The 72,089-nt window shown below is 35.1% G+C and overlaps 3 protein-coding genes, 2 long non-coding RNA genes and 1 pseudogene across 6 annotated transcripts; 1 reads left to right on the top strand and 5 right to left on the bottom strand.

Annotated features, from left to right (window-relative positions):
- Positions 1 to 24,208: 24,208 nt before the first annotated feature.
- On the top strand, positions 24,209 to 25,514 carry LOC131622910 (zingipain-2-like). Its single transcript, XM_058893923.1, has 2 exons — positions 24,209 to 24,672; positions 24,749 to 25,514. The coding sequence occupies exons 1-2, from the start codon at positions 24,246 to 24,248 to the stop codon at positions 25,330 to 25,332; spliced, it is 1,011 nt and encodes a 336-aa protein (XP_058749906.1). The 5' UTR covers positions 24,209 to 24,245; the 3' UTR covers positions 25,333 to 25,514.
- Positions 25,515 to 28,498: 2,984 nt separating this feature from the next.
- On the bottom strand, positions 28,499 to 31,042 carry LOC131595387 (uncharacterized). The gene is made up of 4 exons (XM_058867733.1): positions 30,182 to 31,042; positions 29,526 to 30,104; positions 28,611 to 29,435; positions 28,499 to 28,546 (listed from the first exon to the last, which is right to left on the bottom strand). Exons 1-4 carry the CDS (start codon positions 31,040 to 31,042, stop codon positions 28,499 to 28,501), a joined length of 2,313 nt encoding a protein of 770 aa, XP_058723716.1.
- A 718-nt stretch (positions 31,043 to 31,760) lies between these two features.
- On the bottom strand, positions 31,761 to 33,140 carry LOC131595377 (protein ENHANCED DISEASE RESISTANCE 2-like; annotated as a pseudogene).
- A 229-nt stretch (positions 33,141 to 33,369) lies between these two features.
- On the bottom strand, positions 33,370 to 33,785 carry LOC131622902 (uncharacterized). Its single transcript, XR_009290039.1, has 3 exons — positions 33,758 to 33,785; positions 33,624 to 33,666; positions 33,370 to 33,533 (listed from the first exon to the last, which is right to left on the bottom strand). It is a non-coding gene; the product is annotated as an uncharacterized LOC131622902 (long non-coding RNA).
- Positions 33,786 to 49,116: 15,331 nt separating this feature from the next.
- LOC131622889 (uncharacterized) lies at positions 49,117 to 50,260 on the bottom strand. Of its 2 annotated transcripts, XR_009290036.1 has the most exons (4): positions 50,190 to 50,260; positions 49,711 to 49,812; positions 49,337 to 49,623; positions 49,117 to 49,250 (listed from the first exon to the last, which is right to left on the bottom strand). It is a non-coding gene; the product is annotated as an uncharacterized LOC131622889 (long non-coding RNA). The 2 variants fall into 2 exon arrangements; XR_009290034.1 differs by having other exon boundaries at positions 49,152 to 49,623.
- A 198-nt stretch (positions 50,261 to 50,458) lies between these two features.
- Positions 50,459 to 53,111, bottom strand: LOC131622878 (histidinol-phosphate aminotransferase, chloroplastic-like). The gene is made up of 6 exons (XM_058893900.1): positions 53,003 to 53,111; positions 52,350 to 52,504; positions 52,149 to 52,246; positions 51,936 to 52,044; positions 51,001 to 51,545; positions 50,459 to 50,533 (listed from the first exon to the last, which is right to left on the bottom strand). The coding sequence occupies exons 1-5, from the start codon at positions 53,093 to 53,095 to the stop codon at positions 51,533 to 51,535; spliced, it is 468 nt and encodes a 155-aa protein (XP_058749883.1). The 5' UTR covers positions 53,096 to 53,111; the 3' UTR covers positions 50,459 to 50,533; positions 51,001 to 51,532.
- Between the last annotated feature and the right edge of the window lie 18,978 nt (positions 53,112 to 72,089).

Raw genomic sequence — 72,089 nt, 5'->3', positions numbered from 1 at the left:
CCTCTCATGAATCGATCCTTAAGATCATTCCACATATCTACATCATTATCAATGAACACCACGCTTTGAGCAATCGAAGGTGTTATAGAGTTGATAATCCACGTATGAACAAGATTATTGCATCTTTGCCATGCAACGTAATTCAGATCGTCCTCATTAGGTATCTCTATCGATCCATATACAAATCTGAACTTGTTCTTCATAGCAAATGCACGCCTCATCTTCATCGACCAAGCATGATAGTTATCGTCACTCAACGCCGGTGATACACATACAGTCGATGGATTCTCCGATGGATGAATGTAGTAAGGATCAAGCTGATCCTGATTGTCATACCCCAAAATTTTCCCAACATATTTATTCATATTTCAATCCATCTGACTTTCAAATGCTCAAAAATGCACAAGAAAAAAGCATGCAGTCTCTCTCCTAAACAACAACCCTCAAACTAGGGTTTTGATCTCGTCAAAGTAAAATCAAGTTACAAGACCTCAAAAGGACCTCATAACCTCTCATATTCCTCAAAGAATCCTCATGCCAATTTTCAAGCTCTGATTCAAAAAGATTGCTCATTCAATGGCCCAAACGATCAATAATCGACTAGTTGACCTAAAAGTCAAACTATGATCAAACCACAGTCAAAACTTCTGATTTTTTGTCAACACCCTCATTATGAAATATCATTCACTATTTGATCAAGTATTGATCATGGTTCATCAAGGGAAGATCAGAAATCAACAAGTTCAAAAGTTCCTAAATTAGGGTTTTCATAGGAGAAAGTCAACCCAACTTTGACCAGCCATAACTTCCACATGGAACATCATAAATTTCCCATTCAAAGCTCAATTTGAAGGAAATTGAATTCTCTACAACTTTGTCTCTCACAAGCCAAGTCCAGAAATGCACCATTTGGGAGATATGAGTCAAGACATTATAGGTCCTTATAAAAGTCAACAAAAAAGCCATCTTTTTGAAAAGAAGTGTACATGATCATGGAAACCTCAACAAAGATGAAACTGAAAGGAGTGTTTAGAGGACATCTTGAACTTTCTAAAAAGTCCAAGAACACTAAAAAATGTTAAAATTTGAGCAAGATACAAGTTGCACAAGTTTGACGTTTTTGAAGAGGTGCATGAAGAAAACTACTTGTCAAAACCAAAATTCTTCCAAATGGGCCTGAGTCCTTATGATCTAAACTTGTTTCTAAGCCCATCCACGACCTCCAAGTCCAAGAGCACCCTTATTTGTCATTTATTTTATTTATTTTTGAATTATTTCCATTAAAATTCAAATTTAATTAAATAAAATACAAAAGCAAAGGATAGGTTGAGTTGGGCTTGATTTCTACTTATCTTGAGGACCAAGGAGGCCCATAATCTATTTCCCATTTATTTTATGATTTTATTTCATTTAGTTTTGAAATTATTCAAAATTAAATCAAAGAAAATTATAACTTAATAAAAAGAGATTGCATGATTAAATTTCCAAATATTTTTGATTTATTCCAATCAATCTCAAGGGCATTAAACACGTGAAAGAAGGTGCATAAATAGTTGGAGACTCAAAATAGTAAGATTGGGTGCAAATAAAATCAAATATTCTCTCAATTTTTTCTCATCAATTACATGGCTTTCTCTCCAAGTTTTATAACCCTAAATCTCTCCTCTATATATACCTAGAGCCATACAAATAATAGAAAACGAAAAATTGGTGGTGAAGCACAAGGGTTTCCAAGTTATAAAAAACAACAAGAACTAGGGCAAGGAAAAAATATTGTTGCAGCCAATATCCACGACCTCCAAGCATTGCAGCATCATCTGGAGGTTACAAGGAGTCGTTTCCAGCCATTAACAAAGCCCCAAAACACGTGGAGAAGCGCCATATCGTTCATTCTCGGTTTGCACCATTCTCGAACTTGAAACTCTTAACTTATGCCATTTAAATTTGATTCTTTGCATTCATACATGTTCATGGTGTTCCTTAGAGTCAGTTCGACGTATTCCTTTTAAGTTTTAACGCATGGATCTCGACCCGCCATTGTTAGGGCATAAGATATGTGCACGATCGGGTTGTTAGTTGCAAGTGTTTTTAGTCCAAACGGATACCACGGTTGTGCTCAGCAGGCGATTTTAAGTAGATCTGGATCCTTCTCGATTTCGTTTGATGCGTTTTTTTGTGATGTTTGAAAGATGCAGGTTAGCTACGAGGCCTTCATGGAGAAATCGTAGCAATTCTGTGGTTGTTTCATGGGTAGATATTTGCAGGTTCAATAGAGAAGATGATGACTATCTTGGACTTTCTAGGGACGCGCGTGCACACGTGATTGGGCAGTCAGCAGTTCTTGAGTTCCTCACCACTTCTTATTGGTTACGCATGCAGCACATGGGGCCCAGCGGACGTTCTTTGACTCCATCACTAATTATCATTTTTTCTTATTTATTTAACATCATCGATTCACTTTACAGATGAGCACCTCAGATCAATTGGCAAAAGGGACGCGCCAATCATCCTCATGACCTGGGTTCGATCCCCAGGTTTTCATGTTATTTTTAGACAATTTATTTGGTTGCAGATTCAGTGCGCCTCACGCGCAAGCACCTATCACAGGCCTTCAATGCGAGCCTTTAGATCTCTCTCCATGCCAGATCCAAGGACCTGGAGCTGTAACCCCACCATGGAACCTCACAGGACGTCCACACATAAGTAGAGCTAAGTTTTTTTTCTATTTTTTTATTATTATTTATTTATTTAAATTACATGTTTCCTTTTAGAAAACTATTTTCTTTAGTTTTTATTAACTAATAATTATTATTTTCTTTTCTAGAAAAACACATTAATTTTAAATAATGTTTTATTTTAATTTTAATCGGAAACTCTATTTTTCCACAATTTTATCTGTAGTTGCTTTTAAATAATAAAAATCATTATTTTTGTATATACTCTTAACTAATTAACTAAATGAAAATTGATAATTAATTTTTAGGTTTGTTAACCTCGATAGGTAGATGTTTTCCACTAATGCATTTTCAAGGCTCATAAACCTTTTGGGTCACAATAAGTTTTCTTAAAAACCTTGTTTTTCATGGCTAGGGTTTGTAAACCTTTTTAGGATTAAATCAATTAATGCACTAACATTTCTCTTCTCTCTTCTTCATTCTTAATTTTTTCAGGGTTACCGTTAGGGTTTTTCAGCCACACGCCATCAATCAGATAGCTAAGTTTCTAATTCTCTCTTTGTTAATTATTATTTTTATTTTTATTTTTGCCTTCTAAAAATTAGAGTTTGCCTCACTAATTAAAGAATTTGTTCTACACTCACCACTATTATTTTCCTATTAATTTTCAGAATTGATCGAGGGTTCGAGGAAGATCAAAGCATTCAAGAATTTTTGTTAATTATTGTTCTCTCTTATTCTTTGTTTTAATTCCCCCATCCCCGCAGGTGTTTATTGTAATAGCCTAGGCTTTAATTTCTGCCTTTGTTTTCTGTCAATATTAACTGCGTGGTTAGTAATCTTAGGGAGAGCAAGCCTTTAACAAATTTAGAATAACTATAATTATAAGATAAATATTATCTGAATACAATCACGTGATTGGTGCACACACTCACCTTTAGGGTACCCCTCTTGTTGCCTGTTGCCTTCAATTTCGATCAAATAGTCAAGTCCCTTCGAGCGTAGGGATGCCTTAGCTTGTTGTCCTCGATTCAAAAATCACCACGACCCTCCGGTATAAGATCATAGTCCCTTCGAGTTGCCTACGATAAATATGATCTCGTCCCTCGATTAAATGGTGATAGTCCCTTCGAATGCTAAGGTATCCTTACTGTTGCCTAATGACTATTATGTCCTTCCCCGAGACTACCTGCCCTCTCTATGGTAGGGACAGTCTTGTGGCGAACGATAATTTCTCGATGACCCTAAACATCCAATTGAAAGACTTCCTGCCCTCTCATGGTATGGATAGACCCTTTCAAACGAATGACTTAAAGAACAAGAAAGACAAACTTAGGGTATGTAGTTCTTAGTTGCTTGCTCACATTCAAATCTAAATCAAATGCTTTTCACACCTCTCTTTTCAAATACTTTCAAACAAGGCTACGTTTATTTACAAGCTAAAGTCCTTAACGAAATCTTTTTACTATTCACACACGACACTTCAAACTTTTCAAACAATTCAAACAAAGTGAGCTAAGCAATTAAGAGCCCATGGATAACCATGGATGCAAAGGGTGCCTTACGCCTTCCCTTTGTATAACTTACCCCCCGAACTCAAAATCTTCCAAAGGTCTTTCCTGTTCTTTTTGCCTTTCCAATTGGATAAAATAAAAGTCGGTGGCGACTCTTGCTATCCGCAACATTTCAATAAAAGTCAGTTCACCGTATTACAGAACTGGCGACTCTGCTGGGGATACTTTCGAATAAAAGAGGGGTTACCTTAGAGCTAGGATCACTTTAAATTTGTTTGACTTGTTTGCTTTATCTTTAAAGGATGTTTTGGGTATTCTGCTGTGTGAAAGATCCTACACCCGGATCTAGTGTACCTTAGGTATGTGGCATTAGACCAGGGAGGCTGTACGACATGTATCGTTATGGTTGAACTGGTGGCCACCGTTAGTGCGACGCTTTGGTTTGTCCTGATGGCCCTTGAATATGATCGAGGAGACATTTGGCTACCGCGTGGTGTCACAAGCACTAATTCGCCCGTAGAACCTTAGTTGAACTTAACTTTGGCCTATAGGAAGTAGCGAGATAGCTGGCTTTGGATTCCTGACTGAAGCTGGTTGATACTCGATGCTACACTCATTGAGATTGGACTCTAGGGATGCTTTTGGCTGGCCGATCGAGTGCCATGTTGAGACAATGCCTGCGAGAAAGATCAGGGATATGAGCACCATAGAACCCGGTTACTATTCTAGGACAGGTTGAAACAACTTAACTTCAGTGGGGAGGGTACTTACCTACGAACTTCACGCAAGCCTTTAAACCTAAGGGCACTTGTGTGACTTGTCTGTGCCTGCTACTAACCCTTTGGTTTTCTTGCAGGTTTTTCTTGTGGGACTCACTCGTCCTTATTACCCTACGTTTTTTCTGATGCATTGCATTCACATGACATCATGATATCATGACATCATACGCATAACATGATTTAACTAACCCTTTCAAGGATCTTAGGGATTTAGGGCGTACAATTTCAGGTGCTCTTATCAAGGACTAAATTCCTAATCAAGGGGCAAGAGGATTTATTTTCCTCTAGCCACATGTCTCCTAATTCAGAGACGTTGTACCTATTAAGGGGGCAAGAGGATTTATTTTCCTCTAGCCATGTACCTTCAAAGTCAGAAGTTCCCGAATCAGAGGCTATGACCCACTGGATATGGTAAGCTTGATTCCCATAGAAGAACATCCAAAAATCAGAGTTCTTCAAACGAAGAAGCGACCAAATCATTTTTTACGTTGCTAACTAAATTTCCGGAGATCCTTGAAAATATTGCATCTGCATTCATAACATTGCATCACAGGTTTCCACCACAGGTTTATCACCTCCTCGCTGTTTATTTCAGCACAAATGGATCTCGAGCAATCAGTCAAAAATCTTCAGGCTCAGAACAACCAATTCCGAGAGATGATCTTTAACTCGGCCAAGGGGCAAGAAGAATTAAAGGCACTCCTATTCTTGGGGTACAATTACAATGCGAGATGCACTTATTATTCGAACAATCCTGGTTATGGTGTAAAGGATGGTAGACCGTTGAAGCGTGCCATTAAAGATTTAATCATGACACTCAAATCAGAAAAGACCACGACAATGAAGTCACGACAACTGAGTCACGACAACAAAGTCACGACAATTGAGTCACGATAATGGAATCACGACAACTGAGTCACGATAAGGGAATCACGACAACTGAGTCACGATAATGGAATCACGACAACTGAGTCACGACAACGAAGTCACGACAACTGAGTCACGATAATGAAATCATGACAACTGAGTCACGATAATGAAATCATGACAACTGAGTCACGACAATGGAATCACGACTACAAAGTCACGACAACTGAGTCACGATAATGGAATCACGACAACTGAGTCACAACAATCAATTCACTCATATGATCCAGACGCTCAGGGCAATCGAGCCAACGAATTCTAACACCTACTATAAACCCAATGCGAGGTGCGCGTACCATTCCAACAGTCTTAGACATTGCACAAACAATTCCTGGACATTAAAAAATAAGATTCAAGATCTGATCAATGACGGAGAAATCAAATCGAACCCTCCTGAAACCCTTGGGGTGATCACCGCTCCTATGCCTAGTCATGACATGATTGATTGACGTCTCGACGGACGAATTTTTGGATCATTAGATCTACTTTCATTTGCAAGTTCTTTCCTGTTTGTTTAAACATTCGACTCATGATAGACATTACCTGTTTTAATAATTATCATCAATGCATTGCATATATTTGTCTTGAATAAATTATTTCGCTATCACTCATTTTAAATTATGTCTCTACTTTGCATATGTTTTGTGATATTCAACTCCTGTTAAAGTTGTATGCCTTTCGAGGGAGGATGACGAAAACGATACCGCAACCTCATACAGTATGCTTTTGAGCAGACTATGCTGACGATGTACATGCATTGTTTCAATTCCTAAATAGTGGAGATATAAGGATGTTAATCCCTCGTCAACCCCTTTGAGCCTAAGAAGTAGAAGTTTCTTTCTGGTACTAATTAAAAACCTTGATCATAACCTGGGGCAGGATAGTTCTCAGTTAATTTGGCTGTGCATTCTATTTTAAGAGAATCATTCAGTACACCTTTCAACAAAGGTTTCAATCACAAACGTTCATCCGACACATCAAAGAAGTGTTGGAGATGTCAATCAAAAGCCAATGATGGTTCATCAATCATTAAGTAAGGCAGTCGATATCTTTCAAAAAAAATGATGAAAACATACATACAAAGAAAAGCCTGCTAAGTCAAAAAATCAAAAAGAAGACTTAGGCAAAAATCAAGGCATCCCGCTGACTGTAAGCTCAAAATAGACAGTTCAGGCAAAATTTAGGGATATCAAAAAGATGAAAAAAGAGAAGTCAATAAATTCCTGAACAACACAATGTTGTGACTACCAAAAGGAAGAAGTGACTGCCATCTCAAAAGTTCTCTTTGCTTGTGAACCATCATCATTATCAAAGGTGCAAATCCAAAAGTCTCTTGGAACCTGAATACATAAGTTGAAATTAACTGAGTTTAGGACTGAAGATCATCACGAAGAGGGGTGGGTACAATCAAATTTCGAGCCTTTATCCTTTGTTTCTTAAACCGTGAACCAAACCACGTTACCACCCTTGAAAGTCCTAATTGAAGCATGGTTAGTTCGAAAGCATACTGTCACCAAAAAGGTATCCCGACTCCTTAAGGTTTATCACAAATGCCAAGTTGATGTTTCATTTTTTACAAAAATCATGTTTTTATAAACATCACGCTTTTACATCTCCTGTTTTAATGTTTTTCAAAAAACTCAAGACGGACGTATGCATTGCATCTCATGAATTCATTATTAAACATATCCTGCTACATAATTTCAAATGTTAGCAACAGAAAGAATTTGCACAGGGTACAACTAATGATTGGAAGTTATCCCGACAGACAAGATTACTCCGAGAAGCAATGTCTCCTAAGTATACAAGGGGCATGACACGCTTTGCCCAAATCAATCTGGGGCAATCAAGTCAAGATTCGAAGAATCTCTCAAGGGCGCCAAAACAATCAGGGGCATGCATCTAAATAGATCCGAAGCTACTTCCCAACTAACATGGGATATTGTGTTTGGCCTATGATTACTAGGGGCATGTCGCCCATAGTGAACACCTCATAAAGTCCTCGTGAGGCGAATCTTTCCAAAGTTCCTGCTAACTGGGGCAAATCTATGCAAGTCCAGTTCAACCTCTTGATCAAACGTTACTATGATACTGGGGGCAACTTTCAAGACACCCACATCTCCCCACAGAGCCACGGTCATAAGATCATATCCCCACAAAGTAATCATTAAGAAGATACCTTCAAACATACTCGTCCCGACAAAGACATGGCTCCCCAACAGAGCTTACATCTTCAACACTACCGGTCATCCAACATTTTGCTCTTCTCCAAACATGGCGTATTAATGTCTTTATCCCCAATCAGGGTACATCAAGTTACTGATCGTCCCCAAGAAGAAATCATAAATCCCCAGCGGAGCATATTCAAGATTAGATCAAACATCAAAGTTACAATGACATGGAGATCCACCTTCTCAATCAAGATGTATCAAATAGCGCAAATCATAGTCATACATCATAAACCATAAATATATTCATACAATTGCATACATGTTCATACATAATACCTAAAGCATCGCGACAAGTGCGTACATAACATGCAAGGTTCTCATTTATTTTGAGAATCCCGTCACATAAACGCATTACATGCATCATGACATGGCATAAAAAACTAACTTTACCTTTTTCAGGTTACTGCTGCAGTCAAATAAACATTATCAACACCTTTCAGATCTAAGTCGATACCTTGGACGGTTCCTTAATGATCCACCTTCAGAGTTAAGTCGATACCTTGGACGGTTCCTTAACAATCTACCTTCAGATCTAAGTCGATACCTTGGACGGTTCCTTAATGATCTACCTTTGGAGTTAAGTCGATACCTTGGACGGTTCCTTAATGATCCACCTTCAGAGTTAAGTCGATACCTTGGACGGTTCCTTAACAATCTACCTTCAGATCTAAGTCGATACCTTGGACGGTTCCTTCATGATCTACCTTTGGGAGTTAAGTCGATACCTTGGACGGTTCCTTAATGATCCACCTTCATAGTTAAGTCGATACCTTGGACGGTTCCTTAACAATCTACCTTCAGATCTAAGTTGATACCTTGGACGGTTCCTTAATGATCAACCTTTGGAGTTAAGTCGATACCTTGGACGGTTCCTTAATGATCCACCTTCAGAGTTAAGTCGATACCTTGGACGGTTCCTTAACAATCTACCTCCAGATTTAAGTCGATATCTCAGACGATTCCTTAAACAACGAACTTTTCAAAATCTAAAAGCAGTAACCTCGGACGGTTCCGTAACAATCAACATTCAACAACTACTTCTCAAACACTCCAAACATAATCTAATGCATGATTTGCTGGATGGCATCTTTTAAGCCCATCCCCATCATACACCTGGATGGCATCTTCAAGCCCATCTCCGAGAAAAGTCCCTTCGTCATCAACTAGGGCAAATTCTTGGGTATTCTAGTGTTCAATCCTCTTCTACCTTCAGATTCCGACTGGCATACAAGCCACCCTACATCTTCAGGTTTAAGAAAATTGAACAGGGGCAGCTGTCATACCCCAAAATTTGCCCAACATATTTATTCATATTTCAATCCATCTGACTTTCAAATGCTCAAAATGCACAAGAAAAAAGCATGCAGTCTCTCTCCTAAACAACAACCCTCAAACTAGGGTTTTGATCTCGTCAAAGTAAAATCAAGTTACAAGACCTCAAAAGGACCTCATAACCTCTCATATTCCTCAAAGAATCCTCATTCCAATTTTCAAGCTCTGATTCAAAAAGATTGCTCATTCAATGGCCCAAACGATCAATAATCGACTAGTTGACCTAAAAGTCAAACTATGATCAAACCACAGTCAAAACTTCTGATTTTTTGTCAACACCCTCATTATGAAATATCATTCACTATTTGATCAAGTATTGATCATGGTTCATCAAGGGAAGATCAGAAATCAACAAGTTCAAAAGTTCCTAAATTAGGGTTTTCATAGGAGAAAGTCAACCCAACTTTGACCAGCCATAACTTCCACATGGAACATCAGAAATTTCCCAACCAAAGCTCAATTTGAAGGAAATTGAATTCTCTACAACTTTGTCTCTCACAAGCCAAGTCCAGAAATGCACCATTTGGGAGATATGAGTCAAGACATTATAGGTCCTTATAAAAGTCAACAAAAAAGCCATCTTTTTGAAAAGAAGTGTACATGATCATGGAAACCTCAACAAAGATGAAACTGAAAGGAGTGTTTAGAGGACATCTTGACCTTTCTAAAAAGTCCAAGAACACTAAAAAATGTTAAAATTTGAGCAAGATACAAGTTGCACAAGTTTGACGTTTTTGAAGAGGTGCATGAAGAAAACTACTTGTCAAAACCAAAATTCTTCCAAATGGGCCTGAGTCCTTATGATCTAAACTTGTTTCTAAGCCCATCCACGACCTCCAAGTCCAAGAGCACCCTTATTTGTCATTTATTTTATTTATTTTTGAATTATTTCCATTAAAATTCAAATTTAATTAAATAAAATACAAAAGCAAAGGATAGGTTGAGTTGGGCTTGATTTCTACTTATCTTGAGGACCAAGGAAGCCCATAATCTATTTCCCATTTATTTTATGATTTTATTTCATTTAGTTTTGAAATTATTCAAAATTAAATCAAAGAAAATTATAACTTAATAAAAAGAGATTGCATGATTAAATTTCCAAATATTTTTGATTTATTCCAATCAATCTCAAGGGCATTAAACACGTGAAAGAAGGTGCATAAATAGTTGGAGACTCAAAATAGTAAGATTGGGTGCAAATAAAATCAAATATTCTCTCAATTTTTTCTCATCAATTACATGGCTTTCTCTCCAAGTTTTATAACCCTAAATCTCTCCTCTATATATACCTAGAGCCATACAAATAATAGAAAACGAAAAATTGGTGGTGAAGCACAAGGGTTTCCAAGTTATAAAAAACAACAAGAACTAGGGCAAGGAAAAAATATTGTTGCAGCCAATATCCACGACCTCCAAGCATTGCAGCATCATCTAGAGGTTACAAGGAGTCGTTTCCAGCCATTAACAAAGCCCCAGAACACGTGGAGAAGCGCCATATCGTTCATTCTCGGTTTGCACCATTCTCGAACTTGAAACTCTTAACTTATGCCATTTAAATTTGATTCTTTGCATTCATACATGTTCATGGTGTTCCTTAGAGTCAGTTCGACGTATTCCTTTTAAGTTTTAACGCATGGATCTCGACCCGCCATTGTTAGGGCATAAGATGTGTGCACGATCGGGTTGTTAGTTGCAAGTGTTTTTAGTCCAAACGGATACCACGGTTGTGCTCAGCAGGCGATTTTAAGTAGATCTGGATCCTTCTCGATTTCGTTTGATGCGTTTTTTTGTGATGTTCGAAAGATGCAGGTTAGCTACGAGGCCTTCATGGAGAAATCGTAGCAATGCTGTGGTTGTTTCATGGGTAGATATTTGCAGGTTCAATAGAGAAGATGATGACTACCTTGGACTTTCTAGGGACGCGCGTGCACACGTGATTGGGCAGTCAGCAGTTCTTGAGTTCCTCACCACTTCTTATTGGTTACGCATGCAGCACATGGGGCCCAGCGGACGTTCTTTGACTCCATCACTAATTATCTTGTTTTCTTATTTATTTAACATCATCGATTCCCTTTACAGATGAGCACCTCAGATCAATTGGCAAAAGGGACGCGCCAATCATCCTCATGACCTGGGTTCGATCCCCAGGTTTTCATGTTATTTTTAGACAATTTATTTGGCTGCAGATTCAGTGCGCCTCCCGCGCAAGCACCTATCACAGGCCTTCAATGCGAGCCTTTAGATCTCTCTCCATTCCAGATCCAAGGACCTGGAGCTGTAACCCCACCATGGAACCTCACAGGACGTCCACACATAAGCAGAGCTAAGTTTTTTTTCTATTTTTTTATTATTATTTATTTATTTAAATTACATGTTTCCTTTTAGCAAACTATTTTCTTTAGTTTTTATTAACTAATAATTATTATTTTCTTTTCTACAAAAACACATTAATTTTAAATAATGTTTTATTTTAATTTTAATCGGAAACTCTATTTTTCCACAATTTTATCTGTAGTTGCTTTTAAATAATAAAAATCATTATTTTTGTATATACTCTTAACTAATTAACTAAATGAAAATTGATAATTAATTTTTAGGTTTGTTAACCTCGATAGGTAGATGTTTTCCACTAATGCATTTTCAAGGCTTATAAACCTTTTGGGTCACAATAAGTTTTCTTAAAAACCTTGTTTTTCATGGCTAGGGTTTGTAAACCTTTTTAGGATTAAATCAATTAATGCACTAACATTTCTCTTCTCTCTTCTTCATTCTTAATTTTTTCAGGGTTACCGTTAGGGTTTTTCAGCCACACGCCATCAATCAGACAGCTAAGTTTCTAATTCTCTCTTTGTTAATTATTATTTTTATTTTTATTTTTGCCTTCTAAAAATTAGAGTTTGCCTCACTAATTAAAGAATTTGTTCTACACTCACCACTATTATTTTCCTATTAATTTTCAGAATTGATCGAGGGTTCGAGGAAGATCAAAGCATTCAAGAATTTTTGTTAATTATTGTTCTCTCTTATTCTTTGTTTTAATTCCCCCATCCCCGCAGGTGTTTATTGTAATAGCCTAGGCTTTAATTTCTGCCTTTGTTTTCTGTCAATATTAACTGCGTGGTTAGTAATCTTAGGGAGTGCAAGCCTTTAACAAATTTAGAATAACTATAATTATAAGATAAATATTATCTGAATACAATCACGTGATTGGTGCACACACTCACCTTTAGGGTACCCCTCTTGTTGCCTGTTGCCTTCAAGCGTAGGGATGCCTTAGCTTGTTGTCCTCAATTCAAAAATCACCACGACCCTCCGGTATAAGATCATAGTCCCTTCGAGTTGCCTACGATAAATATGATCTCGCCCCTCGATTAAATGGTGATAGTCCCTTCGAATGCTAAGGTATCCTTACTGTTGCCTAATGACTATTATGTCCTTCCCCGAGACTACCTGCCCTCTCTATGGTAGGGACAGTCTTGTGGCGAACGATAATTTCTCGATGACCCTAAACATCCAATTGAAAGACTTCCTGCCCTCTCATGGTATGGATAGACCCTTTCAAACGAAAGACTTAAAGAACAAGAAAGACAAACTTAGGGTATGTAGTTCTTAGTTGCTTGCTCACATTTAAATCAAAATCAAATGCTTTTCACACCTCTCTTTTCAAATACTTTCAAACAAGGCTACGCTTATTTACAAGCTAAAGTCCTTAACGAAATCTTTTTACTATTCACACACGACACTTCAAACTTTTCAAACAATTCAAACAAAGTGAGCTAAGCAATTAAGAGCCCATGGATAACCATGGATGCAAAGGGTGCCTTACACCTTCCCTTTGTATAACTTACCCCCCGAACTCAAAATCTTCCAAAGGTCTTTCCTGTTCTTTTTGCCTTTCCAATTGGATAAAATAAAAGTCGGTGGCGACTCTTGCTATCTACAACATTTCAATAAAAGTCAGTTCACCGTATTACACTGATGGTTGTTGTTATTATTGTTTCTCGTCATTTCACAATTGAGATAACGCAACAACAAACGAGAAAAGAAAAAAAAGCAAGGAAAAGAAAACGCAACGAAACAGTTCTCAAGAATGAGATATGCGCAACGAAAGCAGAGCAGGAATAACCTGCTCTGATACCATCTAAGCAAATGTGAATGATGAATGAATGCCAAGAAACTCCATTGATGGAGAAGAACAAAGCTCTGTGAGTGCAGAGAAGAAACTGAAGAGAACAAACAAGAAGTTCAATATTGCATTCATTAGTTTGTTACAAAGGCGTTACATGATATATATACAAGAATAACTAACTAACTGATCATAACAAACTTTTAGTTAGTTAGGGCATAAGCAATCTCAGCTAATCAATCCTCCACGTCAGTAATCTCATGCACGTGCTTTGTCACAACATGCATGCATCATGGTACTCCCTCTATCGTTCACGATACTCCCTAAGTTCCTTTAAGCAGCAACATGCATGCAACAAGTTCCTTTAAGGCTTAGTTTATGCAGAATTTTTATTGTTATATATAATGAATAAGTGAGCATTTTTATTCCAATTCTTGATCCACTGTCAAGGAAAGTACTAATGCAGACTTATGAACCTGGTGCATGCATTTGTTGTGAACAACATACATCACATATTGATTTTGAGTCCCACATCGATTTCCACTAAGTAAACATTAGTGTTTATAAAAGAAGTGATTCAGTAGAACTTATGAATTAAAAACAAATTCAGTAACTGGGTCGTTCATCATACATAAAAGGCTATGGCGCAAATGTTATATTTTTAAAATTTAAAAATTAAAAAACAATTCATTACAAATATTAATAAAGATTATTTTAGAAAACCTATAAAATTATTAATAAAAAAAGTTAAAAATCCACGTGGAACAAAATAATAAAGAAAGTTAAATTAAAAATTACACGTGGAACACAAAAATACCACGTGGACTGCCATTTGGGGAATTAGTGAGAATCTTTACTGCCACATTGCAGTAGGGGTGTATTTGAGAGAATCTTGAAATTGTAAGGGGGGTTTTAAAAAAAATCTTTTACAGGAGCTTAAAGTGAATATCGCTAATATTATAGGGAGGTGTTGCATATTTAACCCTAAATAAATTCACAAGTTTATTGTTTAAATTCAAATTTTAAACATAGGTATCACACATAATAAAATAGTACAAAATTACAAAGTATAATTGCAACATAATCTAATGGAATAATTTATAACAAAATAACTCAATTGTCTACTAAATTTAATTTCAAGAAAGGAAAAATTATTTCAATGTTAAGATCTGTTTCTTCAACATCAAAATCATCTACAATAAAATCAACCGCATCCGCAATATCTTTATTTTTTATTTTTTATTTCATTTTATTTTTTTATTAAAATAATCAAAACGACGTCGTTTTATTTTTTTTAAATTAAAAAATAAAAAAGAATTTAAACAGCCTATTCAAGAAAACGGTTTATTTTTTTGTTTTAGTAGTTTATAGCAGTGGCGGAGCTAGGAATTTTAGATAGCCTGGGCAAAAGATTTACCCCACTAATTATTCATCTGTTTTAATTTTTACACCCTATTTTTTATTAATTTTGCCCATAATTTTGTCTAAAAATCGACTATTAAGTTAGAGGAGTACAAAGAAAATAGGGGTTGAGCCCGGGATTGAGCCCGGACGCGTGCCGGGCTAGCTGGGCTCTAGAACCGCCCCTGGTTTACAGCGATTTTGACCGGTTCACAACGGCTCAACGATATATTTGATCCAACAATTGAACTAGATCGATTACTTAACTGATTCCCCATCCAATTGGTTTGGTCTGGTTTCTAAAATATTTGTTTGTTGTGATAAATATTTGGTAAATTGATTTGCCGTCTCGTTTGGTTCCAAATTCCAAGGTTGAAAATCAACTATTTTTAGGATTCTAGAAATTTTCATTATATGATGGGAAAATTTGGAAAGTTGGAAATTGTTGAGTTGTGGTCATCAAAACATTTGCCAGGTAATTAAACCAACTAATTGGTGGAAAACGTTTTCTTGTTTTTTTGACTCATAACATAGCTGGAATCTTTTTAAGAAGCTTGATTGGTGGATAACCCGACGGATAAGTTAAGACAACGAGGAACACGTTAATTTGGTTAACTTTTTGTTTCTTCTGGGATGTCACAATTTAACGTATAATCTTCAAATTAATCAAATAAGAAAAATTGTTTGATTATGAGCATATCAGAAGAGTTTTTTAAATAATATTATAAAATTTAGATTTTAATTTATCATTATCTTTTAACATTTACAATTAATTTAATTACATTGAATTTCCTCTTCAATTTCAATTATTTATACTTTATCAATATATTATAGGACATTTTTATACAATGAATTATAAACTATAGCTAAAAATATAGTATGGTTTAATTTTGTAATATGTATCTACAATTGTAATTCAAAATAATATATTTGAAACAATGTGAAGTATTTGTTTGTCTATTTAAAAATTATAAATTTAATTTACAAGAATTGCTTGATAATTTGTTAGCATTTAATGAGATAAAATATTTAAAGTTAGAGTTTGTAACATATAACCACATTTATAATTAAGAATTATATTTTAAAAATAATATTGAAGTATTTGTTTGTGTACTTAAAATTATCAGGATTTTAAAACTGATACATGCGAATGATTTTTTTTAAAAACTATTTTATGCTTAATTTTTTACGGCATAAAATACTATATAATGTATTTCTTTTACAAATATTGATAGAGACAAAAAAAATAGATACAAAAAAAAATTAATATAAGAAAAATAAAATAAATTGTATCTTTATAATTGTTGTTAATAATTATTGTTAAGAAATCGATTTTTTTTGAGTAAATTGTTTTTATTTTTATAGGAATTTAATTAGTTCTCATAATTTTTTATCGAGTTATTTGAAAATTTCTTATTTTAATTTTTAATAGAATTAAATCAACTGTTAGAGTTTTTATCTAATTATTTAAAATTAATTAAGTTAATTTGTTTTATACGAAATTAGTGTGATCAACAGAAAATAAAATGAAATTTTAATATTTTGAGTTTTGATGTATCGTGGATATTTAACTTGAAGGTGTAGGTAACTCAAAATAATATGTGTTCCGATCTATTATGGATTACTGCGTCCGCAAGTGTACGGAAATATGGAAGTAATATAAAAGATTGTCAAACCCACATATACTAATGTCAACCTACTATAATCTATCGTTGCTTTGTAAAAGTAAGACTAATGAATGATTGATTAAGGGGAAACTAAGACTAAATTAAAATAAAGACTAAAATAATATTAAAGTAATATATAATAAAAGAGAGGCCGGAATTAGGATTCCGTCTATCTCAGGGACTCTGTAACTTGTTGGCTTATACTGACGTTAGAAAAGTGTTTACTAGAAAATATCAATTTAAAGACAATATCTCAAACTCTCGTGGTTTTGAATAAAGTCACGTTCCTTGACCATGAGATTTTGCTCTCGCTTACCTATTCAAATACTTAAGGCTCTCGCTATGTTTAGAATTAATGTCTAGTTTCTACTATCTGGCTCCACCTCTCGCACTCACAGTATCGGCTCGACCCTTAGTTAATTTCTCACTCTTGTGGAGAAATCGTGGTAAGAAACCTCTCACTCTCGTGACAATGTTACCTAAATTAATATAAAAACTAAAACCAAAACAGAATTTGCAAATAATTATTTTGGCCAACATAATAATTACCGACTTCCGCCAGAGACGACGGTCCTCACATACAGGACTCGAGACAGTTTAGCTAAACATGGAATTAAACATAAGCATGATAATACGATAATTAAATATAAGACAAAACATGATTTAAAACAAAAATTAATTTAAACTAAGATGAAATCATAAACAGTTAGAACAAACAATTAAAATGAAACCTGTAAATAAAATGAAGACTGGAAATACTGTTGAAATATTCTTTGCGTACAATAACTGAAACTGAATTGAAATTATGTCGGCATGCATGTAGAATCCGATACAGAAATTAAAATAGCAAACTCTTAAAACTAGAGTTGTGATAGCTCTTCCACACCGGAAGAGCTATCACTTTTACATGTAATTTTCTGCTTAAAAGTTAATAACAATACACTGCTTCCAAACGGTAAAACGGTCGAATCCTTCTGTCCATTGCCTCCTTTATATAGCCTTTCTCTGTAACTTCTTTTTTAAGTGAAAATATGGGTGGTGGCTTCATGAAGAGATCCTCGGGAGACTTGATTGATTTGAGAAAATATAGGAAGTGGGGTTGGTTGGATACTTGGAGACATGGAGAAAGTGGAGAAAAACTGATACTAGAATAAATGATTATGTGGCGAGGGGCACAACATTGTGTGCCGAGGGGCACAACATGAAAAACTCCATTTTTCTGTTATTTTCTTATTTCATCCATGTTTCTTCCCAGTTTCTTTGTTTCTTCACATGGAGGCTCTTTGTTAGCATATACCTGAAATTCAATAGAAATACCGGCATAATAAGATATAAATAAATAAAAACGGTACTAAAATGCACGCGAGTCAAGTAGAGTTAATAATATAATTTTGCGTTATCCATTACAATTTGTATAATTTTATAACATTATATATGGAATGGAGAAGCAACAAAAATAAATCAATGAGTATACATAATTTTTATTTAGAGAAATGGAAAGGGGTAAGTCATGGAATATGAAAATAGAAGTGTTTTAATTAAAAGATATTTATAAATGCGACATTACACATTTCTTAAATAAATATTAGAAGTTTTAGAAAGTTGTGCTTTGAAGAGTCCCACATCAGGTTTTTAGAGATGCGGCAAGAAAGAGAATGAATTATCAACAAAATATTGTGAGACTCGATCTTAATATATTATAATGTATTAGAAATCATATATTAATAAAATAAAAATTTACAAAAAGAATAAAAACACATAGAGTATCAACCATGGGCAAGAGCAGGATCAGAGAGGAATATAAACACGACCACCTTCACAAAGAAAAAGTAGGGTAGCTGACACCAATACACCACTAATAACAAAGTCACTTGAGTAAGTCTCGTTCCCAATCTAACAGAGTATCGATAAAACCTGAAGCATAGTGCACCCCAAATTTTTCCCTATTGATTTCCATCACAATTGACATATGGTTCACATTCATCTACATATATGCGAGCTACTTTGATGTGGACAACCAATGACTTTCCCGCATATGGCATGTTGTCTCGATGGGGTACGCATGGAAAAATGGCATGTCCATATTGCATGGGACACACAAAAGAGTTTACTTTGGAAATGGGTGGGAAAAGCTCGTGGTTTGACTATCACGTAAGTTCTTACCAATAAACCATGAAGTTAGAAGAAATAAGAATGCTCTTAGAAAAGAAAAAAAGTAACAGATCTTCCTCCCCATCAGATGTCATCGATTGAAGTATGGAATAACATTTGTGATCTACCAAATTCACAGATAATGGTAAAGCATGCAGAATTTAAGGATATGGGGACACACAATTGGACAAAAAGAAGAATGTTTTGGGACCTTCCATATTGGAAGGACAATTTGTTGCGATATAATATTGATGTTATGTAAATTGAGAAGAACTTTTTTGATAATGTATATAACACTATGATGGATGATAAAATCAAGACAAAAGATAATGAGAAGGCTAGAAAGGACTTGGGACTTTTGTGTAATCGAAAAGACTTGTAGTTTAAAACTTGACCAAATAGAAAATTATTAAAACCAAGGCTTGTTACACTCTTACTCCCCAAGAAGAAAAAGTTGTTTATCAGTGGTTAAATGAGTTAAGAATTCCAAATGGTTATTCCTCTAACCTAGCAAGATGTGCAGATGCCCAAACCGAGAAGTTGCATGGAATGAAAAGTCATGCTTTCATGATTTCATGAAATGATGGCTTCCAATTGCATTTGGTTCACTTCCCAAGCATATGCTTAATCCATTAAATAAGATCAGTCAAATTTTTAAAGAAATATGTGCGTCAATTTTAAGAGTAGACGACATCATTAAATTGGACCAAAATATTCATGTCATTCTCTTCAAGTTAAAGCAAATATTTCATCCAGGTTTTTTTGATTATATGGAGAATTTACATGTGCATATTGCTTATGAAGCTTACCAAGGTGTACATATTCAATATAGATGGATGTATTCATTTGAATGATTCATGGGTGATTCAAAGTGATATATCAGTGAAAAATAAAACCAGAGTTGAGGGATCAATATGTATGCATTACTTGCATCGTGAAACATTAAATTTTTGTTCTCATTATTTCAATAACATGATGTTGACTCCAAGAATCATAAGGAACGATGTTCACTTTAGGGAAAAAGTCAATTTAACTTATTAGTTTTTGGTCGTCCAGACCATCCCTCTGGAAAGACGAGTGTGCATTGAATTTCTAAAAAAGAAATGCAATCTGCTCATGCTCAAGTGTTGATAAATTGTGTTGAAGTTAAATCATTTATTGAGTAAGTATATTAAATTACATAAATATTTATTTCTGGTACTACTTGTCACCTTCTCCAACCTATATTGTTTACCGAAATAGGGAATTTGGCACCTACTATTTTCAAAGTACGGGCGAACAACCATCAGTTGGTTACACACATGCCTATTTTCCTGCATGCTTTAAGCAACAATTATCCTGCATTATTGCACCAAGTCCTGAAATAATCCATTTTAGAAGTTTGTTTGAAGGCCCTCATCAACGTTCAAATGAATGTCACTTATACTTTATAAACTGATATAAATTTAACACTAAAAAATGGATTGAAGGGAAGAAAACAATTAACAATGGTGTAATCGTAAAAGCAGTTACAGAGGATGGTGAATACTACTTCTATGGTGTTATCACACATATTTAAGAGTTGGTATATAATTATATGGACTCAAAAATAGAGTTGTTTTGTTTTTTTATGACTAGTATATGTTCCATCTTCTAGAGGAAGAAAAATATATTAAAAAAATATAACACCGTTTAGGTTCGAATGGATAGAAAGTACAATGAGTATGACCCTTTCATAATGGAAAATGATGTTAGGAAAGTTTATTACGTACATTATCCTTCAACTCAACCACGTAAACGATGATGATGTGTTGTAATAAAGTCCAACTAAATGGGTCATATTGAAACTGGCGATGTAATAAAAGATGTTGCATACCAAGATGATGAGACTTCACCAGTTAATGGGGTAATTAAAATTAAGGAGATTACAAGTTTGTGTGTTACTGTAGTTGAGGGTCAACAAGTTGACACAACTATCTTATTGATAACAAATCATGTGGAAGAAGAGCATAAAGAGTCAGGAGAGTCTGAAGAGAATAATATTAGATCTTATGAAGAAAGTGAAGATTATGACCATGAATGAATAAATTTGATTAATATGTATTTAGAATAAACTGGAAATGTAATTTGAATAAATCTTGTGTAATATTATTTTGCTCTAATTAATATATATTACCCTTGTAACTTTGATATATTTATTGTTTTATGTTTTTCTTTTAAAATAGAAAAAAATGCTACCTATAAGGGAAGAAAAGGGTAAGAGTCAAGATAATCGCCTCACCAAATTCATTATAGAAAAGATTCCTGATTGATATATGTTTATTCCTATTCCACTTTCCAGCCAAGTGGATAATCCTCTTATGCGTTCTACTCCACCACCTATGATTCTTACTCCACCACCTATGCATCCTACTCCACCCATATCTAGATTTTTCACTGTATTACTATCCATGTCTTCTTTGTCTACATTCCCGCCAGCTTTTATTAATCCTCCTGAATATACAACTTTTATGTAGTCGGGTGCACCGAACATTCCACATCCCGCATATTTTTCTATGCCTTCCATGCAACCGAGTGGACCTAGCACCCCTCACCCCATATATTTTCCTATGCCTTCCATGCAGCCGAGTGGACCTAGCTTTCCACCCTCCACAAATGTGCCTATGCAATAGATGGATCCAGGTGGATCAAACATGCCACATTCTTCATCCATGCATTTTGAGGATGATATCAGTGCTCATGGAGATACTAGTGCTCCTAGAGATACCAGTACTCAAGTTGATGCCAGTGCTCATCAGGAGCAAAGGAGGGAGCGCGTATTGAGATTTGTGCCGCAAAAATTAGGAAGAAAGATGACAGAATTATCATTTAGCCTGATGGAGGATTGTAAGTGTTCTTATTTTTTATATATTTTTAATTTCAATTGTTTTTAAATTAATACTAACTCAATTTTGTTTATTAGCCTTCTAACGTCACATCCTGCAGTATTGTGCATAACATAAATTATTAAAGAAAAATATGAAAAAAATTGGCTGACTTATTGAGCACTTACCGGTGATGAGAGAGTAGAATGATTTCGGTTATTTTAGGGATTATTAACTAACTCGTGTAATACTGTTTTATTCATACAATAATTTGGTTTGAGATGTTCATGATTATACTCTATTGAATATATTTTTATTCATACAATAATGTAGCAGAAATGTTGTTGGGATGCAAGGGATCATCCCCTTGTTGCGGAAAATTTTCATACAAAATATGTTGCACGTTTTTCTGACACACTTAGGCGTGTTGGACTTAAATGGAGAAAAAAGGATCACATCCCTTTTAGATAGGTGATGAATTATTTCAACAGCTTATTGCCCAATGAAATTTTGATACCTTTAAGAAAACATTTGAAAAGGCAAAAAAAAAAAATAGAGCTTCTGTGGTTGGCGGCTGCAACTACGCAGCAGGCAGTATTAGTGTTGCTGAAGTTGCACGAAGGATGGTAATTTATTTTATTTTTAATTAATTTTTACTTAAATTTTAAATTAATTAAAACCTATTGGTTTTTTACTTATGTTTTCATTCAATTAGCGTGAAGAGTTTGGTAGAATTCCACTTTTTAATGAGCTTCATCTGGAGACTCATCTCAAGAGAAGTGGAGAGTTTGTCGATGATCGCTCAAGAATAACTCAAGTAAGTATTTTTTTTATATTTATCATTTTATTGATTTTTTTATGTTCCTAACTTATAATAAATTATGATAACATTTTATTTATTTATTTTTATAGGAGGAGTATAATAGACGAATTGCACTTACTGTATCAAAGCATCCTGAATTACTTTCACCACCATCGGGGTATCCTACTGACCCTTCTTTGGGTTTTCAGACTTGGTATGACGTATCACGCGGGAAACGGAAAAATAGGGAAGTCTATGGTTCTGGAGGGTACGCCAAAAATATTAGGCGAAGGTGTTTTAGAATGAGACTTGCTGATGGTGAAGGATCATCAAATCCATCTATCTTAACTGTTGAAAAGCTTAAAATTGTGAAAAACTCGGCGCATACAGATGCAGCACGCGAAGTAGCAGCAAGAAATGCAGAAATTAAGGAAATAAGGAGAAAACAAATGGAGATTCACGAATAAATGAGGAGAAAAGAATTAGAGATGAGGGAAGAAATGAGGAGGAAAACAATGGAGTATGAGGAAGCAATGCAGGTTTAAAATGAGCGGGAACATATATTTGAATAATTCATGGCGTCACAAATGATGAATCAAGGTTCCGGTAGTGAATATGGAGGAGTTAATAGATATAGAGGAGTTGTTGAGGAGGAAGAAGAGGAAGATCAATAAAAAAAATTAATTGCAATTCTAATCTATTATTTTTGGACTCACTTGTTTTTGGCTTTTTTAAAAATAATTTTAGTGTTATATAAGTTTTTGTAAAAATTATTTACAAAGAAATTTTTTATTAAATATTTGAAATTTTAATAATTATTCTTAAAATGTTATTTTAGATATTTCATAACTTTTTTGGATATCAAAATTTCAAAAAAATATTTAATTTTGAAGTTCTCTCAGATAACTTTTCATAAAAATTATTTTTGAAATATAATTATTTTTAAAATTTTGCAATTTCAACAAAATTTTGACCTTCGATAATATATACTTATGTTATATAATATCAAAAATAATTTTTTAATTTAGAAAAAATAAATATAAGAAAACAAAAAGCAATTTTTTCAATTTTATTTTTATAAATATAAACAAAAAAAATCCATTTTTTTAAAATTAAAATAAACATACCGATTATTATTTAATAAAATGGATTTTTTTACTTTAAAATCTTTCATTTTGATTCCCTCTTATATTACGAACAAAAAGATAATAACATAATGTATTTTAAATCGCGAACTAAGAGATAATAACATACTGTATTTTAAATGCATGATATGAAATCAACATCTTTAAATTTTCAAAACAAAAAAAAAAAATCTAAAAACTTCTGTTTAATCTCTAAAAATTATTTAATTTGTTAATTAATAACACATATTTGAATGACTCTACGTCACTTAGTTGTAAAAAGATACAAAAAAATTAAAACTTGAACATCAATTTTATTAGAAGAGGCCTAAAAGAGCAATTAATCAAATTTGTTAATTTTTAAATAATATAAAAAATAAGTAAAAAAAATTATATGTTGTGATATAGCCTATAGGGGAAGTTTATTTATTGGCTGATTCATATTAAGAGGAAATGATATTTACGTTTACAAGTCAACCTTAAAGTAACCAACGTACTACTCACGTATACCGAGATTTTCGCCAGAAACAAAATGTGACTCACCCAATCTCCTTCTGGCTACGTTAGAAACTGAATTTTAAATTCTATAAATAGTTGTATCTAATGTTACTTTTCTTCATATCCTCTTTTCACAAAACATTATCTTCTATATCTAGCCACCCAAAGAAACAACATGAAGTTTCTTATTGCTTTTTGTATCATGATCTTATGGGCATGTGCTTACACAGCCATGTCTCGCACACTCTATGAATCATCTGTTGTCGAAAAACATCAGCAATGGATGATGAAACACGGACGCACATACACAGATAGTGTCGAAATGGAAAAACGCTTACAAATATTTAAAGAGAATTTGGATTACATAGAAAAATTTAACAATGCTGGTAACAAGAGTTACAAGCTTGGCCTAAATCCATATTCTGATTTGACTAGCGAAGAGTTTATTGCTTCATATACTGGAATTAAGATTCCAAATCAACTTTCTTCCTCTAAGTTGGGGTCAAATGCAGTACTGTTCGATGTTAATGATGATGTTCCAACAAATTTTGATTGGAGAGAACAAGGAGTTGTCACTGATGTTAAGAACCAAGGCCGTTGTGGTAAGTTACATAAAAATTGTTTTCCATATTAAGGAACTAATCTTGATCTTCTGATATTATTAAATATATGTTGCAGGATGTTGTTGGGCATTTTCAGCTGTGGCTGCTGTAGAAGGTATTACGAAAATCAAAACTGGTAACTTGGTCTCACTGTCGGAGCAACAATTGCTTGACTGTGATCAACAAAGCCATGGGTGTGGTGGAGGTTATATGGATAATGCCTTCCAATCTATAATACAAACCAATGGTATCGCTAGTGAAGCTGATTATCCATATCAAGAAGTTCAACAAACCTGCCAAATAAATGATCAGATGACAACTGCAGCTAAAATAACTAGTTTTGTAGATGTACCGGCTAATGATGAACAACAACTACTACAAGCTGTAACACAACAACCAATATCAGTTGGGATCGATGTTGGTAGTGAATTTCAGTCATACAAGGAAGGGGTGTATTCAGGAACATGTGGAACACCCTTCAACCATGCAGTTACAGCGGTTGGTTATGGAGTAACGGAAGATGGAATAAAGTATTGGTTGATTAAGAATCAATGGGGTAAAGATTGGGGTGAAGGAGGGTACATGAGGGTGTTGAGGGAAAATGGTGACCCTAGAGGTCAATGTGGCATTGCTGCACATGCTTCTTATCCCACTATATAGTATTACTTTCAAATGAATTTCACATTGTCAGTTCTTGTTGTGTTGCTATAAGTAGCTATAAGTGTTCTATTTTGTCCAAGTTTTCCTTTTTCTGAAGCTCTTGGCTTCTTCGTGTTTGTGCTTCTATTGTAATGAATATAAGCTTATATGAATCAATCAAAGAAATATATTAATTATTATAATGCATTAGTGTTTGAATACATTTTATTAGTATGTAATACATTTTATACTGACATGCACAAAGCTTGATAGGTAATAATAACCCAAATTACTAACTATATATTGTTTTGTTGTGTATTCTTAAAATACAACAACACTCGGGCATCTCTTTGTTCATTACACTACAAAAAAAATGTCTCCTGCCACGACCAAGAAACCGAGGCTATATGCAAAATAACTGTGGCGTAACGCTGAGGCCATGGTTTGGCCACGAAAATCCAACTGTGGGATATGCGGCCGTGGCCTAAAGTATAGTCCACGGTTTTTTGGTATACACCACGTTTTTTGACATCCGTGGCTTTTATAGGCCACAGTTTAGATAGTTTGATTAAGGCCACGGTTTATATTTGCCATGATTACAGTGGTCATATGGTAAAACCACGGTTTAACGTTTAGCATACAGTTTGGTTCAAGATATAGTCACGGTTTGCCATGATATAGTCACGTTTAGCATATATGTTATGTATTTTAAACCATTTATCTTACCACAGTTTATTTCTGTATCATTACATAAATATGTCATTATATATATATATATATATAAAATTAACAATAATAGGCCACTGTCTAATTTAAATCAGTCTCATGTAGCTTTATCTATTTCACTTTTACATATTCAATGCATGAATTCAACAAAAGAATAGGTTATTGTTCAGCATATCATAAAATAGAGGGTTAATTATGCCAGGGGTCCCTACAAAAACGCGACCCTGCACTTTTAGTCCCTGTAAAAATTTTCTTAGGAAAATGGTCCCTATAAAATTTGGCGTCACGTAATGTTGTCCCTCCCGTTAGTTTTCACTAACGGAGGGTGACGTGGCTGGCCAGCTGTATGTTTTCATTTGACACGTTGGAGTCCCATTATAATTATTCAGAAAACCCTAATTGTTCCCTCTCATTGCCTTATTCTCCCCTCTCACCCATTTATCGTCTTCTTCCTTCTTCATTGTTCCAAGCAATATTCTTCTTCATCTTTCTGCTTCGTCTTCTTCAGCTTCGCGTGAAATCCATGGCGTCTTCTTCAAATAGAGGCAACTCGATTTCAGCAGTTCATTCAACAAGTGTGAGCAATCGTAGATGGAGAATGTGTGCCTGCAATGTTCGTATGACATCGTATCGCTGCAAGAACGGCCGTAATCGAGGAAGACTTTTCTGGAGGTGTCCCTTTTGGCAAAGCGATGAAACGTGCAACCTCTTCGAATGGGATGATGATATGGAACCAGGGCATAACATAACGGAGAGTTTAAATGAAGAATGGACAAATGACCCAACTAAGACAAGAGAGATGCAATCTGTTGAAGCCTTGAAGGAGTTATATGAGTCAGCAATGAAGAAGAATGTTGAATTGCAGATCCAACAGAAGGCAGAGGGATTTTATGGAAAGATGAAGACAATTTGCTTAGCAATTTTGTTCATGGTTAATTTGTATTTATTACTAAAATGTAAATGTTAAGGATCTTGTGTTAAGGGTTAAATGTATTTGTTCATGTGCAATTTTAAGTTTAGCAAAACCTGTGTAATGTGTAATGTTCAATTTTAAGTTTTCTGTAATGTACAATTTGAAGTTTCTGAAATTGAATGCAATGTTGTGGATTGGGTTTAATAATTGTTTGTTACTCATGTTGTTGTTTTAAAAACTACAAGACCTCTAAGTTGACAGGTTCCATAGTGAGCTATAATCCTGTTGGCAATGTTACAATTTGTATGATACAAACCTGTTGGATATGGGTAACATCTAACTTGACAGGTTCCATAGTGACCTATCTACAATGACCTATAAATTGACTCATATAATTTGTTTACAGCAGCAAGTGTATTCCATAATATATAATGCATTGTAATTGTCGTATTTAACAGTAAGACATAGTATAATTAGTAACCTCTAATTTGATTACAGCACAGAATATATAAGTAATTGTATTCCATAACATAATAATGCATTGTAATTAGCACATGTTTGCAGCATATTAAGTTGACTTGAGTTAAACAAAATAAATGCCTCAAAAGATGGTAAATAACCATAACAAACAGCACCATAACAAACAAAGCAGTTGATTACAAAAAAATAGTTTCCAAAATCAACAAAAACAACATGAGTCGCTGAGTTAAGCCTTTGTAGATGTCATCCCATTTCTTCATCTTGGGGACACCACTTGTTGAATCCTCTGTTGCTTCATCCTCCTCAACGATCACCAATGGATCATCTGGTTTTTTCCCTGGCCCTGGAATAGCCTTTGTCTTGAGGCTTCTGAGTCTATCACTTTGCCTTTTTGCCACATCCATATCACTTTTACTTTTTGTTGCTTTGGGCTGCACTTGTGCTGAAGATGTTGTAGGTGGTTTAGGAGGAACCTGTCCAACAAATGATGCACCTACATGTTGTTTGAGTGGTTTGTTCTTTGGCTTTTTTGGAGCTGGGCCAAAGAAAATTTTGGGTCCATCCCTAGCCTTTGTAGCAGTAGTTGCAGTAGATGGTCCAGAATCCTTGGCAGCAGCAACTGGTTCTTTATCCTTTGTTGGCTGAGCATCCTTTTTCTTGATGGGTGAAGAATCCACACTCAAAGGCCTAATGTCCAAAATATCATCCCAATCTAGCAAGGCTTCTAGTGTTTCAGCATCCCATTCATAATACTTATCAACAGGTGAAGAGTTTGATGGTTGTGTTGTACCACTTGTTCTAGACTTGGCATTTTTTGAAGCTTTGCCCTTAGCCTTATGCTGCAAGAAAACAAATTAGTTAAGTGAATGATTCAGATAAGTAAACAATACATTTAAGTGAATTTGAATACCTCTTTTTTTGCTGCCACATTTGCTTGGGCAGTTTGACTGGCCTGTGTAGGCACATCCTCAGTAGTTGTCACATTATTAGTTGGAACTTCTTCATTTTGCACATTTTCTTGGACACCACTTGTTGGACCCTCTTCAATTGGTACATTTGTTGGGACACCTATGGCAACAATTTGCTTGTTTTTCTTGCAAGTCCTTTTGTTGTGACCTAGTTCAAAACAAACTTTGCATCTATGACTAGTATTAGTTCTCTGCCATTTATTCTGATTAACCTCATCAGCTTCTCTCCTACATAGTTTTTTGGGCCTCCCTGCACCACGTTTGTACAGTGGTGGAAACATATCAGGTTGAGTTGTTTTGGGCCATTTGTTCTGGCCATTCAAAGGGGTGATGACTTCATTATAGCATGCCTCATAGGTACTCTTGTGATAGCACTTGTTTACATAACTCACTGGGTCATCCACCTTCCTATATATGGCTGCCACTGCATGTCTACATGGTATCCCAACTATTTCCCAAAAGTTACAACTACATGTATGTTTCTCAAGGTCAACTACAAAGCTGTCAGTAAAGAGTACATGGGTAACTTGAAATGAATACCTACCAGCATATGTTGCTCTCCAACTAGCACTCTTCTCAATCTCTCTATCTAATCTCTTTAATGGTTTAGACATTATTTGACCATTGTATCCATCTACTTTTTCTCTAAGGGTCGCAAACCTCCCCATTAAATAATTCCTAATCCACTCAAGCATTGTAATAATTGGCTTGTCCCTTTGCAATAAAATGGTTGCATTAAAAGACTCACTCAAATTGTTCATTAACACATCACACTTTGAGAAAAAAGGGAAAGCATGCTTACACCATTTGTTCTTGGGAATTGCCTCCAACCACTCATAAGCTTCCAATTTGGCCTCCTTGATCATAAGCATCTTTGCTTCATGTGCCTCAAAATAGGTAGCCTTGGCAGCTGCCATCATGAGATCCCTGTACAAAGTTCCTCCACCAAACTTTTTTTTGAAGTTTGCATATAAATGTCTTAGACAAAATCTGTGCTCATAAGCTGGATACTCCTCTTCAAACACTTGCACCAGTCCCTATTCAAACAACATGAATAATCAATATTAAGATACTACATGTTACATTTAAACAACAATAATAATCAATTTTAAGATACTACATGTTACCTTCTGTTGATCAGATATGAAACACCATCTGCCATCTCCAATATCTTCAATAAGTAACTTCATAAACCAGCTCCAAGAGTCTTTTGTTTCACTCTCAACTACAGCAAAAGCAACAGGAAGATATTGGTCATTTGGATCTCTGCCCACTGTAATGAGTAAAATACCACCATATTTGTGTTTCAAATGGCATCCATCCAATCCAATAAAGGGCCTGCATGCCTTTGTCAATGCTTTCTTGGTCCCATCAAAGGATATGTAACACCTCTCAAACCTAGGCTTCAATCCTGGGGCAAATGAAGTAGTGTTGATTTTGAATGTATTGCCTGCTGAAGCCCTTCTCAACTCAGAACCATAAGACCACAACATACTAAATTGTTTGCTTGAATCCCCCTCAACTATTTGTCTTGCAATTTGTCTTGCCCTAAATGCCCTGCACCCTGGAATTTCAGTGGAATACCTTTGTCTAATATCAGCAACTACCTCATTCAGTTTCATCTTAGTGTTGTTCTTCAAACCATCTACAATAACCTTAGCAACCCATTCTGCCTTAGCACTTTTGTTAAAAAACTTTCTCCCACACTTATGTTTTGCAAATAGTGTCTTTATCCTAAAAGTTGTGGATGTTAACACCCTACTACACAATACTGTATAATTACACTTTTCTTGTCCTTGCAAACAACCCTGCATCTATTAGAATCATTCTTCTCAAACTTCACATCTCTTCCATTTAGCACATTATGCTCAAGTATGGCATCCTTAAACTGTCTCAATGAACGAAATTCCATTCCTACTTTGAAGACATAATCCTTGCTCAGTTTATCTTCCTCATTGAACCTTATAACACATTGCCTTTCATCAGAACTATCATCCTCAGCCCCACTATCCAACTCATCTGTCATGTATTCATCTTCAATGACATGTTGCTTCCCCATTTCTTCTGTGATACTAATTTTGTTAACTTGTTGACTTGCTGCACCAGGATTTGCTTCCCCATTTTCTTGATTTATATGCTCAGCAGCATTTCCATTCACCACATCATCCATTTCTTCAGCAAAACCCTTCATTCTTTCCTCCTCACTATCATCAAAATGCACATCCCTTACTGATTCATCACTTGATTCATCCTCACTATTATTCTCATTATCTGCTTTGCCCTTCCCCTTCTCCCTAATCCTATCCATAAAGGTACTACCACCTTCTTCAGGTTGTGGTTCACAAAATATCTCAGCATCACAGTTATTTCCAACAACAAACATCACTAACTCAGCAACATCTGAGTCATCCCTAAATGGCAATATGTCTTCTTCAAAACTACCATTTCCAGGTTTCCACCACATCTTAACAGTTTTTTCATCAAAGTCAGGTTCAATGGTTTTCACTAAGTCACGTGCTTCATAAAACGACCAGTAATCTATGTCTTGGTTGTTAAACCCAATTACAGTCCCACCTTCGTATCTAATCTCTGGGTCTTTCACGAAACAACCTTTTATATAAAACACTACTTTAAACGTAATCATTTCCTGACCAATACATATTACTAACAGTTTTAGGTTGACTTCAGATAAAGTATAAACTAAATAGAAGTGAATATAATACGAACCTAACAATTCTAAATTGGGAGAAGTGCGTTTACCTGGGTCCACGAAGATGGAGACAGCAACGATTGTGAGGGACCACGAGGAGACAACAACCGGAGCGAGGGACCACGCAGAGGATAGAATAAGAAGCACACAGAAGCTGGGACCACCAATGGAGAACCAAAACCACGCGCAGCTAGGGTTAGAGTTTGGGGGGGAACGAGAGTGTGAATTTGACTTTTGTTTTCTGAAGATGTGTATTTGATAGACTTAAGTTTAAGTTAATCTCCTTATCCAGTGTGGCAATTTTAATTTTTCTTTTTTTCCATGTCAACAATGCCACGTCACACTCCGTTAGTGAAAACTAATGGGAGGGACTATATTACGTGACGTCTAATTTTGTAGGGATCTTTTTTCTAAGAAAATTTTTAGAGGGACTAAAAGTGCAGGGTCCCTTATTTATAGGGACTAAAAGCGTATTTAACCCTAAAATAGATACTATTAAATAATAACTTTCTTTACAATGTGATTAGCGTCAGTAAAATCTCACAAGGAAAAACTCCTACACCAATATCATGAAGCATCCAGGGCAACAAGTTCTTCAACAACATGTACCACTTTTCATCCTTTACTTTGTTTTTCTCCTATTTGCTGTTAATACTATAGGAGACAGTCTCAGCTTCTGTTCCTCAAAAATATGAAGATATTTCAAGTTTTAGAAGTTAAGTATTCACTGCAATTGCTTTGGTTGCATCCATATGATTGAGTCGACATGTTCTAATGGGGACTTCAGGAAGCTCGTCCGGTGTGTTACCCTGCACGTGATAATACACTGTCAGTATAAAAAGTTTTACATCGTCGGCAAATCGCAATTAATTATTGTTACCTGTATCAAAAATGCAATTTCTACCACCAAATTGTTCAAGTATCCAAGAACTAGATTTGCCACTCCTCGTGCAACTGTTGAAGATCCAACATCGATGTCAAGCTAATAATATGATTCACACGATTAAAATGTTAGCATACGAAATAAATGAAACTTCATACTATTAAGGATTACAAAGATTTTGCAATGTTAGTAACCTCTAGATAGTTCTAACGCTTGTCCAATCAAACATGCTTTCTTTCCGACACTTTGCTTGACAATCCATGATCCCTATGAGAAGAAAATCACTAGGAAATCCAAGTTTATACTTGTCACAAACATTAGAAATGTATCTAAAATTTTATCTTAGGCATGTAACTAACCTTATAAATATATGGTATGAGCTTAAATCTCGAGTTTCTTCAAGTATCATCTCCTTCAACAAGGCTTTTCAGTAAAGGATTGTCTTCTAAAGTAGTTTTCATCATGTAATAGACTGCAATGTTATATAAGGGACTTCCCGGCATCTGATTCATGATATGAGTATGAAAAAGTAAATTAACAATATGATACTTAAAGGTGATGATGAATATAGTAAATAATCAAGATTTTGAGGTCATACTCACCTGTATGTTGATAACAAAAAAGAATTCTGGACCACCATTTGCTGCATATTTCTGAAAAAGTCCAAATGCAAAGCACGTATCGTAAGAAATTACTAGAAGTAATATTTCGATGATGAAAATTACCGTATCTAATAACTCATGAAAGGAATAAGAAAATACCTGGACTATGGAACCGGGACGACTACTCAAATCATCTTCTCGTCTGCCACACTGGAGCCAATCTGCACCTAGATCTGCCTAATGAAAAGATTACAATATCAAACAAATATAAGGAACATATTGTCAAACCGTAACATAACTATAATCAAACATAAAAACGGAGTTATGGAGATTTCAAACGCAGAAAACATGTAAGTCAACTCACCTTTTTGTGCTGGCTATTGAAGTCTAATATTTTCCAATATGGTGTAACAATAACAAACAAGTGATTCAAGAAGCTACAAAATTATAGATTCAAATAAAGTACAATCAGCTCTTGAAATTATTTTAGAAATTAGTCTTGATTATGATGCAACAATCTATCATACCTGGAATAAGTCTTGACCATGATATGGAAAATCTATAGGCATCTAAGCCCATTTTCACCATGAGTTTGACTTCATCCTGCAAGAAATGAAACCATACGTAAACCAGTCTTTTAATTTGTCAAACATGAGAGATTTTCGGTAATTCCACATCTACTGACAGTTCTAGATCCTGAAAGTTTCTATATCATCGCTTGATCTTGAAACTAAATATCTAAAATCGGAGTTTTTATATGAAGGAAAATTTTTCAAGAATTACCTTGACAGTTCTAGATCCTGCAACTCTGTAACCCAACCATTGTATCTGAGTTGTACTGTGACCACAGGAACTCCAACAAGTTCGTATATGTTATTGAACAACTCCTTTTCCCTCCACTCTGCTGGGATTAATCTTTTAATTCCAGGTACATCAAAGGCTGATATCAAGTCAATGATTGGTTAAGGCATTGTAGATTGTTGCGGTAATATGAGATTAATACTAAAACAATGACAAGTAAACTACTAACCAGCAACATAAGCATCAGCTTCCACAATTTTCTTCTCAGTAGCCTGAAAAAATAAGCATTATGACTTTTAGAATATTATTTGAAATCTAATCAAGCATGTAAAGATTTTAAATAGAACAGGTAAAGCTCATCACCTTTGACAAGGAAAGTCCTCTAACATAAATCCAAACCATATTCAAACACCATACTTCATAATCTGCAAAAAATCCAAACCATATTCAAACACCATACTTCATAATCTGCAACACACACCATACACCAAAAGTTCCTTTTAAACCCTAACTCTGCAGAGAAGAAAAAGAGATAATACTCTCTACAAAAACTTTTCTCAAACATACAAAAATCTTCATACACACTCACCTACAAAAATACACAAAAAAAGCCCTCAACTTTGATTCAGTTCCCTCAAATCCTTGTACAAAAAATCAACAAGAATATATTGAAGGATAGAAAAACACTTAGAAAGGGGGGGGGGGTTTGAATAAGTGTAGCTTTAAAACTTGTAAGATAAAAAAATTTGCACAATGATTTTAATCCTGGTTCGTTGTTAACTAAACTACTCCAGTCCACCCCCTTGGAGTGATTTACCTGACCTGAGGATTTAATCCACTAATCACACAAGATTACAATGGTTTTCCACTTAGACAACTTCTAAGTCTTCTAGAGTATACTGATCACAACATGATCACTCTAGGAACAATCTGCTTAGATACCCTCTAAGACTTTCTAGAGTATTCTGATCAACAACCTGATCACTCTAATTCTTACAACTTAATGTAAACAAATTCTAAGAGTTACAATGCTTCTTATAAAGCTATTATCACAACTTTGATTTTCTCTTAAGTTTAAGCTTAATCTCACTAATATATTACTACAGCAATGTAGTGAGGTTGAAGATGAAGTTTGAGAGCTTTTGAATTGAACAGCATTTCAGCGTTTTTGAATCGAGTGTTATGTTCAAAGTTCGTAACCTTGCTTCTCATCAGAACTTCATATTTATAGGCATTTGAGAAGATGACCGTTGGGAGCATTTAATGCTTTGCGTGATCCGTACATCATTGCATTTAATGTTTCACTCTTTTGTCAACTACCTCGAGCCTTGCTTTCGCTGTGTCTACTGACGTTGCCTTTAATAGCTTCTAACGTTCCTTTGGTCAGTCAGCATAGCCTGCCATCTTGTACTTGCTTCTGATCTGATGTTTGTGTAAACAACGTTTGAATATCATCAGAGTCAAACAACTTGGTGCAGAGCATCTTCTTGTCTTCTGACTTTGAAGTGCTTCTGAGCATGATACCATGAGAACTTCAGTGCTTCTGCTTCTGATCTCAAGTTCTTTTGATGCTTCCATAGACCATGTTCTGATTCTGCTTGACCATCTTCTGATGTCTTGCCAGACCATGTTCTGATGTTGCATGCTGAACCTTCTGAGTCAGTGCTTCTTGCGCTGATTTTGTGCATACTCTTTATATAATTCCTGAAATGGAAATTGCATAGTATTAGAGTACCATATTATCTCATACAAAATTCATATACATTATTATCATCAAAACTAAGAATATTGATCAGAACAAATCTTGTTCTAACAATCTCCCCCTTTTTGATGATGACAAAAACATATATAAATGATATGAATTTGCAATCAGAATATCAGACGGCTAAAGACAATTACACAGCTATAGCATAAGCATATAAACATAGTGTGTGCATATGTCTCCCCCTGAGATTAACAATCTCCCCCTAAGATAAATAATCTCCCCCTGAAATAAATACTGGAAGAAATTTATAAGTAAAGGACTTCCCTGAGTATTTTCCATTTCAGTTGAGACGATCACATATGCTTAGATCTTCAGAACATTCATAGCTTCTGATTCTTGCTTCCATAGGACATCTTCAGAACTTGAATTTCTTTTTTAATCATTGCATGCTAGATTGTATCAGAACATTGTTGAATGTACCAGAGCATCATCAGAGCAACTCTACATCCTGAAATGTTACAGAACAAACTAAACGACAAAAGTCAAAGCATGAATGAATCAGAACATAAAATATGTATCAGAACATATAATACGTATCAAAGCATAAAATAATAATGTTTCAGAGCATATTTAGAACAAAAACATGCATCAGAACATATAAGGAATAAGAATGTGTTAGAGCATATTCTATCATCAGAATATCATAACATTATTCCTTCTTGCTTCTGATCTTGAAGCTTCACAGCACTCAGCATGCTTCAATTTCCATGAGCTTGATTCCATACAGAATTGCTTTTCCCCATGCCTTTTCTTCTCATGTTGAGCTTTTAAGAAGATCTTCACTTCCTGCAAAACACTCAAAGACACAGAACTTGCAATTTCTTGTTAGAAATATGGAGACTTTCTCCCAGCAACTGATAATATATAACAGATCATTTATCACATTTTCTCCCCCTTTTTGTCATAACATCAAAAACACAAAAGATTCAGATGAAAAAACAAAACAATATGAGAGAAAAGAAGATAATTTTCATTGATAGCAAAAAAGAATTATCAGAAAGTACAAGGAAGATGCATAGAAGACAGATGCAAGAAACAAAGAGAAACTACTAAGACACAAAAGGACTAAGACGACCCTAGCTTAGACATAATCTTGGCCAGCATGTCATGAATCCCAGCATTGCTCTCAGTCTGCCTCTCCATGAAAGAGCGAAACTCAGCATTGGTGTCCTCTTGCTTGTTCATGCGAGAAGCTAGCTCAGCTTGGTTCTTCTGAATAACCTCTAGAGTCTTCACCAGAAGTGAGCTTCATGCGAGAAGAAGCTTCACAACTTCTGTTCAGAGGGACAACATTCTAAACTGCAGCTTCCATTGTGAGATCATCATCTTGATTTTCCTCAACAGGAATAGACTTAGCAGGATGATCTTCAGCATCAGCTTCTCCCATATCAGCATCTTCTTCATACTCAGGAGCAGGAAGATCAGAATCTCCATTCTCAAGAGTTTGAAGAATGGCAGTAAGATTCCTTGGGGCAGAAGGACCTTCAACTTCTGGCGGGTCAACAACTTCTGGAATGACCAAATTGGGGTCTTCCTCAGAAGGATTTTCCCTCAGAAAGTCAAACAAGGACTTGAAGTCTCCAGTCAGGACTGGATACTTAGGTCTCCAAACCACAATATCCCTGCAAGGATTGGCTTCCATTTCCGTAGAAATTCACGCTTCTACAAGTTCATCAATGAATTTCTTCTCTTTAAAGCAATATCTCCCTCCAAGACGACTGAACCAGAAGTCTTCATAGTTCCTCAGAATTCCACAAGGTCGTGAAGCATGTTCTACACAAATTTCCTGAAGTTCTTCAAAATAAGCATCTTCTTTTCTTCGGAAGATCCTCTAGAATTTTCGCATAGCAACATCATTTACTCCAGCATTTTCAACTATTCTGAGAGTGTCAAAGACTCTTCTGATATTCCTCTTTACCATTTCATAGATTACACCAATAGGGTATGCTCGGCGGGAGTTTATTTTGGTTATGGGAGAATCTGGGGTTTGGGACAGAATAAGGTTGAGGCTCTCTATCCAAACGGAAGGATGATTATGCTTCATTCTCAGAATCTAACACTACCAGCTCAGCTTCAGGACGAAGCTTGGGTGTGTAATTGCAATCACGGAGCAATTGCTCATGTGATGCAGAATCTGGAATATCTGATATAGAGGGATTATTTTGAGAGGTGGAAGGAATGGGTTCATAGTTTGCATGAGGTGGGGGTTGAGAAATGGATATATTTGTGTGAGGTGGAAAGAGAGTTTGAAGGGGTGGTATATCAAGGACAAGGTTTTCAAGGGCCTGGTCAGAAGCAAGGTTGGTTGTGGGTGGAGATGAAGGAATGGGAACATTTGTGATGGGTGAATGAGGAGGAGTAAGAGTTTTGGTTACAGGAGAAGAAGGAGGTGTGAGAACATGGATATTTATGGGTGATTCTGATAGGGCTTTTTCTGGTTGATTTATTGGTTCAGGGGTTTGAGCAACATTTATTGGTGCAACTTCTGAACGTAAAGCAGGAACAGAATCAGGTTCAGAGAGATGTATATCTTTGGACACCTTCTGAATAGCTTCAAACACAGCCTCCAGTTTCCTCTGCTTCTTACTCTTCTGCTCTTCCACAATCTTTGCCTTCCCAAAAGAAATTTCTCTTCTTCTGGTAGATTCCAGTCTCTCCTTCTCATTATCAACAGCCTTCTGACCTTCAACTACTTGAGTTTTTGGTCCTTGATTAATTCCTTCTGGCTGATTCACAGCTTCTGCTTGCTGATTCACAGCTTCTTGAGCTTCTTCTTCTTCATCCGAATTATTAATGATTAATTTTCTTTTTCTTGTCTCCTTCTTTTCAACAGCCTTTTCACTTTCCACATTCTTATTTTTCATTTTTCTCTTCTTCTTCTTCTTCTTCTTCTCAGCAGTCTCTTTTTCTCTATCTTTATTTTCAACTACAACTTCCTGCACTTCTTCAGCAACAACTTCTTCTTGAGCAGCTTCAACAACATCAGTAGCAGCAGCTACACTTTGGACTACCTTTTCCTGGTTAACAGAAGGATGATCAAATTTTCGCTTTGTCCTTCTTTCCTTCTTGACAACAGCATCAGGTGCAGCTTCTGAAACATCTTCTGAAGCAGCAGGCCTGGAAGTGGAAACTTTCTTGCGACCACCTTTAGTAGGAGCAACTTTTCCTTCTTTTTCCTTGAGTGAGTTCAGATATATAGTTCTGACTTCTGGAAGCTCACTTCTGAAGAAGGACTCAAAGTCAGCAAGAACAGGATCTCTTCTGCTTCTTGCTCCAGGAAGAGGTTGAGGGGTTTGTACGATAACATCAATAATACTCATCTTTCTCAAAGTGAGAGCATTCAAGTAACTTCCAGTATCAACAACAAGATCTTTGATGGTCCCTTGATCTTCCAGGTCCTCAACAATCTTGGAATGAACCAGCAGATTTGTAATAATTCTTCCAAAAGGAATAATAGTACACTTCTTCTTTCTGAAAGCATTTCTGGAATCCCTCACAGCATTCCACATGTGGTTGAAGATTATGTAGATAACATCAACCTTCTTCTGAGTGGCAATGCAATACAGAATGTATTTCTGCTCATTGTTGACAAAATCTGCAGAATGGGTTGCTTTCCTGTGATAGAAACACCCCAGAAGAATCTTGGTCCAGATTTTGTAGAGATCCTTCATGCCCTTGACACGATCAGTTTTCTTCACATCTTTATAGAGAGTAACCAATACTTCATCCCAATTAGCCCTTAGATCAATTTCATGAGCACCCTCAGGGTTTCTTAGATCAAACATCATTCTCAGGATGTTTTCAGTAACGACCACAAACTTCCCCTGAACAAAGGACAGAATAGATTTAGGAGCTACAACAGCATGCACCCAAAATTCTTTTACAAGATCTGGGTAAACCGGTCCACAGAGCTCAACAAATAATGAAGTCCATCCTTGAAAGATGATATCTTCTTTAAGAAGAAACTCATGTTCTTCAAGACTATCAAAGTCTACCATAAGTTCACAGATAACTTCCAACTCCTTTTTGGAAATAGAGCAGGAGATAACTGGAACAATTTCCTGATCTTCTTCTTGAAGATGGAGAGGAGCAGATGAACCAGCGTTGAGAGATGATGAGGCAGCCATTGAAACAGTACTGAGATTGCAAGAAATATTCCTGGGTTTGCGCTTAGGGTTAGAGAAAAGGGCAAAGAGGTTACAAAAGTGCATGCACAAGGAGAGAGAGAATGGGACCGAAAAAGGATAAACGTTATGATTTGAAATATATTTATAGAGGCGGATTTGAAAAAGAATGCAATAAAATTATGAGAAAAAACAGTTACATAATCAAATGAAATCAACTGCATTAAATGATGAGTAACGTTAGGTGAGAGAACGTGGTAATTGAAATGATTTACACAGTTACCTAGGGCGGCGTCCCATCAGATTCACTCACGCTTTTACCATCCGTGCAAACACGTGTTCACCATCATAAACACTTGATGACAGCTGTGTTGTATTGCATTTGCTTCTGATGATGAATAGAGCTTTTCATCTTCTGATTCTGGTCAATGATTCTGACTACCATTCTTTAGAAATGATCTAGTTCTGATAGGATCATCTTTCTTTCCAAGAATCACATCTTCTGAGTGAGCCGAAATGAGTCTAGAAGATCTTCTGACGGTTGGCTCTTCAGAAATTCTGAGATTCTCTAAAGATGCAGCAACTTGATCTTCTGATTCTTTGCTTCTGAGATTTTCAGCTTCTGAAACTTTGCTTCTTGGTTCTACAGCTTCTAATATATCAATATCTATATCTGCAAAATTCTCAAACTGCTTTGGCTTTTCAAGACCAAGCTTATCATCAAATCTGATATTGATTGATTCTTCTACAACCAATGTTTCAGTATTATATATGTTGAAAGTATTTGTGGGTAAATAATTTCGGTAATATATCGTATCCACAGGGATTGGTTTAATATCACTGCCGTTCTATAGTTGATTATTTTGAGTGAGAAAAGTTAATTGGATTTGTTTTATGATTATAATACTATCAAATGTAAGCAATAATTTAAATGCAAATAATGAATGTTTGTTAACGATTAAGGAAATATGTTTAGCTTTAGGGTTCATCAACCTATTCCTATACAATTTATCAATTAATTCACAATTGAACAATCTTTTGAATTACTATCTTCACTTATCCTCAAATATGATTCCATGTCTGCAAATCAAATTAGATAAACTTTTACCGGTATGAGATTCGATCTCTCCAAATATCAATATCGATAATAGTAATAAGGAACGATAATTATGAAAACTCAATCACAATTCCATCTCTGCAAATTGGGATTGAATCAATATAGCAACCTAGGGCAAAAGTTAAATCCTTTCTTTCGATCAAAGATTCAACAATGGTGTAAAGTAAAAACAAGGTTTCTTATTGATAATAAATTCAAACAATTGTTCATAGGAAAGAATCAATGATATTGTATATTCATAGGTTAATTACTACCTTAAACTCAACAAGAGGAATTTAGCTCTCCATAGACATGAAGAACACACAAGAATTAATAGAGGGATTCATCTTCATCAACGGAATGTCTTCGATTGGTAAAGATTTGGCCTTCGATTGTTGTTCTTGGCTGCAAACTCAGAATGCTCTCCTAATTTCGCTCACAAAAGTTCTCTCTTTACTTGGAAGCTAGGGCTTCTATTTATAAGTTTTGGGCCTTGTAACGCAGCCACCGCGCCTCGGAATGCAATGGCGCGGCGCGAACCCAAACAGAGAGTTTGGCGTGTCTCGCCCCTTTATTGGCGCGGCTCGCCCTTTAATTCTTCTTACTTATTTGTGATTCTTCCTCTCTAGAGCTTTACGCCAGCGTGTTTCCTAGTCTTTGCCTCTTAGCTTCAGTATCTGCACAATTAACACCCAAAGTGATGCAATTTGTTCTAAGATTAGCTTCGAACCTTGAAAGTTCAATTCTAACTATAAAATCCGTAAAACGCACAAGATCTATTCACTTTTAGCTCAAAAGGTAGTTAATCTAACACATTAAATTACCATTAATTCACTCCTAACAGTATACTCTGTAGCCTTTAGAGCGTTCAGAATATCCAAGAAAGAAACATTTTTGTGCCTTAGAATCAAACTTACCAAGATGATCTTTAGTATTCAGAATAAAACAAACACATCCAAAAGGATGAAAATATGAAATGTTGGGCTTTCTGTTCTTCCACAATTCATAAGGAGTCTTATTTAGAATAGGTCTTATAGAGATTCTATTTTGAATATAACATGCAGTGTTTATTGCTTCTGCCCAGAAGTGCTTAGCCATATTGGTTTCATTGATCATGGTTCTGGCCATTTCTTGTAGAGTCCTATTCTTTCGCTCTACAACTCCATTTTGCTGTGGAGTTCTAGGGCAAGAGAAATCATGGGCAATACCATTTTCTTTGAAGAACTCCTCAAAGAATCTGTTCTCAAATTCACCACCATGATCACTTCTGACCTTTATGATTTGGCACTCCTTCTCAGATTGATTTTGAGTGCAGAATTCAAAGAACACTGAATGAGACTCATCCTTGTGTTTTAATAACTCTACCCATGTCCAGCGGCTATAATCATCTACGATGACTAATCCATATTTCTTCCCTCTGACATATGTTGTTTTGACTGGTCCAAACAGATCAATGTGCAGAAGTTCTAACGGCCTTGAGGAAGAGACAACATTCTTAGATTTGAATGCAGGCCTGGAGAACTCGCCCTTCTGACATGCTTCACAAAGAGCATCTGATTTGTATTTCAGATTTGGGAGTCCTCTGACCAGATTTAGTTTGTTAATCTGAGAAATCTTTCTCAAACTAGCATGACCTAATCTTCTGTGCCAGACCCATTGCTCTTCAGAAACAGACATAAGGCAAGTTACCTTCTGCTTCTCAAGATCTGAAAGATCAATCTTATAAATGTTGTTCTTTCTCTTGCCTGTAAATAGGATTGAGCCATCCTTCTGACTTACAGCCTTGCAAGACTTTTGATTGAAGATTATGTCATAACCATTGTCACTTAATTGACTTATGGACAATAAGTTATGCGTTAATCCTTCTACAAGAAGTACATTAGTTATGGAAGGAGAGTTACCAATACTTATGGTTCCAGAGCCAATAATCTTGCCCTTCCGATCTCCTCCAAACTTGAATTCTCCACCAGATTTAAGCACCAGGTCTTGGAACATAGACCTTCTTCCCGTCATGTGGCGCGAGCACCCAGAGTCCAGGTACCATGACATTTTGTGCTTTGTCTTCTTTGCTTCTAAGGATATTGGCAACAGAAATTATCTTCTCCTTAGGTACCCACAATTTCTTGGGTCATTTCTTGTTAGTTTTCCTCAAGTTCTGATTGAACTTGGGTTTAGCATGATAAGTAACAGGAGGAATAACATGATATTCTTTAGGTTTGGCAGCATGATATTTTTTAGGTTGTGTCACATGCTTCTTGGTGTGTGAAGTGTTAAAACTTTTGGCATGTGAAGTGAGCCTAATATCATGTGAGTGGCCATATTTGAACTGATCATACAATGGCTTGTATGTGATTTTCAAATCATCAACAGGTTCAAATTTTTGTGAGGTATCACCCTCATAGCCAACGCCAATCCTTTTGTTTCCAGAAACACCATATATCATAGAAGCAAGATGACTTCTACCAATACTTCTAGATAGAAACTTCGTGAAGCTCGAGTCATATTCTTTCAGAATATGATTGAGACTAAGAATGGATTTTTCTGATTCAGAAGGAGATCCAATATCTTTGGATAATTTTAAAACTTTTTCCTTCAGTTTAGAATTTTCCACTTCCATCTTCTTAGTTTCAAATTTAAATAGCTTTTTCAGCTTTTTGTATTTGATACTAAGATGAGCCTTGAGTTCCAGAAGTTCAGTTAAACTGGAAACTAACTCTTCTCTAGATAGTTCAGAAAATACCTCTTCAGAATCTGATTCTGATGTAGATTCTGATCCATCTTCCACTGTGGCCATCAGTGCAAAGTTTGCTTGCTCGCCTTCAGAGTCTGATTCTGATTCTGATTCTGAATCGTCCCATTAGACCCCATCTTCTGGGCAAGCTTCTGATGATCTTCTTAACATGATCAACCTTGGTGTAGCCTTTGTCCAGAACTTTTAATCCAGCAGTTAGCGTTTGAAATCTTGAAAACATCTTCTCAATATTTTCATCGTCCTCCATCTTGAAGGCTTCATATTTCTGGATCAAAGCAAGAGCTTTAGTCTCCTTGACTTGGGCATTTCCTTCATGGGTCATTTTCAATGACTCATATATGTCATAGGCAGTTTCCCTGTTAGATATCTTCTCATATTCAGCATGAGAGATAGCATTCAGCAAAACAGTCCTACACTTATGATGATTTTTGAATTGCTTCTTTTGATCATCATTCATTTCTTGTCTTCTAAGCCTTACGCCAGTAGCTTTCACTGGATGTTTGTAACCATCCATCAGCAGATCCCATAAGTCACCATCTAGACCAAGGAAGTAACTTTCAAGTTTATCTTTCCAGTATTCAAAGTTTTCACCATCAAATACTGGTGGTCTTGTATAACCATTGTTACCATTTCCATTATATTGCTCAGCGGAGCCAGATGTAGATGTATTTGTTGGATCTTCACCAGCCATCTTGACTTAAGCGTTTTTCTCTTCCTGAATCTTTTCTAAACACGGTTAAGTGCTTGCACCTTAGAACCGACGCTCTAATGCCAATTGAAGGATAGAAAAACACTTAGAAAGGGGGGTTTGAATAAGTGTAGCTTTAAAACTTGTAAGATAAAAACAATTTGCACAATGATTTTTATCCTGGTTCGTTGTTAACTAAACTACTCCAGTCCACCCCCTTGGAGTGATTTACTTGACCTGAGGATTTAATCCACTAATCACACAAGATTACAATGGTTTTCCACTTAGAAAAATTCTAAGTCTTATAGAGTATACTGATCACAACCTGATCACTCTAGGAACAATCTGCTTAGATACCCTCTAAGACTTTCTAGATTATTCTGATCAACAACCTAATCACTCTAGTTCTTACAACTTAATGTAAACAAATTCTAAGAGTTACAATGCTTCTTATAAAGCTATTATCACAACTGTGATTTTCTCTTAAGTTTAAGCTTAATCTCACTAATATATTACAACAGCAATGTAGTGAGGTTGAAGATGAAGTTTGAGAGATTTTGAATTGAACAGCGTTTCAGCGTTTTTGGATCGAGTGTTATGTTCAAAGTTCGTAACCTTGCTTCTCATCAGAACTTCATATTTATAGGCGTTTGAGAAGATGACCGTTGGGAGCATTTAATGCTTTGCGTAATCCGTACAGCATTGCATTTAATGTTTCACTCTTTTGTCAACTACCTCGAGCCTTGCTTTCGCTGTGTCTACTGACGTTTCCTTTAATAGCTTCTAACGTTCCTTTTGTCAGTCAGCCTAGCCTGCCATCTTGTACTTGCTTCTGATCTGATGTTTGTGTAAACAACGTTTGAATATCATCAGAGTCAAACAACTTGGTGCAGAGCATCTTCTTGTCTTCTGACTTTGAAGTGCTTCTGAGCGTGATACCATGAGAACTTCAGTGCTTCTGCTTCTGATCTCAAGTTCTTCTGATGCTTCCATAGACCATGTTTTGATTCTGCTTGACCATCTTCTGATGTCTTGCCAGACCATGTTCTGATGTTGCATGTTGAACCTTCTGAGTCAGTGCTTCTTGTGCTGATTTTGTGCATACTCTTTATATAATTCCTGAAATGGAAATTGCATAGTATTAGAGTACCACATTATCTCATACAAAATTCATATACATTTTTATCATCAAAACTAAGAATATTGATCAGAACAAATCTTGTTCTAACATATACCACATAGAAACTCACACTCCAAAAGTTCATACTTGCATCTGTGAATATTAGAAAAAGAAGAAGAAGAGAGGAAAGGGATGGAAATGAGAGAGAGATGAGAGGAAGAAGAAGAGAGGAAACAGATGGAAATGAGAGAGAGATGAGGGGAAGAAGAAGAGAAGAATTAGCATAACAAAATTTTGAAGAAAAACTATCAGAAAAAGAAAATTGAGAGGAGAACCTGTAACCGAATCATTGTCCCTCCATCGATTCTTCTGCTATCTCTCATCTTCAACCTTGACCTTTCTTCATACTTCACACCTTCTCTCAAATTCACCTCATAACAACCTCTAACAGAAATCCTTCCCTTTACCCCATCTCTTTCGATCCAATCTTCATTCAACCTTTCTCCATAACCGTTTTTCTTTAACCTTCAGTCACCATTCATCAATCTGCAGAAGAAAAAGAAAATGGCATCCCCTCTTCATCTTCTTCGATCGATCCTTCAAGTATTCACAAATTCAGAAGGAACCTTCAACCCGCATCAACTCCGTCCATGTATCAACAACTGGAACAAAGACGAAAAACACAGAAGACTATTCAAACTCAGAAGCAAAAGAGGAGGAAATTTAATATGGAGAAAACGAAGCGTAAAAGTCGAAGACGTACCTGAGTGGTGACCTTCGTTTTTTCTCTTCTGTCTTGCCGCCGTGGAAGAAGCCGTCAAAGCTTATCTGATCAGTAAAGCCTACAATCGTCGTGTTCTGTTCTTGTTGAGGCGTGATTTCGATTGATCGGAGAGAACCTGGGATTTGAGAAGAGAGAGAGATTGAGAACGCGGGGAGACCAGACATTAAAGAGAGTCGGGATAAGAGGTGATAATTCGTATGTTCACGGTGGCTGTGTGGTGATGTCGGTCCCGTTGGAGGAGAAAGGCTTTCCCCGGCGTCGTTGCTGCTTCACGATCTTGAGAGGGAGAGGAGAAGAATCCCAAAGGTCACTTAACCCTAATCCCCTTTTATGTTTATTTGTTTTAGTTTTTTTTTTCTTTTTAATCTTAAAAAAAATAAAATATAAAACAAGAGAAAGAGGGAAACGAAAAGAAAAGAGGGAAAACATGGCGGGCACTAAATTTTTGGACTTGGGCCACAGTTTTTAGTCAAAATTATAAGGCCGCGGTTTTTCTTTGCGGCTTAAAATACCCGCAGTTCTATAACCGTGGCAATTGAAGTAAAGGCCACAGTTTCATACTCCGGACTCAATATTTTATAACATAATTCTACGCTTTGATAAATATGGCCAAATCACATATGTGGCCACAGTTTCTGAGCTGTGGAAAATTTTAGCGTGGCCGTAGGCCAAAAATGTAGTAGTGTTATCAACAAAATCAAAATTTTCAAATGTGGTATCATAACGGACGTAACCCATCTCAGGTGTGTTTTCTGTCCGAATGATGAGACAGTTTTGCATCTGTTTGGTACGTGTTCTTTTGCGGATAATATTTGGAGAAAAGTTTATGATTGGATCGGTACCTTTGGGGAACTAAGATTGGAGGAGTTCAAGTCTTTCTTTTTTAACTGTGAGAAATTTTTGAACAAGATGAAGCGAAGAGTGGTGTCTGTTATTTGGTTAGTTTCGGTTTAGAGTATTTGGTTAACGAGGAACAATGTTATTTTTAACAATGTCAATATGAGATTTGATGAATGTATGTCGGCCATAGTGTATAGATCTTGGATTTGGTTTTCCTCTAGTTGTAAAATTGCTGCTTGTAGTAATTTCTATACTTGGAACACTCTTCCTCTTCTCTGTTTCGAGAAGTAAGATTTGGGTCCGTGTTTGTTTTGTCGGGCGGAGCACCCTTTTGCTCCCTTTGATAGATTCCTTTCCTATTAAAAAACAATCACAAAAATAAGGAAACTATTTATTGTTACACCCATCTCGGACTCTATATTTTGATGGGACGGAATAAATAGACGAATTCATTTGAACTCAATTAAAATGAAATTAAGAAAAGAGGATGGCATTAATAAACTTGAACGACGGAAGATAAATAAGTTAAGTGGGAGATTGCATTAAGAAGGCTCCAATACAACGTAAATAAGTTCTCATTAAATACACGATGGTTATACCAAGATGGGGATTTTCTTTTCTGCTAACAAGAAAATGTATCATGGTACCCCCTGTAGAGGAGAATATGACAAGTTTTTTTTTAATATGCTAGAGTCTTTACTATCTTGTTCCCAAACCCTCAAGGTAACTTCATTTCTAACAAAATTCAAATATGTTGTTGCTCAATCTTGTGCATATTTAAATTTGAACACGTTGTTTTGAATTTCCTCTACAGGGATATCATTTAACCAATCAAAAGAGTCTCGGTTATTCTCGTGCGGCTTCGCGTATTTGTAAAAGTTCTAAGCAAACTCCATTTCTATGTCTGGATGTTCCTTCATTTTTTGGCTGGAAATTATTCTATATTTCTCCAAGTATAGGACACTGTGGCGGGAACGTTTACAGACAAATGCATTCTTGTATTTTCATATATGTGGTAAAAAAACATTCTTGTAGTGAGTTTTTATTTTGGAGGAGCTCGGGCTATTGGCTACTTTGTGATGAAGAAATGAAAAAGAGCAAACAAAATAATTGAAGAATAATGATTTTATAGATAAAGTTAATCATTATGAAATACTATAATAAATACTATAAATAAGTGATTTTATCTGGATTGTTTAAAGTGTTTTACCTTTATTTACTAGTCGAAGTAAAGAAGAGTATCATGGAAAATGTGTCACATTTCTTCTCGGTTCGTATATTAGTTAAGGAAAAAAATTATTAGTCATAGGTTCGATGCCCAACAACCGCTATCAGCAGTAAATTAGAAAAACCCCTATGGTATCTTTGAAGGAGTTTGATAAAGATCTTGATTTTTCTTTGCAATAACTCATTCAGGTCATTTTAGAAAAATCATCAACAACTTCATGAACAAGTATTTGTTTGCTAAGACTCCCACCTTGTATATATTTCATTAGTCCCATATTAGGAAATTCTAAAAAGGTGTGTCCTGGAAATTCTAAAAGAGTTTGCTAAGACTCCCAACTTTATATAAAAATCTTAAAGGGATATGACTACGGTTGGTATGTTCCACCGTTGTGATATATTTATAATAATATTTATCAATATGGTTGGTAGATAACCGTTGTGAAATAATTTATCCATATATAAGCGAATTAACTCTCACTTTTTGACAGTAGCACCCATTTTTCTCCTCTTCTTTGCCATTAGCCGTGAATTTTGTGCTTCATACGTTTAGGTTTTCTTCTTCTTACACTAGTACAAAAATGTTAATTTACACCCGTTTTTTATTAAATTTACACCCATTATTTTTAATAAAAATCGGGTGTATATCCACAGGGTGAGAAATGTCTAACGAATTTACACCCGTTTTATTTTAAAAATATCGGGTGTAATTGGGCGTAATTACATTTTTAATTACACCCTGTTTTAATAAAAATCGGGTGTAATTAGGCGTAATTACGTTTTTAATTACACCCTGTTTTCTAAAAAATCGGGTGTAATTGGGCGTAATTACGTTTTTAATTACACCCTATTTTAATAAAAATCGGGTGTAATTTGGCGTAATTACGTTTTAATTACACCCTGTTTTAATAAAAATCGGGTGTAATTGGGCGTAATTACGTTTTAATTACACCCATTTTAATAAAAATCGGGTGTAATTGGACGTAATTACATTTTAATTACACCCTATTTTAATAAAAATCGGATGTAAATATGGTCTTAATTACACCCTATTTTAATAAAAATCGGGTGTAAATACGCCATTTATGAATGAACAATTATATCTATTTACACCCTATTTCATATACACCATTTAGTTATATTTCATTTTCAGTCATAATATTGCAAATACTATAAAAATTATACACATAAAAATCAAATTTTAACTAAGTCAAAATATTTTTCATATTAACCAAAAAAATATACAAAATCATGTACAGTCATAATATTTCAAGTATTATAAAAGCATACACATAAAAATTATATTTTAACTAAGTCATAACACTTTCTTCATATATAATTTTACGCCATGCTTGACGGTTAGTTTTGGTGTTCTCTAGTTCAATTGAATCCAACCGCTTTCCACATGTAGTATTGGATTCATCCATGGCCAAAATACCACGCCCTGGAGAAGCAATTGTTTTCTGTATGCAAAAAAACAAGACACAAGAAATTATTACAAGAAAGTGTTATTACAATAAAGAGTCACATGTATCAATGGTAACCATACCGCAGTTTTGACGAGTGTAAAAAATGAAAAAAAAATGGTTCTTGAGTATAAAAAATTTCAACTGGATGTAGCCTTCCAGGAACTTTCATTAGAGGAGCTCCAAAAAAATATCCCTGAAACTTTTCAGCTTCAAGTGTAGCACTCATAACAACCAACTTCAAGTCAGGTCTGTTTTTAAGAACTTCCTTAAGAAGGCCAAATAACACTGAAATACCCCTGAAATACTCAGGAGCTTGACATATTTGATCAGTTTCGGCTTTCAACCTACGAAGAAGCTTTCGAATATGCTGCACAAACAATCAAATTTTGTAATTACAAACCAATATTCCCAACAAAATTTGTAAATCAATGTTCACTTTGAATTAAAACATTACCATATGGTGTAACAAAGGCTAAGAGAATAAACAATCAGACCAAAATCAGCTTTTTAGTATTGTGCACGTGATATCAGCTTCTATCATTAGCTCATCAGAGTCCTGTATTTGGTGGATGTTAGAATGTAAATTACAGTCTTGATACGTGCATAAGTTAAAATGATATAGCTTCATATATAAGAGAGATTCACTTGAGATAGAATAGTAAGCAATCAGACCAAAATCCAATAAGTATTTGATCTAACAAATAGGGCAATAGCTGAGATTGTTATCTCTGAAATGTTTTAGGGTTATGTGTTGGCCATGTTTATTAAAAGGACCAACGTTGACTTCAGGTATTTGACGTAGTAACGCAGTCGGTTCACTGTGATGGTTGGTCAAAATCCTCCTATTTTCAAATTTATTCCAACTCCAACCTCTAAGTTGAAATCAAGTATCAAAACGAAATGAAACAATACGTGAATAAATAGAAAACTCACCGCCTTGCGGAGCTTCTTGATGAGTGCCATAGGCTTGCTGTTCAAACCACGTTGAAACCTAAAATTAAAATGCAGAGATTGTTAATAGTAAAGAATCAAATTGAGAGGTGGACTACATGGAAAATATAACAAATATTGAGTAGTAATTTCAAAACCGTCCTTCATAATAATTATAGTTTCAGTTCTAGGCTGTTAAGTGCCAAATGAACATGGATTCTAAATTCTAATCATTTATTAGTTTATACCTGAAGGTCCAAGAGAAAAGGAACAAGGGGTTCCTCCATATTTGCTGCTAAAGATAAACATGCAAATGATAGAAGTTGCAGAGACCATCCAATTGATTCCTGTTTAACAATGTAATCATTGTTCAATTAAAAGTAGAAATTCACCTTTATGGCGCAAAAAAACAAGTTTCCCTTATAAAGAAAACATCATTGTCCCATCAATTTCATTAAAGCACTGATGTTCAAGCAGTACGTAATAAATTAGGAATACAATTGAAACAACATTAAAGCACTGATGTTCAAGCAGTACGTAATAAATTAGGAATACAATTGAAACAATGCAATTTCAACTTCATTCAAAATTCACCAATACAATTGAAACAACATTAAAGCACTGATGTTCAAGCAGTACGTAATAAATTAGGAATAGGGATGACATACAAAAATGCTTTCATAAAATAAAAGAACTAACATATGACCAAAAAAAGGCTACTAAAATAAATAAGATCTAAATGAAAAACAGTTGTGTCAACCATGTAGGGAATAATTAAAAATGCAAATGAAACGGGTAAGGATACAGAGCTTACAGCTTTTTCAATGCTTGAAAAATGTTGCATCCTATTTGATAGAATTTTCTGCATATGAATTAGTGAAGCCATTGCTGTTCCCTGAAATTCTTGTGATAATCAACATTTTAGTGCCTATCTGTGATGATTAAGTAGTAGTAAAAGCAATAAGGAACTTAAAAATTAGACTAATTGTAACATATATTAGGAGCCATATGTGTAATAAAGTGAATGTAAAAAGAAGTGAATAGCATTAGACTAAAATGCAATGTACCCTACCCTTAATGCAGAGCAGGAACACAGATTGTCAAAAAAGTATAAAGATTTAAGAAGAATCAGAATCTGAATGATAGTAAAACATTTTTAATGAATCTGTAACTGCAAAGACTTAGCAGAACAGAAACAGTCTGTACACTGTTCTGTGCCTTCTTGGACTTGGACTCTCCCAATGCATCTTTTTTCAAATCAAAAGTGAAAGTGGGAGGGACCTCTACTTGTTGTCCACTTGTACTGCTTACTCCTCTCTGCAAAACTACTGCTCTCTAATAACCAATCACTCTTCAAACCTATAAACAAACAAATTTCCAAAACACATTAGTGAAAATAAAAAAGTTTACTATGGTAAAAAAGAAGTAAATGACGTTTTTTGGGTAAACAAAAAGTTAATTACTTATTGTTACATGAGAGAAAGTGATTGGTCTATGTCTGCATGGGACAGTGATGTTTTCTTTCATCACTATGTGATAAATTCAAATTTCATTTCTTTTTCAATTAAAAGTAGAAATTCACTAATTCTTTTCAAACTTTGTGATGAACTCTTATAAAGCTGATCTAACTTGTCTCTCCAAGTTGCAGCTTCGTTATCCTTGGGAACAGGCTCAGCAAATATTAACACAACAACAATTCCGTGATAAAGATGTGATAAAGATGCTGAAAAAATAGATTTTGACAGTTACCTCCCATCTGGATTGTTTGGAGATGTTAAAAATATGCATTTGGGCTTCTCTTGTTTAACAACCTCGATTATGTGTTCCACATTCAAGCTGAAGTCGGGCCTCCTTGGAACTACGGTATAAATAATAACGAAAAATTCGAAATTGATTACAGAATCAAAGACTGCTAAGAGCAGATAAGGAACAACGATAAAAAGTTGAAAATATTTTTCTTACCTTTGGTGACGAGTGCTCCATTAACTGCGGCATCAAATTCATACATTGTGAAAGTTGGAGGGCAATCGACAATCTTGTCACCAGGATCAAGCACACAACTGAAAATGAGAATGAGTTGTCATAGCTAGCTATGCTGAAAATTAACAAAACGAGAAGAAGAAAAATAGAAGCATGTGAACCACAAAATGAAATGGGTCTAACCGCATGATCAAATCAATAAGCTCATCGGCACCACATCCTACAAGAATATAGTCAGATTCAAGGCCTGAATCTTGAGCGAGAGCTTCACGCAACCGGCGGCTCTCTGGATCTGGATAGACATATGGGAATTTTATCGACCCTAGGGCTTGCATGACCTGACAAACCTCCAATAGTCAACTCGAGAGACAATACACTTGAACATAACCAAGAGAAGAGTTCAAAAACATAAATAAATTGGAAGATGAAAGATCAATAAAACAAGAGAAATGATAGTTAGACACATAAGTTTGACATCAATTTCAATAAGGAATTAGATAGTTAACAAAGTTCAAATATGTGGCTAACACATTTCAGTGACGGTTAATGAATATATCAAGGTGTCACATATCAATTGAACACAATAACAATGATTTTTTAGTGTACATTTGAACATAAATCATGGTTAATTGTGTTCAGTGAATAGTTAATAAGTTGTGACACCTTGTTATATTATTAACATATACTAAACCTAATGAACCACATTACCTAACTATGTTAACCATCTTAATTTGTTGTTGAAATCTGATGTCAAATGTGTGTCAAAATAATAAAACTCTAAATCAACGAGCTTTTCAATTTTACATTATGTTACCATTTAATAGCAAAAAGCTCACCTCTGGAGGAGGGCCATAAGGATTCTCATTAGCATCTAACTTGACAATATCCTCCGGCTTTCGTCCAAGACGAGAAGATAAAACCTGAAACATAAACCCTCTTCTTCTTTTATTACAATTCCGTGATAGAAATCAAACAAAAAAGAGAAAGAATTCAGTTCAGGCATTTCACCGAACACTTGGTGTGCATGTTAGGAAATGACTAATTCATTAACAATTTTACACTATACTATACATAAACCATAATCGAACAACAATCACACAACAGCAATCGGAGAAGAGAGATGAAGAAGATTGAAACTGAAATTCACTGGAAAAAATTGCACATACCGAATTCCATCATTAATGTGCGTCGGCATCGTCTTCACGTATCTTTTGTTTCTCTTAACTTCATTTTCATTTTCTTGTTCCATTAATCACCATGCTCTGCTACGAATTGGATTTGGCCGAGGAAGAGATTGAAAAGCACGTTAGATAAGCACTTTTAAGAGGTTTTAAGAGGAGCAAGAATCACTTTTCCGTTTTCACGTTTCGGCGCGTTGTTGGTAACTTATTATTCTCTATTTCTTTTCCATAAGTTACATATATTAAATGATATGTAGTAAAACTTATGATAAGTGATAACTAAATTTCATACATTATAAGATACATGTTATACAATAGGGATTATAATGAAATAGATTAATATTTTGAATTATAAAATTTAATAATTTATTTAGTCCATTTAAATTTACACCCATTTTATATTTAACGGGAGTAATTGAGATATGATTATAATAATATTTTTAATTTACACCCAATTTAAAAAAAATAGGGTGTAAATTGTCACGTGTTAATATTTAAAATGATATTTTATTTACAATATTGCCACTACATTTCTTATTTACACCCGTTTTTAGTATATTGGGTGTAAATGTTAAAATTATATTGTTCCTTTTGCACTAGTGTTACATCTTATTCTTAGATAGTCCCACATTATCTCGTTTGTTGCATGTTGTTTTTGTTGATTAATTCTCATTTTTCAGTTTCGTCTTCACTACCTTAACAAAGACCATACTTTGGCTATGGTACATATTATTTGTGTAGCTATGGAAAAAAGTACAAAAAGCATGAAGCTATGATGGAAACTTTATCCACCTTGTACTTCTTCTTCATAGCTTCACAAACAAGATATTTTTTATATTCTGTTGACAAATAAGTTTGCATTTTCACATGTTGATAACTTTCATAGTTATTGTAGGACGCAACAAGAACAACACATTTTAGTTAATGAAGAAAAAACTGCGACATCAAACTTCATCTAGTTTGATATACAATGAGAAAAAATATAAGAAGTACAAAGCTATTGTGTAAGTTTCTTTCTCCTTATATTTCTTATTTGTTTCTTCACAAACTAGATGAACTTCATTAATGATTCTTGTAACACGATTAGTTCCAATAAAAGGTGTGTCATGGAAATTTATAATATATCTTTTTCATTGCTCACAAATTATAATATCTGATTCTGTTGTACATGTTAACCTCCCACTAACTTTATTGTGTTTCTTAACCTCTTACTAATTTTTTATAACTTCATATTCCCTAACTCTATTTTGTTTTTACACAGTAATTTATATTTCATACAAATTAAGGTTCTCTTCCTTGATCATTTTCATTTAAGTTGTAATTTTTCAGTCATATCTCAAGGTGTATGGCTCCATATTATATTCAATTAGTTTAGGGTCAAAGTTTTTATACTCTCAAATTTTATCTATTCTCAATTTCTTTATGTTATTAAAGAAAAGAGTTTTTGAAGTAGCAATGATGGCTATACAGTTTCACTTCAGTTTACATTGTTGGTCAAAGTGTTGAATTTGGAATTAAATTAACATGTTGATTAAAAAAAAACCTTACATCGGTTCTGCAATTTTTTGTATATTTGCCAGTTATTAAAAGAAGTGGAAGTAATAGTCTGCACGTATTGATTAACTATTATTGGCAATAGTATAGGCATAAAACCTATTGATAACTTTTTATAATTATAGTTATGTTTTATAAAATTATGATGAATAATATATTTTCTCTTGAACCCTTTGTTTTGTCTTTGTCAATAAATTGTCTACATCAAAAACCCTCCTTAACTTTCAACACTGTAACTGCATTTGACATAGGTAAGACATTAATTTAATAGCAAGGTAATCAAAACCGGACCGGATATAAAACCGATATAAGTAAGGGTTCAAGGTTTAAGGGTTTGACCGGGGTTCAACCGAGGTCGAATCGGTAATAATAAAAGTATATAATTTTATTTTTTTCTTAACATAATTATAAAACACTAATAATAATATATATGATTTATCAATATTTATATCCATAATTACAAATATTTTTCATTATAACAAATGAATGTGATCAATTGTAAAGGTAAACATTAAAAATAAAATGATTGTCAATTTAGTTTGCACTAATAGTGTAAAGCTAGAACAAATAAGTACTCCCACAAAGTAAATAAGTAGTCTCATAAATAACATCATAAATAACAGTATAAACATAGAACAAGGAGTCCCACATCGGAACGCTTTAGAATAACACTGAGAGAGCATGCATATAAATAAAGGTTATGTTACACGCTAACAGCATCAATAAAAGTTGTCTAACGTAAATTTAACTGGGCCTTAAATCCAAAATTTAAAGCCCACTAAGCTGACAATGCAGTTCAAAATTTATATAAGGCCCAACCTTTGACTGGTTTGGCTACCGGTAAGGCCGGTTTACCGGTTTACCTCCGGTTCAATAGGCTAAAATCCGGTTTTTAGACCAGGCGGTTTTAAGGTTGAAATAGACCGCATCCGGTGCCGGTTCACGGTTTAACTGGTTAAAGCGGCCGGTCCGATCCGGTTTAAATAACCTTGTTTAATAGTCTCATTTTCTATACTGACTACTAATATACCCGTGTGTCTGTGTGGTGTCATTTTTTTTACCTCCCCGTTTCACTTGGGGGGACGGCACGCTAGACCCTTCACGCGAAATATGGAAGGAGAATGCGCCCGTGGCGGGACGAATTTTATCTCAGTTCTTCCTACGATAGCACACGAACTTTTTAATTATCCTACGAGGAGGAAAGGGGAAAAAGATCTCAAATAAACCCTAGGAGTTTGCTAAGTGTTGGGATTCACCTAGACTGGAAATTCTGGAGTCCGGGAGATCGGTTATACATAGGGAAAATTTTAAGCACCCTACATATCTGTAGTACTCTACGGGAACCTTCTCTGTGTCTATGTGTCGGTGTTTGTTGCTAAATGATTGGGAAAGTTTCTCCTTTGTGTTAGGAGAAGGAATTGAATTGAATTAAAAGAAAGACAGACAGACTATTTTTGGTTTTTGATTAGCTCGCTGAGATTCCTTGTGAACCTCATGCCTACATATCCTTAATGGAAGTCAGAGCTTTTTGTAGTTCGGGGAACTAATTAGGGAAATTAATTGTTTTTGGTGCCTTGCTTGAAGCTCAAGGTTGAAGCTTGAATTAAATCTCTGTTTACAGTAAAGAGACATGAAGTCATCTTTACAGAGAGGTATTTCTACTATTCCACCACAAACATTAAAAGTGACAGAAAAGCTGAGTTTGTTTCATTAAGAGAGGGACCTTACTTGGTTGTATACAAGTATGCCAGTCACGTGTCTCTTGAATGAAATATTCTCGACCAAATTAGGGAAAGTTGTGCAAGTCTGAGTGTGTGCCAGAGCATGCCTTTCACGAGTCCTAAATGGGAGAATGTTTGAAATGATTGTTTGTTTGTTTGTTTGAAATGATTGTTTGTGGTGAGATAGGAGAAATATCTCCCTATAGAGATGAGCTATGTCTATCTACTGTTTGAAAGATTTGATTTTAGCTGGCTTGTATGAGGCCCAAGCTTGAGGCTTTTTAATTGATTTTATTGACTCTGGGAGATGACTCCACTGGAAATTATCTATTTGAATGATTTGTGTTCTGTATGAAGCCCAGAATTGTGGCTGACTCTACCTAGGGAGACTCTATTTTGTGCCATGTATGAAGCCCAAGGTTATGGCTGACTCTTAGCTAGGGAAGACTCTATTTTGTGCCTTGTATGAATCCCAAGGTTGTGGCTGACTATTGAGGAAACTGAGTATGGATGACTCTATGGGGAAAAGATCCTAAAGGTTAGGAATCTTTTGACACATGAAAATGTGGTTTATCTGCCTTGTACAAAGTCCAAGGTTGTGGCTATTTGATGGTGAAGGACTCACTGGGGAGACTCTATTATCTGCCTTGTACAAAGCCCAAGGTTGTGGCTGACTCTGGATAGGGGAATTGTAACACCCCGATATCCGCTGCACGCATCAACCGTGTCGGCCAACCGAGCATGTTACCGGCTTAATCAATAATCCCCCCTAGGTCCGCTTATCGGCTGCCCAGGAAATATTGTTTTTGCCTCCCGCAGGAATCGAACCATGTACCTAGGGGTTAAGTACATATTCATAGCAATTCCTGCTACCACTTGAGCTAGTAGCTCAATTGGTAGCAGGAATTGCTATGAATATGTACTTAACCCCTAGGTACATGGTTCGATTCCTGCGGGAGGCAAAAACAATATTTCCTGGGCAGCCGGTAAGCGGACCTAGGGGGGATTATTGATTAAGCCGGTGACACGCTTGGTAGGCCGGAAGCCCTGCGGGGTAAGCGGAAATCCAGGGTGTTACATTAAAAAGGCGCCTTTTAATGTAACACCCTTGATTTCCGCTTACCCCGCAGGGCTTCCGGCCTACCAAGCATGTCACCAGCTTAATCAATAATCCCCCCTAGGTCCGCTTACCGGCTGCCCAGGAAATATTGTTTTTGCCTTCCGCAGGAATCGAACCATGTACCTAGGGGTTAAGTACATATTCATAGCAATTCCTGCTACCAATTGAGCTACGGACCTAGGGGGGATTATTGATTAAGCTGGTGACATGCTTGGTAGGCCGGAAGCCCTGCGGGGTAAGCGGAAATCCAGGGTGTTACAGGAATACCTATGAGTAGGGTTTTGACTCTAAGGGGAGTATGTGCCTTGTACAAAGCCCAAGGTTGAGGCTGACTTTTAAATGGGGGAAAGATCTACCAATGACGGATCTTTTGACTTAGAGGGGATTTTTGACTCTATTGAGGATTATTCTATTGTTTAGAGATTAAAGGTTGACCCTCCTAGGGATCGTGCTTTTGTTAAGCAGGGATTGATGAATGAAAGACCCAGGTTTGAAGATTGAACTCTACTGGGGAATTTGTTTGAGTGGTTGACCTAAAGTAGACACTACCAGGGAATTGGTTTTTATTGACTAAGACTGACCTAGATGGGACTCAACTAGTGAGATTATCGTTTAAAAGTTGAATTTTTGAAAGCTAACCCTTTCCAAGGAATTTATGACTTTAAAGGACTGATTTTGGAGGCTAACCCTTTCCAGGGAATTTAGATTTTAAAGGACTGATTTTGGAGGCTAACCCTTTCCAGGGAATTTAGATTTAATGGAAGAGTGATTAACTATTTGAGACTTCTTGTTTAAAGCCCAAGATTAAGGCTGACTCTGACTAAGGATAGACAGATGTGGAACCTAGACTCTGCTAAGGAGGAAAATTATTGAAGATTGAGAATAAAGGTGACAGAGACTGTCCATGTCTCTCATTCCAAAAGGTGAACTCAATACTGAGATTGAGACATTCTTAGCTTGTTTAAAGTCTAGTTTTAAGAGTGGAAGAAACTCACCAGGGTAGGCTAAAAAGGTGACTAAAGACCTGTTCCTATGTTTATAAGAAACCTGATGGGTCCTTGTATACAAGCTCAAGAGGAAGCTGGGAATGCTTTTAAGAAGCCTGTGGGTCCTTGTACAAAGCCCAAGAGGAGGCTAATCGAGGGTCATCGAGGGTCCTTGTTATAGCACAAGAGAAAGCTATGTGGTTTTGAACTTAGTTTGGCTCTAAGCAAATGGGTAAGAGGTTTCACCGGGAATAATTCCTCTGGGGTGGATGTGCCCTATTTTTGTTCTAAGGATTTTTTCAAGATGTTTCACCGAGAATAATTCATCTTGAGGTTTGAACTAAAGATCTCTACTTAGGAAATAGCCTTCACCGGGAAGACATTCTCAATCCTAGGCTATAGTCCTATAATATAAATATAGTTTATCTGTCATAAGGTTTCACTCAGACGTAGTTCTAAACAATATATATATATATACAGTTTATATTTGACAGTAATTTAAATGAAAGCTTGTAAATGGAAAGCTATAAAGCCTAACCTGGATGGAGTGGAGGCCTTTGAAGATGTATGTACAAAGCCTTACCAGTAGCTTGGTTGTTTATTGATAACAGTAGAATGTTTATTGAAAACAGTTAAATGTTTTTGAAAACAGAAGAGGTGAGGATGGACACTAGGTCACATAGGTATCTGAAGATTTTCACCGGGAATAATGCCCTTCAAATACCAGAAGAATGTTTTGAAAACAGAGAGAAGATTTTGTAAATACAGTTTTTGAAAACAAACTATGAAAAGAAGAAGGTGTTGGGTCTTACACTCTAATAGAGGCCCACTGAAATGATTTACTGTTTATGAAAACAGATGAATGATGATTTGATATGATACAAGGTTTTGTTGTTTGAAAACCTTGATCGTCTGTTTAATCGGAGATTGAAAACAGTTTTGAAAAATTGATAAAAAGTCAACTTAATTATGAAAAAGGCAAAGCCTATACCTAATTAAGACCTAAGTGATTAGCGTTTGATCCCAAAATATTTACAAGAGATTAGGTTTTTTGAAAATCAAATGAAAAACTATATTTAAAGTATTAAAAACACTTAAAAATAAGTCAATTTAAACCTAATAAAAGTATATCAAATAAATATTATTTTTTTGATTTTTTTGGATATTCATAAAATACATATATTAAATGAGAAGTGTTCAAAAAATGAAGTTAAAATGAATTAATTTGATAGGTTAAATGATTAAATGAAGTTGTGAAGAAATTGAAGAAAACAAGTGTTAAAAAAGAGGTTTTGGTCCTTGGAGGGTTTGAACCCACGCCCTTATGGTTACCAACCAAAATAACACCACTGGGCCAAGCGCCAGATGGTGACTATAGCATGCGTTCAATTGGTTATGTTTCAAAACAAGTTGAAAGTCTTTGAAAAATAAAAGAAACAAAAAGTCTGGGGCGAGGGGGATTCGAACCCCAGACTTGTGGGCATGAGAGACTAAGAGCGCATGTGAGGCCACTAGGGCAAACGATGAATTCGTTTATAAAATGCATACCATTCAAAATAAAATAAACTTTACCCAGAGATTTGAATTTTGCGCGCCACAGCCATGGTTGATCGCGACTTTGCGTGTCTATTAGTCGGGATAACTGCAAGTGCACAGTCGTGTCGTGTAGTTTTAAAAGATATCGAATCCACAAGGATTATAAATCGATCTACCGTTATCTAAAGTTACTATGTAAAGCTAAGGCTAATGATATTTGGGTTGTTTATAAATGGGGAAAATAAAATCTTAAATCTAAGTAAAATATAAATGTGCAGATATCGGTATGTAGTTCGTCTAACTTAGGTGATCCGAAATTCCATTGGCCAGATTATTATTAAATTAAAAACCTTTACTAACTATGTCATTTAAAAGTCCTCCTCTCAAACTCTCGCTCTAATGATTAAGACTACGATCCTAACTCATAATGTACGCTCTTGCCATCCCACCAGATTTAGAAACGCTTTTTAAAAACAACATATTTAATAAAATGCTCGCTTCATGAAGACGTTACCTACTTAAATATCCTAGTCTCAAACTCTCTCTCTGTTGACTCGGATCATGCTAGCATTCCCTAACGTACGCTCTCGCTGTCCCGCGTCGGGTTTAAAAACACTTTTTGAAAATAAAAAAATTCTAATTAGTTTTAATACGCTTTCTCCATCCTTAAAACTAATCTTCTATGTCTACTATCCAGCTAAGAATCTCAAACTCTCGCTCTGTTGACCTTAACCTTTATTAGTTCTAAAACCTCAAACTCTCACTCTGTTGGTTTTATAACGTTATCAAATTAAATTAGACACAAAACCCGAAACAAGTGATTTTTAATAAAACATAATTAAGCCAATTTATTTCGGATCCCTACGGTTAAATTACTTTACATACCGACGTCTGATAAAATTAGCCAGACATATTGATATGGTTAAACATGCATAAATCGATTCGGTTCATAATAAAAGGCATACAATATATCATGCAAATAAATATAAATAAAGGCGGTAAATAATAAACCTGAATAATATAAATCTGAAATAAAACTTGAATCTTGAGTACTTGAACTTCCACCACATGTTGGTTGGATTGTTCTTCAAAAATTATTCGGCGTAAATTAAACAAGGAAATAAAAACTAAACCTAACGTAAGGTTAGATCCGTTAAAGGTTCACAACAATTTCCGGTGTAGAAATTGTTGTGAGAAAAGATGAACAAAAACAGAAAGCAATTGCTGGAAAAGTAAAATGCTGAAATGAAAATATTATTAAAAACAATGGTTGGGACAAAGCATGGTCCAACCCCTTCTACGTGAATATCCGGTTCTTTATATAGTGCTTCCTCCTAACTTCCATTTCCTTAAATTGTGGCCTTAATCTTCCTGAAGTGTAGCCCACTTTCTTCATTCTTTGTGGTTTTAAGCTCGATTCTTCTCCATTTTTGCGACTTTCTTCATACATGCCTTGTAAGTAATAAAAACCTGAAAACATAGAAAATACCGGCATAATACGAATAAAGAGTATCTTAATTAAAATAAAATAAGGACATAATTCATATAAATTGAGTCAAATATACGATACATTTTCGTGTTATCAATGGTCGTCTTCAACCTCAAGCTTGAAGAATTTGAATTTTCCAACTTGCTCAATTCTCAACCAAACAGGATGATGTAAACATGAAACTTGTTCTAAATTCACTCACGATTTCAAATATGTAACTAACATAGATTTATATTAACTATATCTAATGAATTATCTAAAAATACGTGAAGAACCCTAAAAATTAAAAATGAAATTAAATGACTATACTGAAAGATAAATAGATGATGATAGAGGGTTTTTAATCCTCTGATGATGCTAAATGAAATGGTATCGAGTTTTAACAAAAAGAGTGCACAAATTAAAGAGGTGGAGTTCAAAAACTTACCTCTGAAATTGAAGGTCGTGATGATGATGGATAGCTTCTGGCTTTGAATGAATGATTGCAAAAGCTTCCTGGGACCTTGTGGATGCTATCTGGGCACTTAGATTGCTTTGAAAACCTCTGAAATGATCTACTCGACCCCTCTTGCTTGAGCTTCAAGTGAAAACGGAGGTTAGTGATTTTGCACTTACAGATGAGCTGCGACCATCTGGATAGCTTCACTACACCCTAAGGAATGTGTTTGGATGCTTAGACTTGTTTGACACCTTCTGAAATGTTCTACAGACCTCCAACTGCTTAGGCTCCAAAATGAAAGTGAAGATGGTGTTCTTGCACTTACAGAAGTGTTCCAGGTGACCTATTCTGATGCAGAGGAGAGCTTCAATTGGTTGGGAGAAGATTCCTTTGCCGATTCATCCATTTGCCATAAATTCTCAAATGTAATCATTACATAATCACATGCCTTTGTTTTTGGGAATATTCTTCAATCCTTATGCAATGATGAAAATGAATGCATGGCATCTTTATTTATGTGTTATGGATCGTGTAGCATCAATTGGTAGAGGTATTTGCACAAATTTGCAAAGTTCCAAATTGTACATGACCTATAATTTTTCTTCATGAGGCCAACTTTGAACAAGCATAACTCTTAGCTCAAAATGAATTTGGAGAAGATTGAGCATAATTTGGAAAGCCCTTAACGTGTAATTCAATTCATTAGTTTGGAGTTTCTTCAAAATCACTTGGGAAAATTGTGTAAAATGGGCCTAAAGTTGGAAGAAAACTAGATTAAAAACACTTAGAATTTTTTCTAAGTTTTTATGACCTATAACTTCCAAAGCTCATATCTCTTAAATGATTGATCTCTTGAAAAAAGTTCCAATGTGAGAAGTTGTTTTATTTTGAAAGATCTACAAATTTCATGTTGGAAATTATTTGAGTTATGTAGGTGAAATTTTAAGATCCATGAACTAGGTCAAAATGCACTAGTTTGACTTTTTGTTGACTTTTTTATCCTTGATGAATTTTATTGATTTTCTTTGGTCAAATGACTTCAGTAACCATATGTTGATGATATTGATCCTTAAAAGTCATGGTTTGACCTAAAATCCTAAAAGTCAAAGGTGATCTTGTATAGTTGACTTTTTTCCAAATGAAATGAAATCTTGGACTTCTGTGATGAATCAAGCTCTCCTCCTCAAATGAATGGTATGAATGGATTATATTAAGGTAATAGAAGTTCTTGAGCCATGTTTTGAGTTGTGGACCCATGACCTGCTTAAAAGTCAACTGTCCAGGTGAATTAGGTCTGAAACCCTAATTGTGGATCAGATGAAATTGATGGCTGTAGGTCTTGAATTGAAGTACAATGCCCAGTGGATATTGTCATATGGATCATTTGAAGATGATTGAAACCTTTGAGTGATGTCTTGGAGCTTTTTAGGGTTTCCCAAATGTGGTCCCTGATTTCAGTCCTCGATGGGCTCAAAACCCTAGTCTGGTGATCTGAGCAAACCTGAGTCTTGATGGCCGGGGTCTAATCAATCCTAGGTGAATGAATGAATCATTTGAATCTTGTGATTGTATTAGAGGTTATTATCATATTGATTGGTCCTTTTCCTGAACCTTTTTGTCCTTGAGCACCCTCGATTGAGCACCATATTAAATTCGTTAATCAATCCTAAGGAATGTAAGTGAATTATTATATCGTTCGAGCGGTTGAATGGAAAGTCAGATTAAATTCGTTGGTTAATCGGAGAAATAATATCAGGGATATTATTAATTTATTGGAGTATTTGTTTAATTAACTTGGTTGGTGACATTAGTAGTTTGGAGGTGTGAATATAGGCCCATTAACGAGTTTGTGAGAATAATAATAATATTGTGAAGTAAAAGGAAAATATTAGGTTTTGGGCATCAGTAAAACAAAATACGGGTTTGTAGAGAAGAGAAGAGAACGTGGAAGTGTTTGTGCAGAGAAGAGGAAAAGAAAAGAGATACGAGAAATATGCCATGAAGAGAAAAACGGAAGAATTACGCGAAGCCGGAAAGCTTGGATTCGACCGGAATTGTAGAGCGGACTCCGAATACAAGGTAAGGGTGGGGTTCTTTCTCTATAAACGGGGATATGATGGACCGTATGTCGGGTTTAGGGAATTTTAATATCTCTTTGTATGCGATTAATTGTTTTGTGAATTGCTAAAATGATGTCGGGAATTTGTGTGAAAAATTATATTACTATGTGAATAATTGTGTGATATTGTGTCGACATTTGATTGGTGAATTTGTTTGATGCTATGAATTGAATGGCATCTCTGTGACTGTGTATTTGGATTAAACTGTGATCGATGATGATTCTGAAACTTATTCTATAATTTTATAATAAATTAATGTTTTGCTGATTTTATTAATGATAATTTTGTGTGATGTGATACCTATAATATTGTATCTATAACTTTTGATTCGTTTACATTTACTGAATGGTTAATATGATATAATTGCATATTAGTTAGGTTTCATTCATGTATAAATAGAAATTGCATCGTTGCTATATATATTAAGGTACTGTAACATCATTTTCATTCATAAACTATTGATTAATATTATATGGTTATATACCGTCGCGTTTCGTATTATCACGTATATACTACATCAGCATGTTTTTGATAAATATAACAAATTTGATACTGAAGATCCTATTTTAAGTATATTAATCTATAATATTTCATTAGGATAATTAATAATAATGATTTAATATTTTAGGGGTTTTGAGTTTGGAATGAATATTTGAATTATTTGATCAATTTAAGTTATTTTCAATCTTGTTAGAGTTGTCAATAAAGTTGTTAGAGTTGTCAATAGGGTTGTCAGAGTTGCTTTCGAGTTGTTTAGAGTCAAATTTGATAAACCATAGATTAAAATTGAAGGTATTTGACCCTTTAGAGTTGTTCTATTATTACTTGAGTCAGACCATTAGGTTTATAACAATTGCTCTTATGTGTAAGAGTTATCAGTAGAGGATTTTTGGGCACTTTAGAGTTGTAGGGATTATTGTAGAGTTGTTTAGAGTTCCTTGGAAACTCTGTCGAGTTATAACTATATATCGTTATAACTTTTTACAAGTTAATAACATAGAATAATATTTGGAGTGTTCGGGAATAATCCGATAATCGTTGTGCTTGCGGTGTTTTTGGTGATGTTGCGATGTGACGTATTTTTGTGAGTTTTGTGAAGTATGGCGATGTTTGCGTGAATTATCTGTGATGAATTATTGTTGTTGAGTTGTCGTGTAATATATTGCGATGTTGCGATGAGTTTTTGTGAATTATTGCGAAGTGCAGGATTTAAGGTGACGATTGTTTATCAATAATTATTGATATATTTTGGCAATGTAGGCAAATGCCTTTGTGACGATGTTTGGCGACGTGTTTGTGATTTATTGCATTTCATCAGTGTCTCATGATTTGCATGTTTTAGCGACGGCCTGGATTGGCAAACAACGACGAAGGCTTATGCCTGTTTTGATGCCTCTATTATCTGGCAATTGGCGATGGGGACTGAAGCCCTGGGTACCACATGCATGTGCATTTGTTAGAGTCGCATTTCATTTGTGTGATTATGAGTTTATGCGTTGTGATGTGTGAACTGATGTGAATCGTTGTGTATTATGAATATGAGATATGTGAGATATTGTGACGTGTGTTTTTTTAATTTAAAACGGTGAAATAAATTAGACGGTAATGATTATACAGCAAAGTGATAAATATTATAACTTGAACCTGAATATACTGTTTATCATCACCCTATTTATATGGTTTGATATCTCACCCCTTTCTTTTGTTTCGCCGTTACCTTTATACTGGTAACGTGCAGGTGATAGCTTTGATGAAGATTTAGACACTGTGAGTCGAGTTGGTGGTCGCTCTGATACGTAGCACTCGGGGGGATAAATGATTGCTTTATTATTTGTTATGTTTGCTGAATTTTAGTGATGTTTTACTTTGGTTGTGACTCAAAGTTATTTGTGAAGATGCTATGATGATTAAACTGAAAATAGAGAAGTTTTGTGAATTCCGCTGCGAGTTAAAAATGTTTATTTTGATAAAATGATTTCGAAGATTAATTAAATTATCATTTTAAATTCCTGTGCTATGTATCTATAAGAAGGTAAATAAGCCGTAATTGTTTTTGAATGACGAATATGTGATACCTCAAATGAATTTGTTTGGAATTTATACTCTGATTTTCCGTATAATTTATCGGGTAGATTTGGGTGTTACATTAGTGGTATCAGAGCAGGTCGGTCTGTCCGGCCAGTGTTGTCTAATGTTGTTTATTCCTCTATGCGCGACAAGTGTGTGAAACACTATCGGTACTTGTTGCTTTCTAGTTGTTTGTTGCAGGTGTGGGTTTGAAGTTAAGTGGGGGAGAAGCGGAGCTTCTCGGATATATTCAGTTGTAAGATGTTGGTGTGCGGCAGTTGGCAACAGTGCAAGTGATGTTAAAGCTTTGTTGTTTCCTGAATTCGAAGGTATCATGGATTTAATATTTTGGTTGTCGAACAAGTTGGAGTGTCTTGGAAAAAGGATAATTGTTATAAGAGGGAGTTTAGGAAGCTATTATATTCAGTGTTGTTAATTAACTAAGAAGTTGTTATTTGAGTAGCTATTGTGTAAGCTGTCGACGAAGGAACACTGAGTAAGTGACAAATTGTTGTAGATCTTGTTTTGGATTATTAGGTAAGCAATTATAAGAGTTGTTGAAGTTGTTGAGAATGCAAAGAATAGGATTTCAAGGATAAGAAGTGCTAATGAAAGCATAAAGGAATTTTGATTGGATGTTATGTACGTATCTTGCTAACCTAATGATGTTCAAAGTGATGGATGCTAAAGAAAGTCTGAAACATGGTTGAAGCTTGCGAACCGTATAAGTTGATAGGAACTTTGATAAGGATGGTGAATTAAGATGGGTGATCAGAGTGGCGCAGCTAAAGCGGGATGTGACGTTGAGAGCGGTTGTGTTGCATAAATTTTCGAGGACGAAAATATTCTAAGTGGGGGAGAGTTGTAACGCCCCGAATTTAATTAATTGGTTAATTAAATTAATTAAGGATTTAAATAATTGAAATTATCGAAGTTGGGAATTTACCGGAATTAATCTAAGGAATGTAAGTGAATTATTATATCGTTCGAGCGGTTGAATGGAAAGTCAGATTAAATTCGTTGGTTAATCGGAGAAATAATATCAGGGATATTATTAATTTATTGGAGTATTTGTTTAATTAACTTGGTTGGTGACATTAGTAGTTTGGAGGTGTGAATATAGGCCCATTAAGGAGTTTGTGAGAAGAATAATAATATTGTGAAGTAAAAGGAAAATATTAGGTTTTGGGCATCAGTAAAACAAAATAAGGGTTTGTAGAGAAGAGAAGAGAATGTGGAAGTGTTTGTGCAGAGAAGAGGAAAAGAAAAGAGATACGAGAAATATGTCGTGAAGAGAAAAACGGAAGAATTACGCGAAGCCGGAAAGCTTGGATTCGACCGGAATTGTAGAGCGGACTCCGAATACAAGGTAAGGGTGGGGTTCTTTCTCTATAAACGGGGATGTGATGGACTGTATGTCGGGTTTAGGGAATTTTAATATCTCTTTGTGTGCGATTAATTGTTTTGTGAATTGCTAAATTGATGTCGGGAATTTGTGTGAAAAATTATATTACTATGTGAATAATTGTGTGATATTGTGTCGACATTTGATTGGTGAATTTGTTTGATGCTATGAATTGAATGACATCACTGTGACTGTGTAGTTGGATTAAATTGTGATCGATGATGATTCTGAAACTTATTCTATAATTTTATAATAAATTAATGTTTTGCTGATTTTATTAATGATAATTTTGTGTGATGTTATACCTATAATATTGTATCTATAACTTTTGATTCGTTTACATTTACTGAATGGTTAATATGATATAATTGCATATTAGTTAGGTTTCATTCATGTATAAATAGAAATTGCATCGTTGCTATATATATATTAAGGTACTGTAACATCATTTTCATTCATAAACTATTGATTAATATTATATGGTTATATACCGTCGCGTTTCGTATTATCACGTATATACTACATCAGCATGTTTTTGATAAATATAACAAATTTGGTAAATATACTGAAGATCCTATTTTAAGTATATTAATCTATAATATTTCATTAGGATAATTAATAATAATGATTTAATATTTTAGGGGTTTTGAGTTAGGAATGAATATTTGAATTATTTGATCAATTTAAGTTATTTTCAATCTTGTTAGAGTTGTCAATAAAGTTGTTAGAGTTGTCAATAGGGTTGTCAGAGTTGCTTTCGAGTTGTTTAGAGTCAAATTTAATAAACCATAGATTAAAATTGAAGGTATTTGACCCTTTAGAGTTGTTCTATTATTACTTGAGTCAGACCATTAGGTTTATAACAATTGCTCTTATGTGTAAGAGTTATCAGTAGAGGATTTTTGGGCACTTTAGAGTTGTCGGGATTATTGTAGAGTTGTTTAGAGTTCCTTGGAAACTCTGTCGAGTTATAACTATATATCGTTATAACTTTTTACAAGTTAATAACATAGAATAATATTTGGAGTGTTCGGGAATAATCCGATAATCGTTGTGCTTGCGGTGTTTTTGGTGATGTTGCGATGTGACGTATTTTTGTGAGTTTTGTGAAGTATGGCGATGTTTGCGTGAATTATCTGTGATGAATTATTGTTGTTGAGTTGTCGTGTAATATATTGCGATGTTGCGATGAGTTTTTGTGAATTATTGCGAAGTGCAGGATTTAAGGTGACGATTGTTTATCAATAATTATTGATATATTTTGGCAATGTAGGCAAATGCCTTTGTGACGATGTTTGGCGACGTGTTTGTGATTTATTGCATTTCATCAGTGTCTCATGATTTGCATGTTTTAGCGACGGCCTGGATTGGCAAACAACGACGAAGGCTTATGCCTGTTTTGATGCCTCCATTATCTGGCAATTGGCGATGGGGGCTGAAGCCCTGGGTACCACATGCATGTGCATTTGTTAGAGTCGCATTTCATTTGTGTGATTATGAGTTTATGCGTTGTGATGTGTGAACTGATGTGAATCGTTGTGTATTATGAATATGAGATATGTGAGATATTGTGACGTGTGTTTTTTTAATTTAAAACGGTGAAATAAATTAGACGGTAATGATTATACAACAAAGTGATAAATATTATAACTTGAACCTGAATATACTATTTATCATCACCCTATTTATATGGTTTGATATCTCACCCCTTTCTTTTGTTTCGCCGTTACCTTTATACTGGTAACGTGCAGGTGATAGCTTTGATGAAGATTTAGACACTGTGAGTCGAGTTGGTGGTCGCTCTGATACGTAGCACTCGGGGGGATAAATGATTGCTTTATTATTTGTTATGTTTGCTGAATTTTAGTGATGTTTTACTTTGGTTGTGACTCAAAGTTATTTGTGAAGATGCTATGATGATTAAACTGAAAATAGAGAAGTTTTGTGAATTCCGCTGCGAGTTAAAAATGTTTATTTTGATAAAATGATTTCGAAGATTAATTAAATTATCATTTTAAATTCCTGTGCTATGTATCTATAAGAAGGTAAATAAGCCGTAATTGTTTTTGAATGACGAATATGTGATACCTCAAATGAATTTGTTTGGAATTTATACTCTGATTTTCCGTATAATTTATCGGGTAGATTTGGGTGTTACATTAGTGGTATCAGAGCAGGTCGGTCTGTCCGGCCAGTGTTGTCTAATGTTGTTTATTCCTCTATGCGCGACAAGTGTGTGAAACACTATCGGTACTTGTTGCTTTCTAGTTGTTTGTTGCAGGTGTGGGTTTGAAGTTAAGTGGGGGAGAAGCGGAGCTTCTCGGATATATTCAGTTGTAAGATGTTGGTGTGCGGCAGTTGGCAACAGTGCAAGTGATGTTAAAGCTTTGTTGTTTCCTGAATTCGAAGGTATCATGGATTTAATATTTTGGTTGTCGAACAAGTTGGAGTGTCTTGGAAAAAGGATAATTGTTATAAGAGGGAGTTTAGGAAGCTATTATATTCAGTGTTGTTAATTAACTAAGAAGTTGTTATTTGAGTAGCTATTGTGTAAGCTGTCGACGAAGGAACACTGAGTAAGTGACAAATTGTTGTAGATCTTGTTTTGGATTATTAGGTAAGCAATTATAAGAGTTGTTGAAGTTGTTGAGAATGCAAAGAATAGGATTTCAAGGATAAGAAGTGCTAATGAAAGCATAAAGGAATTTTGATTGGATGTTATGTACGTATCTTGCTAACCTAATGATGTTCAAAGTGATGGATGCTAAAGAAAGTCTGAAACATGGTTGAAGCTTGCGAACCGTATAAGTTGATAGGAACTTTGATAAGGATGGTGAATTAAGATGGGTGATCAGAGTGGCGCAGCTGAAGCGGGATGTGACGTTGAGAGCGGTTGTGTTGCATAAATTTTCGAGGACGAAAATATTCTAAGTGGGGGAGAGTTGTAACGCCCCGAATTTAATTAATTGGTTAATTAAATTAATTAAGGATTTAAATAATTGAAATTATCGAAGTTGGGAATTTACCGGAATTAATCTAAGGAATGTAAGTGAATTATTATATCGTTCGAGCGGTTGAATGGAAAGTCAGATTAAATTCGTTGGTTAATCGGAGAAATAATATCAGGGATATTATTAATTTATTGGAGTATTTGTTTAATTAACTTGGTTGGTGACATTAGTAGTTTGGAGGTGTGAATATAGGCCCATTAAGGAGTTTGTGAGAAGAATAATAATATTGTGAAGTAAAAGGAAAATATTAGGTTTAGGGCATCAGTAAAACAAAATAAGGGTTTGTAGAGAAGAGAAGAGAATGTGGAAGTGTTTGTGCAGAGAAGAGGAAAAGAAAAGAGATACGAGAAATATGTCGTGAAGAGAAAAACGGAAGAATTACGCGAAGCCGGAAAGCTTGGATTCGACCGGAATTGTAGAGCGGACTCCGAATACAAGGTAAGGGTGGGGTTCTTTCTCTATAAACGGGGATGTGATGGACTGTATGTCGGGTTTAGGGAATTTTAATATCTCTTTGTGTGCGATTAATTGTTTTGTGAATTGCTAAATTGATGTCGGGAATTTGTGTGAAAAATTATATTACTATGTGAATAATTGTGTGATATTGTGTCGACATTTGATTGGTGAATTTGTTTGATGCTATGAATTGAATGACATCACTGTGACTGTGTAGTTGGATTAAATTGTGATCGATGATGATTCTGAAACTTATTCTATAATTTTATAATAAATTAATGTTTTGCTGATTTTATTAATGATAATTTTGTGTGATGTGATACCTATAATATTGTATCTATAACTTTTGATTCGTTTACATTTACTGAATGGTTAATATGATATAATTGCATATTAGTTAGGTTTCATTCATGTATAAATAGAAATTGCATCGTTGCTATATATATTAAGGTACTGTAACATCATTTTCATTCATAAACTATTGATTAATATTATATGGTTATATACCGTCGCGTTTCGTATTATCACGTATATACTACATCAGCATGTTTTTGATAAATATAACAAATTTGGTAAATATACTGAAGATCCTATTTTAAGTATATTAATCTATAATATTTCATTAGGATAATTAATAATAATGATTTAATATTTTAGGGGTTTTGAGTTAGGAATGAATATTTGAATTATTTGATCAATTTAAGTTATTTTCAATCTTGTTAGAGTTGTCAATAAAGTTGTTAGAGTTGTCAATAGGGTTGTCAGAGTTGCTTTCGAGTTGTTTAGAGTCAAATTTAATAAACCATAGATTAAAATTGAAGGTATTTGACCCTTTAGA

This window comes from Vicia villosa, linkage group LG1 (assembly GCF_029867415.1).
Source record: "Vicia villosa cultivar HV-30 ecotype Madison, WI linkage group LG1, Vvil1.0, whole genome shotgun sequence".
Lineage (NCBI taxonomy): Eukaryota > Viridiplantae > Streptophyta > Magnoliopsida > Fabales > Fabaceae > Vicia > Vicia villosa.
This window is presented reverse-complemented; position numbering and strand designations above follow the sequence as displayed.

Coding starts and splice junctions, on each gene's coding strand:
- LOC131595387 (XM_058867733.1), bottom strand. CDS start 31,042: ATGATTACGTTTAAAGTAGTGTTTTATATAAAAGGTTGTTTCGTGAAA. Junction 29,436..29,525: donor TCATATCTGATCAACAGAAG/GTAACATGTAGT, acceptor TTGTTTGAATAG/GGACTGGTGCAAGTGTTTGA. Junction 28,547..28,610: donor GTAGGAGAGAAGCTGATGAG/GTTAATCAGAAT, acceptor GTTTTGAACTAG/GTCACAACAAAAGGACTTGC.
- LOC131622910 (XM_058893923.1), top strand. CDS start 24,246: ATGAAGTTTCTTATTGCTTTTTGTATCATGATCTTATGGGCATGTGCT. Junction 24,673..24,748: donor TAAGAACCAAGGCCGTTGTG/GTAAGTTACATA, acceptor TATATGTTGCAG/GATGTTGTTGGGCATTTTCA.
- LOC131622878 (XM_058893900.1), bottom strand. CDS start 53,095: ATGTTTCAGGTTTTATCTTCTCGTCTTGGACGAAAGCCGGAGGATATT. Junction 52,247..52,349: donor CTTATTGATTTGATCATGCG/GTTAGACCCATT, acceptor TCTCATTTTCAG/TTGTGTGCTTGATCCTGGTG. Junction 52,045..52,148: donor TGGAGCACTCGTCACCAAAG/GTAAGAAAAATA, acceptor TTTATACCGTAG/TTCCAAGGAGGCCCGACTTC.